The sequence below is a fragment of the Oncorhynchus gorbuscha genome, linkage group LG05, assembly GCF_021184085.1.
Source record: "Oncorhynchus gorbuscha isolate QuinsamMale2020 ecotype Even-year linkage group LG05, OgorEven_v1.0, whole genome shotgun sequence".
Classification (NCBI taxonomy): Eukaryota; Metazoa; Chordata; class Actinopteri; order Salmoniformes; family Salmonidae; genus Oncorhynchus; species Oncorhynchus gorbuscha.
In genome coordinates, this window is record NC_060177.1 from 46,346,724 (window position 1) to 46,407,671 (window position 60,948).

Genomic DNA, 60,948 nt, shown 5'->3' on the forward strand with positions numbered 1-60,948 from the left:
AGTGCTCACAGGCAACTACACATAAACAAGATCCCACAAAAACCCAGTAGGGAAATGGCTACCTAAATATGATCCCCAATCAGAGACAATGCTAAACAGCTGCCTCTGATTGGGAACAATACCAGGCCAATATAGAAATAAAACAACCTAGATAACCCTCCCTAGTCACACCCCGACCTAACCAAAATAGAGAATAAAGAGGCTCTCTATGGTCAGGGCGTGACAGTTCTGGTAGTCTTTAATTGCGGATTCTAAGATTTGTAATTGATCATGTATATGGTGTTGATGTTTGTGCTTTATTATAGAGCTAAAAAGATTGGAGAAGTCCATACATCTCTGATTTGGATAGATAACTCTTCGTGTTGATTGTTTAGTGTGTTCCAATTTCATTGAGCTGATTTCTGATGTACTGTTACTTCTTTTTCTATAGTGTATTTCTGTATTGTTTTAGGGATTCACCATAGGGAAGGCATAGGGTCAGGTTTTCTGGGTCTCTATGTTTTTGGTTGGAAGGTTTCTTAATTTCTTTCTTAGGTTTTTGTATTCTTTATCAAACCATTTGTCATTGATGTTAATTTTCTTAGGTTATCTACATTTTTAGATATGATAGGGAAGCTGAAAGGTCAAATATACTGTTTAGGCTTTCTACTGTCAAGTTTACACCTTCACTATTACAATGAAATGTTTTGTCCAGGAAGATGTCTAAAAGGGATTGAATTTGTTGTTGCCTAATTGTTTTTTGGTAGGTTTCTACACTACTTTCCTTCCATCTATAGCGTTTCATAATATTGTGCAGTTCCTTTGGCTTTGATGCTTGATGATTGAGTATTGCTGTGTTCGGGTAGACTGTGATTTTGCTGTGACCTGATACAGGTGTTAGTGGGCTGACTGTGAACACAGAGACTCTGGGTTGAGGTCAGTGATAAAATAATCTACAGTACTACTGCCAAGGGATTGGGAAGGAATACTGTCACCTCCAGGTAGATGTTTGTCCCCCCGTGTGCTGACAGTGTCAGGTTCATGTCCAGTTCTGGCATTCAGGTCGCCACAGACTAGTACTGTACATGTCCCTGGAACTGGAAATGGTTGATCTCCCCTCTAGGATGGAGAAGCGGTCATCATTAAAGTATGGGGATTCAGGGCCTCCCAGGTGGCGCAGTGGTCTAAGGCACTGCATCGCAGTGCTAGCTGTGCCACCAGAGACTCTGGGTTTGAGCCCGGGCTCTGTCGCAGCCGGCCGCAACCAGGAGGTCCATGGGGCGACGCAAAATTGGCCTAGCGTCGCCTGGGTTAGGGAGGGTTTGGCTGGTAGGGATATCATTGTCTCATCGCGGACTAGCGACTCCTGTGGCGTGCCGGGCGCAGTGCACGCTAACCAGGTCGCCAGGTGCACAGTGTTTCTTTCGCTGGCTTCCGTGTTGGATGCGTGCTGTGTTAAGAAGCACTGCGGCTTGGTTGGAATGTGTTTCGGAGGATGCATGGCTTTTGACCTTTGTCTCTCCCGAACCCGTACGGGAGTTGTAGCGATGAGACAAGATAGTAACTACTAACAATTGGATACCAAGAAATTGAGAAGAAAAGGGGGTAAAAAAAACAGCGTTTGGGGATTCTATTGGGGGGTATAGGTCGAACACAAGGACATTTTTCGCTATTGTGTTTAATTTCCTTATTAATTTTTAGCCAGATGTAAAATGTTCCTGTTTTGACTAATTTAATAGAGTGGGTTAGGTCTGCTCTATACCAAATTAGCATAGCCCCTGAGTCCCTTCCCTGTTTCACACCTGGTAGTTTGGTGGACGGGACTACCAGATCTCAGGGCAACCAGTGGGTCAGTCTCCTCTATACCATGTTTCTTGTAGGATGACAATGTCTGTATCTCCAAATTCTTTGATGAAGTCTGGGTTCCTGTTCTTTAGGCCAAAGGCAGATGATCTCAGACCTTGTATATTCCAGGATGAGATAGTATAAGCTTTGTGTTCCAGTGTCTAGTGTTGTTTTCCTGTGGTTAAGGCCTGGACTATTACAGTAGGTGTGAGCAGAGCATGTTGATACATAGCTTTTAGGGCACAGTATGGGGCTTGGGCCTGTTACTCTGCTCACGGCCTGGGCATACGTGCGGCTGCCATGTTGAGGTCTTTTCTGCAGGGGCGGAGGGCAGATAGGGCATAGGTCTGATCTGGGGGGGCTATAATGTGTGGCCAGGGTTTGTTTGGGGTGGTCTCAGCTGGTTGGGGTGTGGCGGGTGAAGCTGTGGTCTGGCTGTAGGTCCTCTTGGCATTGGTTCTCTCGGTGCAGGTCCTTCGGGAGAGGGTCTTGAAGTTCTGGGAGGGTGTCCTCGCTGGTCTGGGCAGGGTGTCCATTGCTGCTGTGTGAGGTGCTTGGGCTGCAGTTTGAGGGTTGACATCCTTCAGTGTCCTGGCAAAAGTTGGGATTGCTGCCTTGTAGAGGTTGACCTGATCGTAAAAGCTGTTCCTAGTCAAGGGTGGAGTGGTGCGTCAACTAGACATCAGGTTTTGAGGCACAGTGTTTTCGTGGTAGCAGGGTGGAGATAAACTTGCGCTTTGGGGAAAGTGGAAGAAGCTTTTTCAATCACTCCCTTGAGTGCTGTGGCCTCCCTTTTTCCTGCTGGGCATGCATAGTGTTTGAGCACCAGAGTTTAGCCACTTTGCACTTTGGAAAAAGTTATCTCGTTAGAATATATTTGCCATTTGAGTCAATGAGGAGCATCATTTCTGGCTCCAGGGCATGCATAGTGTTTGAGCACCAGAGTTTAGCCACTTTGCACTTTGGAAAAAGTTATATCGTTAGAATATATTTGCCATTTGAGTCAATGAGGAGCATCATTTCTGGCTTTTGTGTGTCCTCAGTGGGTGTGTTACGTTTGTCAGGAGGGCTATCAGGGGAGCTGATATGGGGACTGTTAGGAGGGTGGTGGGGTCTGTTGAGTTGGTGGGTCCTGTGTTGTCTGTCCCATTGTGGTTTTAGAGTAGTGTTCCGGGTCTGAGGTGGGCTGTTCTGCTGACTTCTCTGTGGGAGTGTCCTGCTCTCTGTCACACCTCAGCTTTCTCACCTCCTCCTTATTAGGGATAGGCAATGGGACAGTTGTAAATCACGCAGCACCTTGTGTCACGATCGCAGATTTTAGAGAAACAACAACTGTTGGTACATACAGGTGTCTTATATTGGCTGAAAGCTTAAATTATTGTTAATAGAACTGCACTGTCACATTTACAGTAGCTATCACTGCGACAAAATGCCATGCTATTGTTTGAGGAGAGCTCCTAACAACAAAACACTTTTTCACCGCGATAGGTTTGATAAATTCACCTGTGAAGGTGAAATGTGTCCTTACATTCTGAAATCTTGCTCTGATTCATCATCCAAAGGGTCCCAGAGATTACATGAAGTGTCATTTTGTTACATAAAATCCTTTTTTATATCCTAAAAAGGTCCATAAAGCATGCACGATCGATATTGTATTTCCAATCTTTCAAAATGCAAACAAAGGAATCTGTGAAAATCTAACTCCAAACATTGTTTCAACCAGTCAAATCATGTTCGTATTTATTCCTCAGAGATCCTAGAACGTAACCAGACTTCACTATATCATTAGGGGTGCAGTATATCCAACAGGACACAAAATTTGGTCAGAGAGCGACACCTTCTCGGCACGCCGAAGACGAGGGCGGTCTTCAGTTGATAGACTGTATCTTTGTCAAATAAGCACCAATCAGGGTCAAATAAAGCTACAGTTGAAGTCGGAAGTTTACAAACACTTATGTTGGAGACATTAAAACTCGTTTTTCAACCACTCTACAAATTTCTTGTTAACAAACTATAGTTTTGGCAAGTCGGTTAGGACATCTACTTTGTGCATGACATAAGGAATTTTTCCAACAATTGTATACAGACAGAATATTTCACTTATAATTCACTGTATCACAATTCCAATGGGTCAGAGGTTTACATACACTAAGTTGACTGTGCCTTTAAATAGCTTGAAAATTTCAGAAAATGATGTCATGACTTTAGAAGCTTCTGATAGGCTAATTGACATCATTTGAGACAATTGGAGGTGTACCTGTGGATGTATTTCAAGGCCTACCTTCAAACTCACTGCCTCTTTGCTTGACATCATGGGAAAATCAAAAGAAATCAGCCAATACCTCAGAAAAAACAGTGTAGACCTCCACAAGTTTGGTTCATCCTTGGAAGCAATTTCCAAATGCCTGAAGGTACCACGTTCATCTGTACAAACAATAGTACACAAGTATAAACACCATGGGACCACGCAGCCATCATACCGCTCATGAAGGAGACGTGTTCTGCTAGAGATGAACGTACTTCGGTGCGAAAAGGGAAAATTAATCCCAGAACAACAGCAAAGGACTATGTGAAGATGGAGGAAACAGGTACAAAAGTATCTATATCCACAGTAAAATTAGACCTATATCGATATAACCTGAAAGGCCACTCAGCAAGGAAGAAGCCACTGCTCCAAAACCGCCATAAAAAAGCCAGACTACAGTTTGCAACTGCACATGGGGACAAAGATCGAACGTTACATTACATTTACATTTAAGTCATTTAGCAGACGCTCTTATCCAGAGCGACTTACAAATTGGTGCATTCACCTTATGACATCCAGTGGAACAGTCACTTTACAATAGTGCATCTAAATCTTAAAGGGGGGGGTGAGAGGGATTACTTATCCTATCCTAGGTATTCCTTAAAGAGGTGGGGTTTCAGGTGTCTCCGGAAAGTGGTGATTGACTCCGCTGTCCTGGCGTCGTGAGGGAGTTTGTTCCACCATTGGGGGGCCAGAGCAGCGAACAGTTTTGACTGGGCTGAGCGGGAGCTGTACTTCCTCAGTGGTAGGGAGGCGAGCAGGCCAGAGGTGGATGAACGCAGTGCCCTTGTTTGGGTGTAGGGCCTGATCAGAGCCTGGAGGTACTGAGGTGCCGTTCCCCTCACAGCTCCGTAGGCAAGCACCATGGTCTTGTAGCGGATGCGAGCTTCAACTGGAAGAAGGATGAGAGCAGAGGAGAGAGAGTTAGCTTTAGCAGTGCGGAGCGCCTCCGTGATACAGAGGAGAGCAGTCTCAGTTGAATGACTAGTCTTGAAACCTGACTGATTTGGATCAAGAAGGTCATTCAGAGAGAGATAGCGGGAGAGCTGGCAAAGGATGGCACGTTCAAGAGTTTTGGAGAGAAAAGAAAGAAGGGATACTGGTCTGTAATTGTTGACATCGGAGGGATCGAGTGTAGGTTTTTTCAGAAGGGGTGCAACTCTCGCTCTCTTGAAGACGGAAGGGACGTAGCCAGCAGTCAGGGATGAGTTGATGAGCGAGGTGAGGTAAGGGAGAAGGTCTCCGGAAATGATCTGGAGAAGAGAGGAGGGGATAGGGTCAAGCGGGCAGGTTGTTGGGCGGCCGGCCATCACAAGACGCGAGATTTCATCTGGAGAGAGAGGGGAGAAAGAGGTCAGAGCACAGGGTAGGGCAGTGTGAGCAGAACCAGCGGTGTCGTTTGACTTAGCAAACGTGGATCGGATGTCGTCGACCTTCTTTTCAAAATGGTTGACGAAGTCATCTGCAGAGAGGGAGGAGGGGGTGGAGGGGGAGGAGGGTTCAGGAGGGAGGAGAAGGTGGCAAAGAGCTTCCTAGGGTTAGAGGCAGATGCTTGGAATTTAGCGTGGTAGAAAGTGGCTTTAGCAGCAGAGACAGAGGAGGAAAATGTAGAGAGGAGGGAGTAAAAGGATGCCAGGTCCGCAGGGAGGCGAGTTTTCCTCCATTTCCGCTCAGCTGCCCGGAGCCCTGTTCTGTGAGCTCGCAATGAGTCATCGAGCCACGGAGCGGGAGGGGAGGACCGAGCCGGCCTGGAGGATAGGGGACATAGAGAGTCAAAGGATGCAGAGAGGGAGGAGAGGAGGGTTGAGGAGGCAGAATCAGGAGATAGGTTGGAGAAGGTTTGAGCGGAGGGAAGAGATGATAGGATGGAAGAGGAGAGAGTAGCGGGGAGAGAGAGCGAAGGTTGGGACGGCGCGATACCATCCGAGTAGGGGCAGTGTGGGAGGTGTTGGATGAGAGCGAGAGGGAAAAGGATACAAGGTAGTGGTCGGAGACTTGGAGGGGAGTTGCAATGAGGTTAGTGGAAGAACAGCATTTAGTAAAGATGAGGTCGAGCGTATTGCCTGCCTTGTGAGTAGGGGGGGAAGGTGAGAGGGTGAGGTCAAAAGAGGAGAGGAGTGGAAAGAAGGAGGCAGAGAGGAAAGAGTCAAAGGTAGACGTGGGGAGGTTAAAGTCGCCCAGAACTGTGAGAGGTGAGCAGTCCTCAGGAAAGGAGCTTATCAAGGCATCAAGCTCATTGATGAACTCTCCGAGGGAACCTGGAGGGCGATAAATGATAAGGATGTTAAGCTTGAAAGGGCTGGTAACTGTGACAGCATGGAATTCAAAGGAGGCGATAGACAGATGGGTAAGGGGAGAAAGAAAGAATGACCACTTGGGAGAGATGAGGATCCCGGTGCCACCACCCCGCTGACCAGAAGCTCTCGGGGTGTGCGAGAACACGTGGGCGGACGAAGAGAGAGCAGTAGGAGTAGCAGTGTTGTCTGTGGTGATCCATGTTTCCGTCAGTGCCAAGAAGTCGAGGGACTGGAGGGAGGCATAGGCTGAGATGAACTCTGCCTTGTTGACCGCAGATCGGCAGTTCCAGAGGCTACCGGAGACCTGGAACTCCACGTGGGTCGTGCGTGCTGGGACCACCAGATTAGGGTGGCCGCGGCCACGCGGTGTGGAGCGTTTGTATGGTCTGTGCAGAGAGGAGAGAACAGGGATAAACAGACACATAGTTGACAGGCTACAGAAGAGGCTACGCTAATGCAAAGGAGATTGGAATGACAAGTGGACTACACGTCTCGAATGTTCAGAAAGTTAAGCTACGTAGCAAGAATCTTATTGACTAAAATGATTCAAATGATACAGTACTGCTGAAGTAGGCTAGCTGGCAGTGGGTGCGTTGTTGACACTACACTAATCAAGTCGTTCCGTTGAGTGTAATAGTTTCTGCAGTGCTGCTATTCGGGGGCTAGCTGGCTAGCTAGTAGTGTTGTTTACATTACGTTGTGTTAAAACAACGACAATAGCTGGCTAGCTAACCTAGAAAATCGCTCTAGACTACACAATTATCTTTGATACAAAGACGGCTATGTAGCTAGCTACGATCAAACAAATCAAACCGTTGTACTGTAATGAAATGAAATGAAAATGTGATACTACCTGTGAATGCGACCGGGTTGTGAGTCAATGCGGTAGACGTTGGCTAGCTGTTGCCTAGCTGTTGGCTAGCTAGCAGAGTCTCCTACGTTAAGGACGACAAATAGCTGGCTAGCTAACCTCGGTAAATTAAGATAATCACTCTAAGACTACACACTCTAAACCTAAACTACACAATTATCTTGGATACGAAGATACGAAGACAGCAAAGTAAGCTATGTAGCTAGCTAACACTACACTAATCAAGTCGTTCAGTTGAGTGTAATAGTTTCTCCAGTGCAGCTAATCAGTGGACGTTAGCTAGCTGGCTAGTGAAGACTACGATAGGACGGCGAAATACGATAATTACACAATTATCTTTGATACAAAGACGGCTATATAGCTAGCTGAGAAGAAATTGCTAAGATTAGACAAATCAAACCGTTGTGCTATAATGAAATATAATGAAATGTAATGAAATGTAATGAAAAAGTTATACTACCTGCGGGAGCGAAGTGCCGATGCGACCACTCGCTCCAACCCGGAAGTAGTAGAAATTAAAACGCTTTGGAGAAATTTCCTCTGGTCTGATGAAACAAACAGTTTGGCCATAATGATCATCGTTATGTTTGGAGGCAAAAGGGGGAGGATTGCAAGCTCAAGAACACCATCCCAACCGTGAAGCACAGAGGTGGAAGCACCATGTTGTGGGGGTGCTTTTCTGCAGGAGGGACTGGTGCACTTCAAAACATATGGCCTCATGTGGAAGGAAAATCACGTGGATATATTGAAGCAACATCTCAAGACATCAGGAAGTTAAAGCTTGGTTACAAATGGGTCTTCCAAATGGACAATGACCCCAAGCATACTTCTAAAGTTGAGGCAAAATGGCTCAAGGACACCACAGTCAAGGTATTGGAGTGGCCATCCCAAAGCCCTGACCTCAATCCTATAGAAATTGTGTGGGCAGAACTGAAAAAGCATGTGCGAGTAAGGTGGCCTACAAACCTGACTCAGTTACACCAGCTCTGTCAAGAGGAATGGGCCAAAATTCACCCAATTTAATGTGGGAAGCTTGTGGAAGGCTACCCAATACTAACTGATTGTATGTAAACTGTTGACCCACTATTTCACATTCTTAAAATAAAGTTGAAGCTCGCATCCGCTACAAGACCATGGTGCTTGCCTACGGAGCTGTGAGGGGAACGGCACCTCAGTACCTCCAGGCTCTGATCAGGCCCTACACCCAAACAAGGGCACTGCGTTCATCCACCTCTGGCCTGCTCGCCTCCCTACCACTGAGGAAGTACAGCTCCCGCTCAGCCCAGTCAAAACTGTTCGCTGCTCTGGCCCCCCCAATGGTGGAACAAACCCCCTCACGACGCCAGGACAGCGGAGTCAATCACCACCTTCCGGAGACACCTGAAACCCCACCTCTTTAAGGAATACCTAGGATAGGATAAGTAATCCCTCTCACCCCCCCCCCCTTTAAGATTTAGATGCACTATTGTAAAGTGACTGTTCCACTGGATGTCATAAGGTGAATGCACCAATTTGTAAGTCGCTCTGGATAAGAGCGTCTGCTAAATGACTTAAATGTAAATGTAAATCCTAACGGACCTAAAACAGGGAATTTTTATGATTATATGTCAGGAATTGTGAAAAACTGAGTTTAAATGTATTTTGCTAAGGTGTATGTAAACTTCCTACTTCAACTGTAGCTAGATAGCCAATGAGCTGGGCTTTACGAGAGTAGACAAAAATGATAAGAATATGGAGAATTATATTATGGAAACTGGGTGTTTTGCAAATGTTAACTTATAATATGGCTACAAATACTGGAAAAGCTCAATTAAAGTCCAAGTATACAGCTTTAACGATATTCTTGCAGAAAAATGTAGTGTGAAAGTAAATGTCCAAATGCCCAAATGTACCTGGGTGACTTCACACTAAATGCCATGTAGTTTGCTCATACATCAAGTTATCCGTTTGAAACTTTGCACATACACTGCTACCATCTTGTGGACACTATCGGAATTACAACCAGACTGATGGCAAGATGTGGGACCTTTCTGTTGCATTTCAAAGATCGTGGTAGGAAAAGAAAATGGTTGTTTTTTTCTGTTTTTCTTCCACCAGATCTATTGTGTTATATTCTCCTACATACAATTTCCAAAAACGTCAAAGTGTTTCCTTTCAAATGGTCCCAATAATATGCATATCCTTGCTTCAGGACCTGAGCTACAGGAAGATTTGGGTGTCATTTTAGGCGAGAATTTGAAAAAAAAGGGGGCTATCCCTATTAATGCTGTTAGCTGTGCCTCTTCCTCCTTCTTCATTGCTATTAGCTGTGCCATGTGTTTCTCTCCATCCTCCACTGCTTTTACCTTTGCCATGTGTTCCTCTCTCACCTCATTCCAGAATGCAGCCAGCTGCCTCAGACAGGCGTCCATCAGCCCTTCAGGTCTTGTTGGGGGGGGGGGGCTGTTGTTGTGCTGGTCTGTTTTGTCTGGTCTAGCTGGAGCGACCACCATCTCGCTTCCAGCTCTGTGAATTGATCCCTCTCAATGATTGAGAAGTGCAATGTGTACTAGTCTGGGACAGTAATGGTGCAGGGCATCCTCAAGCAGTTCCAGCTGGACTTATACGGGATCAGAGAGCGAGCACAGCAGGAAAAGCTCTCTCTGTGATGACTCCCCCATCCTGAGTGAGTCTGATCACACTTGTACAGTTTGAAGAGGTGATCAGACTCACTCAGGATGAGGGAGTCTTCACAGAGAGAGCTTTTCCTGCTGTGCTCGCTCTCTGATCCCGTATAAGTCCAGCTGGAACTGCTTGAGGATGCCCTGAACCATTACTGTCCCAGACTTGTACACATTGACAGGAGATTGTTTCAGTTTCCTCAATGTCTAGTATTCTGAGTTTCCACCCTAGGCCAACACCCTCTCTCTTGACATAGGGGTAGTGTGCTCCTCTAGCACTGTGCCATGCCAGGGGATGGTTTGTGTGGAAAAATTAAGTTATTTATATTCTCTTTGTAGCAGTCAGCAAATAGTCTCTCTGGATTGTCTTTAAGATTATTGTTGTACTTATTCCGTGCAGTATTTTTAATATCCAAGGGGTACTATACTGTGATGACATCTGCACAGGGTTATGCCATAGCGCAGGGGGGCTTCAAAGGCCTCTGCATTTGGGTGGGGGAGGCTGTGAAACACTCCTGCCATTGTTAGGCTCAAGAGTTTCTCACTTCAGTGCTAATGTAAGTTGCAGCCAGGTCTGTTCTGTCCTAGCAACTTGGTAGGCTTACTTAATAGGCTTTACATAAACAAAATTACCTAGAGATTGTCTTTTGCTTTTTCAAGTAAGTAGGTTCAGACTGATCATTACTCACTCAGTTGTGTTATTTCCAGGTTTCCACTGCGGTTCTTCTGCAGGTTTTGGTTTATTAGGATTTTTCTTTTGTTGATATTCCTTGGTAGTCAGAATCCATTCAGGTAATTTTGTCCAAAATCAAGGTTTTAGGTATGGAATTGTGATGTAGTCCTGTATAAGTCCTTGTGACAAAAAAATCCAGGTTTATCTACATTATTCCAACTATAATTATATTTTTTGCAAAAGAACTCAGGAACCCACAACCTCTCTCTCAGCAACAGCCTGCCTCGCTTCCTGAAAGTCATCATGGCACAGTGAAATATAGTGTTATATAGATAAATACCACGGAAGCCACAGTGCAAATTAGAAATTGCCCAATATCCTACAACTAATACATTTTCACACATGACATTGTTTTCAAAGTAGCCCCATTTATTAGGAAAACCAGACATGGCACCCCTGCTGACCATTGTGAATTGCTGCATTCGCGACCACCATATTGCACGCTTCATTGAATCAATTTATTATGCAACAAATACGAAATCAACTGAATAAGACATTGTCATCTATAGTTTTATTACTTGTTTTCATAGAACCGGCTATGAAAGAAAGTACATTTTTACTAATTGTGTTGCGCAAGAGCAGAGAAAAGCAGTCACGTGCCATTATCAGCTGTGCTGTCACACGTGATGGCCAAACTGCACCTAATAAGTGTAAACCACAGTACATTGTGAATCGATTATTAATTGCATTGCAAAAAGCTTGAATCATAGGATATTTACTGTCCATAAAATGCAAGCTACTTGCATCAACAGCGGTCCAACTTGCTCTTCTTTCAGAAAACCCATCAGGCACTATTACACAATTGTATAGTATGAAACCAGGTTCACTGCAAACACATAGGAATGAAATTAATCAATATTTTATTGAGTTGCAAAAAGGAAAAAAAAACGTACATGCACTGATTAAAATCAAGAGAAAATAATTTGATAAGACAAGATCATTTAATATGTTGTATACAGACGTGACAAAGATACAATTCCATCATATTGTATATAAGAATATTCTGTTCAGTTTGTTTTACAAACTACTAAGGTATGATTTTCCAATACTGTAGCAGCCAATACATAATGGAACACCTCCAGTGAGGGTAGAGGAATGTAATAAATAAATACTTAATTTTCTCAAACATAGCCACATCAATGACAGTCATTTAAAACAAGGAAACAAAGAATGATTTAACACCAAAAGGAATTCACACAGTACCTTCATGATCTTTGTTGATATTTGTTTAGATTTTGGTAAACAAATTGCATGGTAAACATTGGTCAACTTCGGCACAGTGGATCATGCCGCTATTTGAAGGAGGGCAAGTTTGGCACTTTTATGCTTATGTCTCCGATGTTGATGTTTCTGGGCATTTCGGGAAGGTTCATGTTCTTTACGGCAGATACAGCACGAGCAGGTGCACCTGCAATACCAGCCTACACACAAAACACAGAGTTAAGAGTCATCAGAAACGCTTAGAAACATATTGCACATTACAACTTTCACACCACCAGACCTACTCACAATGGACAGGGACACACAACTCCACAGTACTAAATATAAAAGCACGATACGGAGACAGTCACCAACAGACAAAATGCAAAGCATCAACTATTAACAGACGTGTGCAAATGTACATTCAAATGCCTAGCTTCTTATGCACATGCATTATTTAGTTCATTTATGATTTACATCACAACCAGAGCCAATTATGAATCAACTGTGAGAACATAGTGCTACATTCATAGATCTTGAAATATTCAATAATATTGACTTTTAAAAAGACGGAGGCAGCATTGCTTGAAAAGTGAACCCACCAAATTCTTGAGGACTGATAAGGATAAAAATGCAAGGAGAGAATTGGGTAAAGAAGGAAAAAAATTGAATTTGATATGAGAAGGAAATGAAGCTATAGATCTGTATAGAATCATTATTGAATTCCGGAAAACAAATTTGAACATGACTATAGTGAAATATCTTATTTGTGTGTGTTAGGAAAGAGGAACGAACTAGAGCAATATCAGATGGCCCAAAGGAAATTATCACATGGCACTAAGATTTATTTTGCTACATATTTATATATACTGTATTTATGTGAAAAGTTATCAGATTAAAATGGTTCTCTGTGAAATATAACACCATTCTCACAATTCAGTAGTTTCATAGTCCTTTTTCTGGCCATTCCTAAGGTACAATAAACAGACTGTTTCAATTAAAGTGGATTTAAAAACGTGGGAACTTTTTCAAGGATACATTTTCCACATTTTGTTACATTACAGCCTTATTCTAAAATGCATTAAATATTTTTTTCCTCAATCTATCTATACACAACACCCATAATGACAAAACAAAAACACGTTAAGACATTTTTGCAAACATTTTTTTTTTTTTACAGAAATACCTCATTTACATAAGTATTCAGACCCTTTGTTATGAGACTAGAAATTGAGCTCAGGTGCATCCTGTTTCCATTGATCATCCTTGAGATGTTTCTACAACTTGGGAGTCCACCTGTGGTAATGAATTCAATTGATTGGACATGATTTGGAAAGGCACACACACCAGTCTATATTAGGGCTGTGGCGGTCACAAAATTTTATCAGCTGGTGATTGTCAAGCAAATAACTTCTGTTCTCACAGTAATTGACCTTTAACACAAACACAGTTAGCATCTCCTGGCTTCCACACAGCCTACAAGCCACTGATGCAGAACATATACCTTAAAAAGTTTAAATCAATCCATGTAATATAGCCTACACCTTAACAATAAATCCATTATTTTAGACGGTCTAAAGAAACATGATATGAAGAAAATGTAGTCTATTTCAGAAGAACAGTACTCCAAACTCTGATTTGTCCTTATGTTAGGTCCTGATCTGGCTATGCCATATGGCTGTGGGATACACTAGTTCATTTAGCAGACAAGGTTTGCTTAGAATTCCGTGGCATTATTTTATATTATGAAGAATACAATTGAACAAAGCTGAATAAAATAGAAAGGATATTTTCTCCAAACGATGAGGGAGTGCGCACATGCGGCTATTCTGTGTTGAGCGGTTAACAAAGAAATAGGTACCCCTATATGCTAAATTTCAAATTAGGTAACTTTAGTTCTACAAGCATTGGGGTATATGTTTTGATTTTTAATACATTGTAAGGCTGCTTGAAAGGCATGACCTCTGCTTTGTTTTTGGCGCAGGCTGTACACAATTCAGTCTCTCATTCACAATTTGACAAGCATTTTATAATGCCTCAAATTTCTCGGTGGCATCCCGTGTGTGGCCAAAACGCCCCTAAAAAAAATCCATGCCTTTTGCAGGCTAGCGGCCATTGTGCCCTTGGGCTATATATAATAATTATAATTCCCTTCTCCTAGAGTGCTCCAAATCTGGGGAAGGGTACCAAAACATTTCTGCAGCATTATAGTTCCCCAAGAACATAGTGGCCTCCATCATTCTTAAATGGAAGTTTGGAACCAGCAAGACTCTTACTAGACCTGGCCACCCAGCCAAACTGAGCAATCGGGGTAGAAGGGCCCTGATCAGGGAGGTGAACAAGAACCAGATGGTCGCTCCAGAGTTCCTCTGTGGAGATGGGAGAACTTTCCAGTAGGACAACCATCTCTGCAGCACTCCACAAATCAGGGCTTTATGTTAGAGTGGCCAGATGGAACCCACAACTCCGTAAAGGCACATGACAGCCCGCTTGGCGTTTTCAAAAAGGCAACTAAAGGACTCTCAGACCATGAGACACAAGATCCTCTGGTCTGATGAAACCAAGATTGAACTTCTTGGCCTGAATGCCAAATGTCACGCCTGGAGGAAACCTGGCAAAATCCCTATGGTGAAGCATTGGGGTGGCAGCATCAAGCTGTGGGGATGTCATTCAGCGGCGGGTACTGAGAGACTAGTCAGGATTGAGGGAAAGATGAACAGAGCAAAGTACAGAGAGATTGTTGATGAAAACCCGCTCCAGAGCGCTCTGGACCTCAGACTGGGGCGAAGGGACAAGTCTCTGAATGTCCTTGTGTGGCCCAGCCAGAGCCCGGACTTGAACCCGATCTTACGTCTATGGAGAGACCTGAATATAGCTGTGCATCGACGCTCCCCATCCAACTTGACAGAGCATGAGTAGATCTTCAGAGAAGAATGGGAGAAACCTCCCAAATACAGGTGTGCCAAGACGACAAGGCTGTAATCACTGCCAAACGTGCTTTAACGAACACTTAATTTGTAAGTCGCTCTGGATAAGAGCGTCTGCTAAATGACTTAAATGTAAATGTAAATGTTAACTGAAATAGTAAATTTACTTCTTTAAAAAAAATTGTAATAAATTTGCTGAATTTTATAAACGCCTGTTTTTGATTTGTAATTATGCGGTATTGTGTGTAGATTGAGGATTTGTTTTTAAAGTATATTTTAGAAAAAGGCTGCAATGTAGCAAAAAGTGAAAAGTGGTTTGAATACTTTCCGAATGCACTGCACTGTAATATATTCGAATTGTAACAACTCAGTGGAAACACGCTGAGATAAGGACTTACTAGTTGTATCGGGGGTGACAAGGTTAACAGGACTTGCTTGTTGGTAATGGGGGGTGACAAGGTTCAGTGTTTGTAAAATATGACAATGTTCAATCTAATGTTTGATTATTAAAATGTACAGAAAGGTGTATAGCGACAGCTATTCAATGTGAGAATTATTTCCATAGTATTACCTAATGACATCATTCATGTGGGGAATTGATGTAATACTGCATCACAGGACCATCTCAATTTAACCAGCATGGCTACCACAGCATTCTGCAGTGATACACCATCCCATCTGGTTTGCGCTTAGTGGGATTATTATTTGTTTTTCAACTGGACAATGACCCAACACACCTCCAGGCTGTGTTAAGGCTATTTTTCCATGGAGGAGAGTAACGGAGTGCTGCATCAGATGACCTGGCCTCCACAATCCACAATTGAGAGAATGCCAAGAGAGTGCAAAGCTGTCATCAAGGCGAAGGGTAGCTACTTTTAAGAAACTCAAATATATTTGGATTTATTGAACACTTTTTTGGTTACTACATGATTCCGTGTGTCATTTCATAGTTTTGATTTTATTCACTATTATTCTGCTATGTAGAAAATAGTACAAATAAAAAAAACCTTGAATGAGTAGGTTTTCTAAAACTTTTGACCGGTAGTGTACATTTCCACACTGAGGTTAGAATAATACTGTGAAATGGTGAAAATTATGATACTGCCCTTTTAGTGTAATTGCGGTTTGGTAAATTAGTTGATAGACCAATAAGAAAAAGGCCAAACCTCAGTCAATAAGTTATTTTTCAGGTTTTCCCCTCCCCTCAAAATTCTTGATAAATTGCCCTTTACTAAGAACCCATTTATTTTTGACCATTTTTAATATATGAAATATATATATTTTTAAATCACAGTAAGGTACTTATGTTACCCAGAAATGGTTTAATATTGGAGATAAAAACAGCTGCATTGGGCCTTTAATTAAAAACATCGCAATGAAATACATGGAAGTTTCAAATGATAATTGAAACATGTTAACCGAAATAGCCAAGTCATTTGTGGTTTCAATGCTCCTTTTAAGTACCATTGATATATTTTAGGGTATGCTGTAAAAAGATTTAGATGTTAGTGATGTCATTTTGTTATTAAGTGGTCAGCCTATGGAGAACTACGGATAATGTAAATAAATTTGGGAAGTTACAGTACTTGTTGGAAATTTAGCAGTACCTGTGTCTACCTGTCCTGCCTGGGAGACTGAAAGATAAATGTCTGTAAAGAGAGAAGAATGGAAAGAACTAGAAAGGGTCAGGGGAAAAGAGGAATGAGGAATGTTAAAGCAGATCAAAGAAATTACAGTTTATATAAATAGAAAGTGATAAGACCTATCATAGACCGCATTGATAGACTGCACTGAGAGAGGCCTCAACACCTCTAGCAACACTTCTGAGCTCTAGCAACACTTCTGATGTTTCATATCGATGAGCATGTGAAAGTGAACTAAATACAGCCGATCATTCTTCACCAATTTCTATTGACTTTTATCCATTTTTCTTTCTTTACACACTTCTAGGAATTTATTTTGTTTACGTCATTATTTATGGCTATGAATTAGCGTTGAAGTTTGAATGATCGTGACTATAAAAACACTGCGGTCTAGGGTAGGTCCAAGAAGGAAAAGACGGAGCACATCTGATGTTTGTTGAGCAGTCAAAGACTCGGCATACAATACCATAATGATTCCATTTAAAATCAACCACACAATACGGCCCAAAAGTTGTTACCAAAGCATGGTTTCCATTGTTAGATACAGCCACATTGCTACAGTGAGGTAATATCTGTAAATGTTAGCCAATGGTGCAGCACCAATTTGATGGTGCATCAAGTTACACATCCGTAGGACTTTTGAGTCACACCATGTAACTTTACATTGTGCAGTAAGCAAACAAAACCTAAAATAACTCCTCAAAAAAATAACTTTGATAAACATTTGTGGCTTTTAAATATTTGGCTTCATATCAATTTATTTAACTGGAATATTTTGTGTGTCAATTTCAAAATACACAGGGTCTTGTATTTAGATGGATCAGAATACACCCAGTCAGTCATAATGGCATTGTTCTGGAATTGGTAAATGGCAACGACTTCTTAAAATTATCTATGGCTGTAACAATCGGTTTTCATGAATGATGAAATTTAGAAATTGTATTCAAAGAGATCTGAGAAAAAAATAAATGTCTAGGCCTTAATATCTAGACTTGAACATCGAATGTCGTTAATTCAACATCGCTCTCTGACCACAACGAACCATTCAACAGCCATAGAAACACTACCACCATCTCCCCGTTTAAGCAAATACGTCAACACGAGATATCCAGCCTGTAGAGTGGGATGAGCAATGCATCTCATGAGTGTGTGATTGTTGAGGATCAAGATTCCGCAGATGCGTTGGACAATGTGTAAATTTAGATTCCAGAGAAGAGACCATCGGTGTCTGTGATGATGATTATAACTTAGGGGAAGGAAGGAAGATAAATGTAATTCTGTGTGGTTCAGCAGTGCAGTAGCGGAGGGCCAAGAGAGCACAAAACACTCAAGAGTCAAGAGCATCACAAGGGCACTGGAGGGGCATGCAGGTTCCAGCATACGCACATGCCTACACATACCTGGAGTATGAGAAGTCAGAACAAATTACTGCCACTCTTACCTCCGATTTCTCCATTTTGTTTTGGGCGTCCACCTGTGTGATGATCTCATTCATGTTGGTCTCTAGCACCATTCCTCCCATCACCATCTCTGCCAGTATATTGTGTACCTACAGGTTCAATCCAAAATGTTCTATTTATAGGCTCTTCTCAGACTGAGATAACATCCTATTTCTTTCACCCCTTTAGAGCTGTTTTAGGGGGGGGGGGGGGTTATTCTCTGTGCCATTCACATTTATGTAACCTGCTGTAGAGAAAAGGTTTACACAAACTCGGTCCTCTGTACACATGAATATCAATGGCATCTCTTGTGTGTGAAATGCTGCAACCTGTGCAGAAAGTACTGTAATATCCTGCTTCGCTGCCACAGACTTGGCTAGACAATCACAATAGATTTTCTTGTGACAAGTGCCACCAGGACCGAAGCATTGTCACAGGGATATCATTAAGATGACGCTGATGGACACAGCCGCCCTGTTTCTACATGGATTTTGCTGCATACAAGCATTTCGCTGGACCCGCTGTAACATCTGCTAAACGGTGTACGCGACCAACTTTGATTTGACGGGAGATGAATTCATACAGCCTTAGAGTAAACAAATGACACTATAACACAGTGAGATTCTATGGGAAGACAGACATTCATTGTGAGCATTTAATGCTGCTGTTGACTTACATCCTTGGTATAGTGAATATAAAAAGGAAGGATGAAATAATAGGATATAGTTGATAAAATAATTTTCTACCTTGTCCACGTGGAAAATTAAGTCAAGTTCACAAACATTCTCAAAGCATTTGTCCAGGGTTTCCACAAACACCTGTGGAGAGACGATCATATTCACTGAACAGTGTAATTGTTTCCAGTGGACGGTAGACTATCTACAATTGTGGTGCCAAATGGTCGTAGTTGAACAATATATATTTTTTCAAATACAATTCCCCTAAGACTTTGGAAACATTACCTGGATAAGGTCAAGGATGCCAAGCTCACTCTCCGAGGAATCGACGCAGAATACGAAGTAGAGCGTAGCATAGTGTCTGTAGATGAGCTTGTTCTCTGACCCACCGATCAACCTAACGAAACAAAAACAAAATGAAGGGACAATCAAAACTCTGAACAGGGCTGTACTCATTAGTGCAAACCGTAACAAAACCTTCGCAATGAAAACTTGTTTCTTATTGGGAAAATTCACGTAGGTCCTGTCCAACCCGTTTGCATGAGTTTGGAGTCTAGTAAATAAACCCCAGTTGGTGTGCGGTTTCCTGGGATCTGTGAAGACTGGCATGCATGTGGAAGTGAGCCAAGGTTGGTTAACAGAGATCAATGCAACAACAAGCCATCTGCCCTGTGTGCTTGCACTACAAAGTAACACATCAAGCAGCACTGTCTCCTAGCACTTCGCCTCTACATCGGAACAACAGTCCACACGACAAGGGGCAAACACTCACACGGCACCAATCAATGCATGGGATAGTCCAGTGTCATGTTAATTACTCAACACACACATTCCATGATGTGAAACACAGCCAAACATGCTGGTATGACGAACAAGTAAAAGGGTCAAGTGTCTAGCGCAAGTTGAGTCCAGGCCAAGTACAGAGGCCTTGAACAATCTTTGTAAAGCCTGGTAAAAACATGTTGACCTGGATCTGCTTGAGCGACATTATACTTGCTGATGAGCATAAACAGTAGCAACAATCATATATCAGGGATCCCAGGCGTTTATTTACTAGGAACCAAAAAGAAAAAAAGCACAGGCCAAAACAGAGACTAACCTGAACTTGTCCAATAAGAAAGGCTCATTCTCGATGCAAAACATTTTGCACCAATGATCACACCCCAATTGTATTATTCTGTTATGTGAGAGGTTCCATAATGCAATAGCCTGCTTCATGAATAATTAAATCATATTTAACTATTCATGATAATCCAATTTCTCTCCCCCACAGCTGGCCACCATCTGATACCACTCTCCCTCTACCCCTTAGCTCTCCCATGCAGTGCAATGTGTCATGGGGATGTTGCATCATGAAAAGCTGATTCAACTCGTGGAGCGTTTTGTTGAGCAGCCCAAATCGTAAGATCAAATCGTTGGTTTGTATCAGTTGTAGGTATGTACATGACATTGAAAGGTTATGCATTTCATTGTTACATGAGCAGGAAATGTTAAGACAAAGCCCAACATGTGGGGGTTATTGTTTTCAGTACTTGTGGACAGTTTATGACATCTTAATGAAATCTCTTACATTCCACCTTCTAGGAAATTGCAGACATTCTCATCCCTTTTGGATACCAGATGAAATGTTTCTCTGATGATTTGTTGTTCTGTGTCTTCACTCTGTGGAACGTAAAGAACAAACAGTCAGTGTAGTGTGGATGAGCCGTACATCCAAATGGTCACATACCCATGCATTTTTTGAGGAATTGAAAGCAGTAACTTCCCTCAATGTACTACCCTCAATGAGCTTTACTGACTAGGACCAATATTTTTTTTAAATTCAAAATAGTTTGAAGATACACTGCATGACCAACAGTATGAGGACACCTGCTCATCAAACATCTCATTTCAAAAGTCATGGGCAATAATATGGAGTTGGTCCTTTGCTACTATAACAGCCTCCCCTCTTCTGGGAAGGCATTTCACTAGATGCTGGAACATTGCTGCAGGGACTTGCTGCAGGGACTTGCTTCCATTCAGCAGCAAGATCATTAGTGAGGTTGGGCACTAACGCTGGGGGCGATTAGGCTTGGCGCGCAGTCAGCATTCCAATTCATCCCAAAGGTGTTTGATCAGGTGGAGGTCAGGGCTCTGTGAAGGCCAGTCAAGTTCTTCCACACAGATCTCGACAAACCATTTCTGGATGGACCTCGCTTTGTGTATAGGGGCATTGTCATGTTGAAACAGGAAAGGGCCTTCCCCAAACTGTTGCCACAAAAGGTGGAAGCACAGAATTGTATGCTACAGCGTTCCCTTCACTGGAACTAAGGGGCCTAGCCCAAACCATGAAAAACAGCCCCAGACCATTATTCCTCCACCAAACTTAAGTTGGCATTATGCAGTCGGGCAGGTAGCGTTCTCCTGGCATCAGCCAAACACAAATTCATAAGTCGGACAGCCAGATAGTGAACCATGATACATCACTCCAGAGAATGCATTTCCACTGGTCCAGAGTCCAAAGGCGGAGAGCTTTACACCACTCCAGCCGACACTTGGCATTGCGCACGGTGATTTAGGCTTGTGTGTGGCTGCTTGGCCATGGAAACCCATTTCATGAAGCTCCTGACGAAAAGTTATTGTGCTTACGTTGCTTCCAGATGCAGTTTGGAACTTGATAGTGAGCGTTGCAATCGAGGACAGATGATTGCTACGCGCTTTAGCACTCGGCAGTCCCGTTCTGTGAGCTTGTGGCCTACCACTTCGTGGCTGAGCCATTGTTGCTCCTAGACATTTCCACTTCACAATAACAGCCCTTACAGTTGACCAGGGCAGCTCTGAACTCTTTAGTAAGGCCATGCTACTTCCAATGTTTGTCTGTGGAGATTGCATGGCTGTTTGCTCGACTTTATACACCTTTCAGCAACGAGTGTTGCTGAAATAGCCGAATCCACTAATTTGAAGGAGTGTCCACATACACATGTATATATTTCCCTTTGACTTCGCTAGCTTGCTACTCAAAACACCCAGATCAAGCAAAGAGAGACACTATCCAACACTGGAACTTTTGGTTTTATTAAATGCATTGCCACCAGGGGGGGGGGGGCTTATCTTCCACACACAATACCGCATAATGACAAAGCAAAACTTTTTGGGCAAATGTATTTTACAAATATAAAAAACAGAAATAAACAATTTGTATGAACATAAGCTTCAACAACAGATAAACTGCACAAGTTTCACAGACATGTGACTAACAGAAATTGAATAATGTGTCCATGAACAAAGGGGGGGTGCAAAATTAACATCCAGTGTGGCCACCAGCTGCATTAAGTACTGCAGTGCATCTCCTCCTCATGGACTGCACCAGATTTACCAGTTATTGCTGTGAGATGTTACCCCACTCTTCCACCAAGGCACCTGCAAGTTCCCAGACATTTCTGGGGGGGGGGGATGGCCCTAGCCCTCACCATCTAATCCAACAGGTCCCAGACGTGAGATCCTGGCTCCTCGCTGGCCATGGCAGAACACTGACATTCCGGTCCTGCAGGAAATCATGCACAGAACGAGCAGTATGGCTGGTGGCATTGTCATGCTGGAGGGTCATGTCAGGATGAGCCTGCAGGAAAGGTACCACGAGGGAGGAGGTCTTCACCGTAACGCACAGAGATTGCCTGCAGAGATTGCCTGCAATGACAACAAGCTCAGTCCGATGATGCTGTGACACACCGACCCTCCACCTCCAAATCGATCCCGCTCCAGAGTACAGGCCTCGGTGTAAAGCTTATTCCTTCGACGATAAACGGGAATCTGACTATCACCCCTGGTGAGACAAATTCGTGACTCGTCAGTGAAGAGCACTTTTTGCCAGTCCTGTGTGGTCCAGCAACGATGGGCGACGTTGTTGCCCATGGTGTCTGTGAGGACCTGCCTTACAACAGGCCTACAAGCCATCAGTCGGTACTAATGCTATGGATACTAGACAGGTCACTCATCACAAAGGTATGGTGATATGGGTGGAGCCACTTGATAACAGAACTAATACATTGAACGTAGATTGTTCTGAACGAGGTGTGGTTTTATTACAGACAGGAGTGTGGAAGGAACATAATAATACTGAGAGTTTAAAGAACGAAACTAGATTTTCTCTGTTACCACAGATGGAAGTCATGTGCCAGGGTTCTAGATCAGCTGAAGCTCAGTTGATAACTTTCAGACTAATGTTACCATAACTCAAAACATTTCAGGAGGTTGATAGCATTGCTGACGATGGAGTAGCAAAGGATAGTGAGGGGGGTGGCTCTCATAAAATGAGGTTTTATTCACCAGTAATGCCCTTTAGTACAGCAACTAGGCGACTGAAGTGTCAGGGAAAGTTTTAGACACCAGTAGACCACGAACCTGGGGAAAGATAGTTTGTTGGTAATTATACTCTGGACAACATCCTAAGGGGGGAATATGGGAACCAAACTACTACTGTTAAGTGTAAGGGGGAAGAAGATGCATATGAGCAGAAGAAGGCATACTGATAGACTCATTTAGGGGCAGAACTAGTGACAAAGACCAACACCCATCAGTGTAGGTGGAGGGGTCAAGGGTCAGGCCTACAGTGTTAGTTGCAAATTCTGGCAGGACCAATATCAGTGCATTCTATGGAGTCCCCAAAACCAAGGCATTAATGGAGAGCAGAATTGGGAGGGCAGAATTTAATATGACTAGGGCGGAAGTTTGTGTGTCAAGTAAATTAAGGAAGTGGGTACTAGAGTCTCTGGGGAACGATAACTCCTCTATGTATATTGTTACAGGAAATAGCTCGTAGGAAAGGGAGGACAGCTAGTTGTGTACAATATAGGGACTATTATGAAGATGAATTGAACGTTACACATACCCAGATCATGGTGAAATTAGCAGAGACAGTCTTGTCATTTCATACACTTGTCAACTTTTAGTAATGAGTGTCACAAAAGGCATAACACTTGAAAGCATAGCCACATATCCCTGTATACAGGAGGCCACGGTTTGCTGTAATAATAGCGTCACATCTCCTGCAGAGTGTGATTAACAAACATGTGACTCAGTTTTCGGCTGGATACTGTCCGGCTGGATACTCTTCCAACACCACTAATTTCTCCCCCATTTCTGACAGATAAATACTTTACATAACTCCCAGAAGATTGGGACCGAGTGACAGTAAACGCAAAGTGTCAGAAGGTGGCTGCTTATCAACCGCTGGGACCCAAAGTCTACACCGTAACAAGGGTGTTCACAAACGGGTAGAGTGTAGATTGGCCTTGGGATGAGTACCTAACTTGAGCACAGGAAAGTACTATCCACAGGTACCAACTGTAGCAGAACACATGAGGTCATTGGAGATGTTGGTGGCTAAGGACCAGGGAATGAACTGGGAGACAGGTAGGGAGTATCTGAAAGGTTCAGTCCTAAGTGAAGTGAAGATAATCAAAGATACGGTGGAAGTTACAAGATTATGTTATACTGCTATTATTGCATCAAATGATTGTTTCATGCAACAGAAAAAGGGGTTGTTAGATCGCTCATCTGTGTTCTACTGAGGATGGGCTTCTGGGAGATAACACTAACAGGAGATTTACAATGTCTTTTGGGTGATAAAATCTAAAGAGACCCCCATTCCAGTGCTTGAGTTAATGTTTCTGTTCTATATGGTACCAGGGAGAGAGAGAGAACTGTTTTTACAGTAGATACTGTCTGCTGTGAATTATAAGTATCTTTCATACAAATCTTAACCTTGTGACCCAATCTATACATCTGTTCATCATGTAGGTTGAAAGGGGTGTAATTTTAGCTATAAAAAGGACCGTTGTACTTTTGTCTCGGGGCTCTCAACGAATCATCTGAGGGCGATTCGTCGACCAGCCATCATTATTGTAGGGCACTCAATCAATTCACTTTATATGTGTGCATTGTATTGACCTGCTCCCTTATTAAGTGATTAGACTTAGTTTAAGTAGAACTCTGAGTTGTGTGATAAGTTTGTCTCTCTTCATTTGATAGTAAAGAAATTAACCACCACAAAGAGCCAGACAGATTCCAGGCAATCACTATTCTACACTACACAGTGTTGAGTTACCTCAAGATGAGGTCAAATTGATAAGGCTACCGCAAGTATATATCAGGTGGCTATGGAGGAAGATGGGGAGCAAAGTGAGAATGACATGGCTTGGGAACACCTCTTAGATTCTATAGTCTGACTGGGAAGACTGGGAGAAAGCACGAGGAGGCTTTTTAGGGCTTTCATTTTTGCCAACCTCAGCAGAAAAGTATCCTGAAGGCATAGGCTAAGAGGGAGTGGGAATTGTCATGTTATCAATTTTTGGGTTGTCATGCATATATAATTCTGCCCATCTTAACACGTTATTAATGCTGTTGTTTTAAGTGCCTTTTTGTTGCTTTCCAAGTCTTGTGCTATCACTCTCCTGGGAACCAGAAGGAGAAAGTGGAGACACTAAAAGCAGCTCCAGCTGAAGTGTAGGAAGCCAACAGCTTCAGCTGGAATGGCATTCTGTTGTGATGGAATGGAAATAGAGTGTGCAGGTAGAACAGAGGCCATAAGCCTAACAGTGAATGTTAAATCAGGTTTATTATTATTATTATTGTTAGTTCATTTATAAGAAAATTTCAAGTGTATGTTGAACAGTATCGAGTTAAAATGTTCAACTGGGGGGACTGTTGGATTCAGGGTTAAACTTGGAAAATTGCTAGCCAAGAGACTGGTTTTTACATCAGAATTGAATGGTTATCTGTAGGAGCCAGGTGGCTTTGGAATGTGTTGGGTGGACGGGAGGAAGTCACAGGATTGCTATAGGGGATACGGATGGACATCTGTGGATTAGGTAAATGAAGGGTTGAGGTCAGGTCAGATCCCCTTAAGGGATAAATTATGATTTATTACCCCATTACTTCCTCTTCCGTAGAGTTATTTACTCTGAGATTTAGAACCACACACAAAAACACACCCTTCAAATTAGTGGACTCTATTTCAGCCACACCCATGGCTGACAGGTGTACAAAATTGAGCACACAGCCATGCATTCTCCATAGACAAACATTGGCAATAGAATGGCCTTACTGAAGAGCAGTGTCTTTCAACATGACACAGTCATAGGATGCCACCTTTCCAACAAGTCAGTTCATCAAAATTCTGCCCTGCTAGAGCTGCCCCAGTTAACTGCAAGTGCTATTATTGTGAAGTGGAAACGTCTAGGCTCAACCACTAAGTGGTAGGCCACACAAGCTCATAGAACGGGACGGGACCGCCGAGAGCTTAAGCGTGTAAAAATCATCTGTCCTCGGTTGCAACACCCACAACAGAGTTCCAAACGGCCTCTTGGAAGTAATATCAGCACAGGAGCTTCATGAAATGGGTTTCCATGGCCAAGCAGCCACACACAAACCTAAGATCACCGTAAACAATGCCAAGAGTTGGCTGGAGTGGTGTAAAGCTTGCCGCCATTGGACTCTGGAGCAGTGGAAACGCGTTCTCTGTGGAGTGATCGTGTGACCTCGGAGAGTTCATCAATGAGCTTGATGCCTTGATAAGCTCCTTTCCTGAGGACGGCTCACCTCTCACAGTTCTGGGCGACTTTAACCTCCCCACGTCTACCTTTGACTCATTCCTCTCTGCCTCCTTTCCACTCCTCTCCTCTTTTGACCTCACCCTCTCACCTTCCCCCCCTACTCACAAGGCAGGCAATACGCTCGACCTCATCTTTACTAGATGCTGTTTTCCCACTAACCTCATTGCAACTCCCCTCAAAGTCTCCGACCACTACCTTGTATCCTTTTCCCTCTCGCTCTCATCCAACACTTCCCACACTGCCCCTACTCGGATGGTATCGCGCCGTCCCAACCTTCGCTCTCTCTCCCCCGCTACTCTCTCCTCTTCCATCCTATCATCTCTTCCCTCTGCTCAAACCTTCTCCAACCTATCTCCTGATTCTGCCTCCTCAACCCTCCTCTCCTCCCTTTCTGCATCCTTTGACTCTCTATGTCCCCTATCTTCCAGGCCGGCTCGGTCCTCCCCTCCCGCTCCGTGGCTTGACGACTCATTGCGAGCTCACAGAACAGGGCTCCGGGCAGCCGAGCGGAAATGGAGGAAAACTCGCCTCCCTGCGGACCTGGCATCCTTTCACTCCCTCCTCTCTACATTTTCCTCCTCTGTCTCTGCTGCTAAAGCCACTTTCTACCACTCTAAATTCCAAGCATCTGCCTCTAACCCTAGGAAGCTCTTTGCCACCTTCTCCTCCCTCCTGAATCCTCCTCCCCCTCCCCCCTCTCTGCAGATGACTTCGTCAACCATTTTGAAAAGAAGGTCGACGACATCCGATCCTCGTTTGCTAAGTCAAACGACACCGCTGGTTCTGCTCACACTGCCCTACCCTGTGCTCTGACCTCTTTCTCCCCTCTCTCTCCAAATGAAATCTCGCGTCTTGTGACAGCCGGCCGCCCAACAACCTGCCCGCTCGACCCTATCCCCTCCTCTCTTCTCCAGACCATTTCCGGAGACCTTCTCCCTTACCTCACCTCGCTCATCAACTTATCCCTGACCGCTGGCTACGTCCCTTCCGTCTTCAAGAGAGCGAGAGTTGCACCCCTTCTGAAAAAACCTACACTCGATCCCTCCGATGTCAACAACTACAGACCAGTATCCCTTCTTTCTTTTCTCTCCAAAACTCTTGAACGTGCCGTCCTTGGTCAGCTCTCCCGCTATCTCTCTCAGAATGACCTTCTTGATCCAAATCAGTCAGGTTTCAAGACTAGTCATTCAACTGAGACTGCTCTTCTCTGTATCACGGAGGCGCTCCGCACCGCTAAAGCTAACTCTCTCCTCTGCTCTCATCCTTCTAGACCTATCGGCTACCTTCGATACTGTGAACCATCAGATCCTCCTCTCCACCCTCTCCGAGTTGGGCATCTCCGGCGCGGCCCACGCTTGGATTGCGTCCTACCTGACAGGTCGCTCCTACCAGGTGGCGTGGCGAGAATCTGTCTCCTCCCCACGCGCTCTCACCACTGGTGTCCCCCAGGGCTCTGTTCTAGGCCCTCTCCTATTCTCGCTATACACCAAGTCACTTGGCTCTGTCATAACCTCACATGGTCTCTCCTATCATTGCTATGCAGATGACACACAATTAATCTTCTCCTTTCCCCCTTCTGATGACCAGGTGGCGAATCGCATCTCTGCATGTCTGGCAGACATATCAGTGTGGATGACGGATCACCACCTCAAACTGAACTTCGGCAAGACGGAGCTGCTCTTCCTCCCGGGGAAGGACTGCCCGTTCCATGATCTCGCCATCACGGTTGACAACTCCATTGTGTCCTCCTCCCAGAGCGCTAAGAACCTTGGCGTGATCCTGGACAACACCCTGTCGTTCTCAACTAACATCAAGGCGGTGGCCCGTTCCTGTAGGTTCATGCTCTACAACATCCGCAGAGTACGACCCTGCCTCACACAGGAAGCGGCGCAGGTCCTAATCCAGGCACTTGTCATCTCCCGTCTGGATTACTGCAACTCGCTGTTTGCTGGGCTCCCTGCCTGTGCCATTAAACCCCTACAACTCATCCAGAACGCCGCAGCCCGTCTAGTGTTCAACCTTCCCAAGTTCTCTCACGTCACCCCGCTCCTCCGCTCTCTCCACTGGCTTCCAGTTGAAGCTCGCATCCGCTACAAGACCATGGTGCTTGCCTACGGAGCTGTGAGGGGAACGGCACCTCAGTACCTCCAGGCTCTGATCAGGCCCTACACCCAAATAAGGGCACTGCGTTCATCCACCTCTGGCCTGCTCGCCTCCCTACCACTGAGGAAGTACAGTTCCCGCTCAGCCCAGTCAAAACTGTTCGCTGCTCTGGCTCCCCAATGGTGGGACAAACTCCCTCACGATGCCAGGACAGCGGAGTTAATCACCACCTTCCGGAGACACCTGAAACCCCACCTCTTTAAGGAATACCTAGGATAGGATAAAGTAATCCTTCTCACCCCCCCCCTTAAAATATTTAGATGCACTATTGTAAAGTGGCTGTTCCACTGGATGTCATAAGGTGAATGCACCAATTTGTAAGTCGCTCTGGATAAGAGCGTCTGCTAAATGACTTAAATGTAAATGTAATGTAAATGAGTGATGACTCACGCTTCACTATCTGGCTGTCCGACGGATGAATTTGGAGGATGCCAGGAGAACACTTCCTGCCCGAACGCACAGTGCCAACTGTAAAGATTGTTGGCGGTGGAATAATGGTCTGGGGTTGTTTTTCATGGTTCGAGCTAGGCTCCTTAGTTCCAGTGAAAGGAAATCTTAACAGTACAGCAAACAATGACATTCTAGACAATTCAGTGATTCCAACTTTGTGGCAACAGTTTGGAGAAAGCCCTGTTTCAGCATAACAATGCTTCTGTGCACAAAGCGAGGTCCATACAGACATTTTTGTCAAGATCAGTGTGGAAGAACTTGACTGGCCTGCACAGAGCCCTGACTGCGAGCCAGGCCTAATCTCCCAACATCAGTGCCAAACCTCACTAATACTTGTGGCTGAATGGAAGAAAGTCCCTGCAGCAATGTTCCAACAACTATTTATTTTATTTTTTATTTATCTAACTAGGCAAGTCAGTTAAGAACAGTTTCATATTTACAATGACTGCCTCCCAAAAGGATGAGGGCTGGGATTAACAATGAAAATGTTTTATTAAATACAAATAGGACAAAACACACATCACGACAAAAGAAACAGTAGAGACCTAAGACAACAGTATAGCATGGCAGCAACACATGACAACACAACACGGCAGCAGCACAAAACATGGTACAAACATTATTGGTCACAGACAACAGCAAAGGGCAAGAAGGTAGAGACAACAATACATCACACACAGCAGCCACAACTGTCAGTAAGAGTGTCCATGATTGAGTCTTTGAATGAAGAGATGGAGATAAAACGGTCCAGTTTGAGTGTTTTTTTGCAGCTCGTTCCTGTCAATGGCTGCAACGAACTGAAAAGACGAGCGACCCAGGGATATGTGCACTTTGGGGACCTTTAATAACAGAATGTGACTGGCAGAACGGGTGTTGTATGTGGAGGATGAAGGCTGCAGTAGATATCTCAGATAGGGGGTAGTGAGGCCTAAGAGGGTTTAATAAATAAGCATCAACCAGTGGGTCTTGCGTTAAAATTGCAAACTGCACATCACTAATGAAAACTAGTTCTCTCTCTTTGAATGAGAACACACACTGCATGTTCCCACTCCTAGGAGTAGTACTGTTGACCAATCACCGACGAAGGGGCGTAGACTTTGGCTACAGGAACTTCGACTTGCCTCAAGAAAAGGAATGTGCAAAAACAGCTTTTTGGTCTTTAAGGTTAGGCATAAGGTTAAGAGTGTGGTTAAGGTTCAAATAATATTGTAAGAAAATACATTTTTAGAAATAAGCAAGGTTTATGACTGTGGCAACTAGTGACGATCCGAATCCCTGCAGAAGACCAAAATGAACAAAAGTTAAAGATTTGTTTAAAAAAAAAGTTAAATCCATAATATATGCGTGGATTGTTTAGACTGGGAAGCATACGGTACGCTTGAGGACATAATGAACACATTAACAAGAAGTAATGTTCGAGACTGTTGGGAGACAGGTAAACCTGCCCTAGTTCAGTAGCTAGACTTGTAGCTATTCCTTCCACGTTACATGTTTAATTATTAGAAAGTACAATACTGCTCAGGTCTGATATTCTATATTCCAAGATCAATGACATAGCCACGCAAACAAAATAGTCAGGTCCCGGTTTTAGGTGAGTGTTTTAACAATGAGTCTTTCCTTCAACAACCAAAGATGTGCTTTGGGAAACGCATGACCACGCAGAGATAAGGTTCAATAAGTGCGTTGTTGGAGCATGTGTCGATACTGATAGGATGAAAAGAAAGCCAGTGTGGCTCTTGAATCAGCTTTCTCCATTCAAATCTTACCTTAGTATTTATTGTATGGAGGAGACATGTTAAAGAAGGATTTGTAAGTCTTGAGACAATTCAGACATGGATTGTGTATGTGTGCCATTCAGAGGGTAAATGGGCAAGACAAAAGATTGAAGTGCCTTTGAACGGGGTATGGTAGTACAGTAGGTGCCCGGCGCAACGGTTTGTGCATTTCACACACACAACAGTTTCCCGTGTGTATGACACAATCGTGTGAAAAATTGGAGTCAACATGGGCCAGCATCCCTGTGGAACACTTCACACCTAGGGATATCTAGTCAGTTGCACAACTGAACACATTCAACCAAATTGTGTCTTCCGCATTTAACCCAACTCTGAATCAGAGAGGTGCGGGGGGCAGGCTTAATCAATGTCATCGGCGCCCGGGGGGGCAGTTGTTATTGGGGGTTAACTGCCTTGATAAAGAGCAGAATGGTAGATATTTCAATCTTGCCAGCTCAGGATTCAAACCAAAGTGTCTTAATTGGGCGTTGGGCCACCACGTGCCGCCTGAACAGCTTCAATGCGTGAACTCTATTGGAACTCTGGAACTCTATTGGACTGATGATACACCATTCTTCCATGATAAATTCCATAATTTGGTATTTTGTTGATGGTGGTGGAAAAAGCGGTCTCAGGCGTCGCTCCAGAATCTCCCACAAGGGTTCAATTGGGTTGATATCTGGTGACACACACAAACAAACACCCTTTATACTAGAGGTCGACCGAGTCATCGGAATGGCAGATTAATTAGGGACAATTTCAAGTTTTCATAACAATCGGTAATCTGCATTTTCGGACACCGATTATGGCTGATTACATTGCACTCCACGAGGAGACTGTGTGGCAGGCTGACTACCTGTTATGCGAGTGCAGCAAGGAGCCACGGTAAATTTTTACAGAAGCTATGGTAGTAGCCAACCATCCCTAAAAAGCGGTGTAGCTCTCGTCTGGTGGTAGGTGCAGGGAATGCAGTTATAGCCAAGACCTTGGCACCAACAGGGCGCACCTGTCCATGGCCAACCTCTTTACCGAGATAGGTAACAGTAGCCTTCCCAAACTCACACTTTGCCAAGTTCAGGGTTAGAGAAGCAGCTGCCAACCGTTCACATACTACCCTTAGCGAGTCAACATGATCTGACCACTCAGAAGAATAAATCACTAGGTGCTAGCTAGCATTAAACTTATCTTACAAAAAACAATCAATCTTAACAATCACTAGTTAGCTACACATGGTTGATGATATTACTAGTTTATCTAGCTTGTCCTGCGATGCATATAATCAATGTGGTACCTGTTAATTTATCATTGAATTACATCCTACGTCACCAAATGGGTGATTTAACTTCTTTGGGAAAGGGGGCAGTATTTTCACGTCTGGATGAAAAGCATGCCCAGAGTAGATGGCCTGCTACAAAGCCATAAATGCTAGAATATGCATATTATTAAGTTTTTAAAACTGTTTTAATGATGTCTGTGAGTACAAAGGAACTCATACGGCAGGCAAAAACCTGAGAAAAAAATCCAACCAGGAAGTGGGAAATCTGAGGTTGGTCGATTTTCAACTCAGCTCCTATTGAAGATACAGTGGGGTATTGGTAATGTTGCACTTCCTAAGGCTTCCACTAGATGTCAGTCTTTAGAACCTTGTCTGATGCTTCTACTGTGAAATGGGGCTGAAGGAGAAAGGAATGAATAAGGTCTGCCATGAGCTGACCATGAGTTCACATGAGGGAGCTCTGTTCCATCACACTACTGAAGACTATGGAATTCTCCGGTTGGAACGTTATTGAAGATATGTTAAAAACATCCTAAAGATTGATTCAATGCATTGTTTGACATGTTTCTACTGTTACGGAACTTTGACATATCATCTGCTTTTAGTGAACGCGCTTCGTGACTTTGAATTTGTTTACTAAACGTGCTAACAAAAGTAACTATTTGGACATAAATGAACATTACAGAACAAAAACATTTCTTGTAGAAGTGGGAGTCCTGGGAGTGTATTCTGACAAAGATCAGCAAAGGTAAGTCAAGATTTATAATGCTATTTATGACTTTTGTTGACTGCATCATATGGTGGCTATATTTGTCTTGATTGGGCTCTGAGCGCCGACTCAGATTATTGCATGGTTTGCTTTTTCCGTAAAGTTTTGAAATCTGACACAGCGGTTGCATTAAGAAGTGCATCTAAAATTCCATGCATAACAGTTGTATATTTTAGCAATATTTACTATGAGTATTCCTGTAAATTGATGTGGTTTTCTGCCAAATCAAAGGATGTTTTGGAACTTCTGAATGTAAGGCACCAATGTGAACACAGATTTATTATTTATTTCATACTTTTGATGTCTTCATTATTATTCTACAATGTACAAAATATTAAACATCAAGAAAAACCTTGAATGAGTAGGTGTCCAAACGTTTGACTGGTACTGTAAACAGAACAAAAATGTCATGTCAAAGTGTTGGTCCCATGTTTCATGAGGTGAAATAAAATACCCCAGAAATGTTTCATACACACAAAAACCTTATTTCTCTCAAATGTTTTGCACAAATTTCTGTACATCCTTTTGTGAGCATTTCTCCTTTGCCAGGATAAGTCATCCACCTGACAGGTGTGGCATATCAAGAAGCTGATTAAACAGCATGATCATTACACAGGTGCACCTTGTGCTGGGGACAATAAAAGGCCACAAATGTGCAGTTGTGTCACACAATGATGCCACAGATGGCTCAAGTTGAGGGAGCATGCGATTGGCATGCTGATTACAGGAAAGTTCACCAGAGCTGTTGCCAGAAAATTGAATGTTAATTTCTCAACGATAAACCGCATCCAACATTGTTTTCGAAATTTGGCCAACCGGCCTCAACCGAAGACCATGTGTTAACACCGTCAGCCCAGGACCTCCACATCTGGCTTCTTTACCTGCAAGATTGTCTTAAACCAGACACCCAGACAGCTTATGAAATTGAGGGGTATTTGTCTGTAATAAAGCACTTTTATGGAGAAAAACGAATTCTGATTGGCTGGGCCTGGCTCCCCAGTGGGTGGGCCTTATATATTATCCCAGGCCCAGCCATGGCTTCGCCACTGCACAGTCATGTGGAATTCATAGAGTAGAGCCTAATTTATTTAAACTGACATTTGCTTATATGAACTAACTTAATAAAATCATTAACTGTTGCATGTAGTGTTTATATTGTTCAGTATAATAAGAGTTGGTTTGGAGTGATAAGACATTTTCATAATCCATTGTAGTCTGTCAAGTGATGACTAAAGAAACAAAGTGTAAAAAAAAATCCGTTGGATCAACTACCATCACATGTAATAAGGCAAAATGGGTGAACTTTCAATTAAATTGGTTTTGGGAAACCGGCCCTGATCTCAAATTACAACGTTTCAGAATATGACTAGTACCGTTAGCTAACAAGGTAATGCTGTTTTCAATAATGATGCAGTTAATTAGCACAACTAAGTTTTAGCTAACAACATTGCCATAGCGAACTAGTTAACGTTAGCTAGTTGTCAGCTCAAAATGAAATAGCTATTGTTAGCTAGCTATGATGTCACATCAAACAAAGCTTTTGTATAAGTAACGTTACGAGAGTCCCAGTGTAGTTAGTTAGCTAGTTACTCTTGAACTTTACTGGATTCGTAACGTACAGTATGTAACGTTATCTAGCTAGATAATTTTAACGTTAACTGTGTGACAGATTTGCTTGCTATTAACCGTTACTAGCTAGTAGATTAGAAACACTCGCATACTCACGTAATGCTCGTAGAATTTAGAAAGCCGAGGTTTTCCATGGTTGTTGAATATTAGTATGGCTTTAATCATGATGTTCTGTTTTATGAGGGGCGAACAAAAATGGTATACCTGGGACCCTAAAATCCGTTTCAATCTAGCTAGCTAAAACGGCAACCAGCTAAATTACATGTCGCTTCTCAATCCAGTTTTTGCGGAAATACTCCACGTCAAAACCCATTAATCTTCTTCTAACTACAACAGCCGTGGTGGGTCAAACTGCGATGGTAAACGTTTCATTTGACCAGTCAGAACTCAACCTCTTCCACCTCTTTCAAGACACTTGAGACAGCTGGAGATGTCCCATTTTACTAGATCTGAAACCACTGGATAGTGTTACCAAAATGGCGGAAAAGTCCTAGCGATCTTATTCTTCGTGTAGTTTTCAGGCAGACTTGGATGTTGCTGCCTTTCACAGAGTGTGAATAGCACATTTTACAACCCCTGTAGTTCTTCTGCACTAAAATTGCTGTCACCCAAAAACGTATCTGCTGTTTACCCAACAAATCAATCTTCTGAGATTTCCATTTAATCTGTGTGGTACAATTAATGACCATGGCAATAAATCCTACCTTATTAAAACTCATCCTCTCTTGTTCTGTCTTTTCATGCCTAGGCCTGGGGGGGGTATCCTTTATTATTTTTGCTGCTTCTTCATAGGAAACATTCTGCCCACTCGAAACTCTGGCAATCTCAACCTGTCTCTCTTACAGTGCACTTCGGATCACCAGCTGCATGGGCACCCCCACAGTTGACACACAGTGCTTTCTCTATCACAACTTTACACTCCATCTGACTATACCCTCCTGCACAATTCTCATATCGTGGGATCTCCCTTCTACACACTGCTGCAACATGTCTGAATCCTTAGCACCTAAAGTTCGGAACAGGCCCTCACAGAATAGCCAATGTAAACAAACCTGACCTTATATCAGGTAGAAAATATGTGTCAAAGCTCAATGAGACTTAAACCCAATGGCGTAACTGAGAAAAACCTAAGTCTCACCAAATGGTGGGTGTCACAAACACCAGGAATATTATTTTTCATTTGATCCACCTCTACCCCACTAATCACTCAGGTTGAAACCTGAGATGCATGACTTGAAGCGGCAGCTTCCTCTGGGTGGAAGATGCACAAAACATTCGAACAATTCCAATTATTGAAACGTTCACAGATTTAACCATTCCCAGTTTGTCCTTAACCAAGCTTGACACAACGTATGGGTTAGCCAAAAAGCAAGAATTCACTCTTTTCAAAAATGTCACTCCTACCAGTCCAACCTGCAAACTGACTCTATTTCAAGATCCTCAAGAGAGCAAATAGACTTACAGGTAAGTTTACTTGGTTTGTATCCAGGAGATGAAGGTCTGAACTTAACGCCATTCTTGCGCCCTCACGTCAAAGCACTTCTTCTTAGCCAATCAGAAGAACACAATCTTTTTGCTTACACCTAACATACGGGTATCTTGAGGGGCCATCAAGAAGTGTGCAGGATTTGAGGCAAGGGGTTGATTTTGGATAAAAGGGGCCTTGCAGAAGGTTTTTTCATAAACTGAAACATGCTTGAGTAATTTTGTGGGAGAATGGATGTATAATGAAAAATGTATGGAGGGTATTGCCATCTCTGGCAGACTGCAGACCATTTTATGTGTTTTCGTCTTAGGGATGACTTTTAGGACATTAACAAAATAAGATATTTGAAGAATGATTAATGGACATGAACAAGTAGAGTTGCAGCTAAGGTCCACGTCATAGGCCTGTCCATGTCATAGGCCTGAAAATAACGCCATAGATAGCTATATCATATGATGTGGTTAGCTGACACGTAAAAAAATATATATCGAGGCCTAAAATCTGGCAGGTGTCAGCAATGTCTGAGCAGAGGAATGCGCCCCCAGTATTTGCAAATAATGACAAAAAAACTTGCATAGGTTTGTCCCTGTGTGTTACACTGATTCTTTAAACCCCATCCCCTCTCTCTCTCTCTCTCTCTCTGCTTTCCCCCAAGATGAGCCAGTCCATCAGATGTCAATGTTGAGTCTGAAGTTCAATGCCGGGGGAGTCATTGCCTTCGGGCAGACCGTCTTAACCATAGGGGGCTGGGCGGCTGGCTCCTATGGCCAAACCCTTTCAGATTGCGATAAAATCTGCCTGTTTTTAAGATTTCAAGTAAATCAGAACAGAAGGGAGCTACCATTCGCACTGACAGATGACTTCTAAGCTGTGACTTCGGGGTGCTTGAGGCAAACACTTACAGCCCACAGCTTCATATTAATCCAAAATGTAATCAGCTGTCAAGAATGATGTAACTGTCATTGACTTACATTTTTAAAAGTTATCTAGGCTGATTACAATTTGTTCATTTTTGTCATCTGAATTACGTAATGCGTTACAAGTAATCCGTTACTACCCAGCTCCTCCAACACTTCACTGAACTGATGCCCATATCCCACCCATGACCACTCTCCAACGTCAAACTCATGTCTCTCTGTCTTTCTTTCTCTCTCTCTTCTATGGGTGAATTTGGGTGTCATCAGGTTTCCAATAAACTTTGTTGTACAATAGGAGAAATTCCAGGCTAAAGCCTACAGCTACAATAACATTTTTATGTTTTAAATGGGCCTATCCATGTCATGTCACCATTTCCTATTTGATCCAGTCTTTTTATTTAGTAAAGTAGTGAAATAGCTGTGTGGGAGAATGACATCCCCATTACTCCCATTTACCTGATAAATTGGAAACAGCAATCTTCTGGTTAGGCCTACACCCATACTTCCCACAAGTGCCATTGTTTTCATTTTTGGACATAATGTTTCACCTAGGTTAAGCCACTAGGTGGAGCAAGAGCCCAATTGATTTAGATTAATAAGCAAACAAATATACACTCAGTGTACAAAACATTAAGGACACCTGCGCTTTCCATGACATAGACTGACCAGGTGAATCCAAGGGAAAGCTATGATCCCTTATTGATGTCACTTGTAGAATCCACTTCAATCAATGTAGATGAAGGGGAGGAGACAGGTTAAAGACGGATTTTTAAGTCTTTGAGACAAGTCAGACGGATTGTGTGTGTTGCTATTCAGAGGGTGAATGGGCAAGACAAAAGATTTAGGTGCCTTTGAACGAGGTATAGTAATAGGTGCCAGGCACACCGGTTTGAGTGTGTTAAGAACTGCAACTCTGCTGGGTTTTTAACACTCCTGTGTGTATCAAGAATGATCCACCACCCAAAGGACATCCATGCAACATCCATGCACAGCATCCCTGTGAAAAACTTTAGACACCTAGAGATACCTAGTCAGTTGCACAACTGAATGCATTCAACCAAATTGTGGCTTCCGCATTTAACCCAACTCTGAATCAGAGATGTGCATCCACGTCACCCACGCCCGGGGAGCAGTTGTTGTTAGGGGTTAACTGTCTTGCTCAAGAGCAGAACGGCAGATTTTTCCATCTTTCCGGCTCTGGGATTCGAATCAAAGTGTCTTAACTGGGCGTTGGGCCACCATGAGCTGCCAGAACATCTTCAATGCGCCTTGGCATAGATTTTACAAGTGTCTGGAACTCTATTGGAGGGATTCTACACTATTCTCCCATGATAAATTCCGTCATTTAGTGTTTTGATGGTGGTGGAAAACGCTGTCTCAGGCGTCGTTCCAGAATGAGTCTCGAATAAGTGTTCAATTGAGTTGATATGGTGACTGAGACAGACAAACACAAACACACACGCACACACCCACACACTTTAAATCCCCTTTTCTCCTTTAAGACCCCTCTTTCAAAGTCACTGTGATCTTTTCTAGCAATGGTAGCCTAAATAATGGGCAACTGGGCATTTTTATACATGACCCTAACCATGATGGGATGTTAATTGCTGAATTAACTCAAGAACAATACCTGCAGCTGCTATCAGTATACTTTATATCCCTAATTTACTCAAATGTTTCCTTGATTTTGGCAGTTACCTGTATGTCCAAAGTGTCATGATGCCTGGCCACAACTGTTCATTCTGAAATTCAATCTTAATATTGCCAATATTTCTTACAAAAGTGAAAACGATTGGGCAAAATTATTAGTTCCGTATATTTTGACGTATATAGGTCCTTGTGACCTATAGATGTATACAGCAGGGCAAAAAAGTATTTAGTCAGCCACCAATTGTGCCAGTTCTCCCACTTAAAGGGGGATGAGAGAAGGCCTGTAATTTTCATCATAGGTACACTTCAACTATGACAGACAAAATGAGAGAAAAAAATCCAGAAAATCACATTGTAGGATTTTTAATTAATTTATTTGCAAATTATGGTGGAAAATAAGTATTTGGTCAATAACAAAAGTTTCTCAGTACTTTGTTATATACCCTTTGTTGGCAATGACAGAGGTCAAACCTTTTCTGAAAGTCTTCACAAGGTTTTCAAACACTGTTGCTGGTATTTTGGCCCATTCCTCCATGCAGATCTCCTGTAGAGCAGTGATGTTTTGGGGCTGTTGCTGGGCAACATGGACTTTCAACTCCCTCCAAAGATTTTCTATGGGGTTGAGATCTGGAGACTGGCTAGGCCACTCCAGGACCTTGACATGCTTCTTATGAAGCCACTCCTTCGTTGCCCGGGCGGTGTGTTTGGGATCATTGTCATGCTGAAAGACACAGCCACGTTTGATCTTCAATGCCCTTGCTGATGGAAGGAGGTTTTCACTCAAAATCTCACAATACATGGCCCCATTCATTCTTTCCTTTGCACGGATCAGTCGTCCTGGTCCCTTTGCAGAAAAACAGCCCCAAAGCATGATGTTTCCACCCCCATGCTTCACAGTAGGTATGGTGTTCTTTGGATGCAACTCGGCATTCTTTGTCCTCCAAACACGACGAGTTTAGTTTTGACCAAAAAGTTATATTTTGGTTTCATATGACCATATGACATTCTCCCAATCTTCTTCTGGATCATCTAAATGCTCTCTAGCAAACTTCGGACGGGCCTGGACATGTACTGGCCTAAGCAGGGGGACACGTCTGGCACTGCAGGATTTGAGTCCCTGGCGGCGTAGTGTGTTACTGATGGTAAGCTTTGTTACTTTGGTCCCAGCTCTCTGCAGGTCATTCACTAGGTCCCCTCGTGTGGTTCTGCGATTTTTGCTCACCGTTCTTGTGATAATTTTGACCCCACAGGGTGAGATCTTGCGTGGAGCCCCAGATCGAGGGAGATTATCAGTGGTCTTGTATGTCTTCCATTTCCTAATAATTTCTTCCACAGTTGATTTATTCAAACCAAGCTGCTTACCTATTGCAGATTCAGTCTTCCCAGCCTCGTGCAGGTCTACAATTTTGTTTCTGGTGTCCTTTGACAGCTCTTTGGTCTTGGCCATAGTGGAGTTTGGAGTGTGACTGTTTGAGGTTGTGGACAGGGGTCTTTTATACTGATAACAAGTTCAAACAGGTGCCATTAATACAGGTAACGAGTGGAGGACTGAGGAGCCTCTTAAAGAAGAAGTTACAGGTCTGTGAGAGCCAGAAATCTTACTTGTTTGTAGGTGACCAAATACTTATTTTCCACCATAATTTGCAAATAAATTCATTAAAAAATCATACAATGTGATTTTCTGGATTTTTTTCTCATTTTGTCTGTCATAGTTGAAGTGTACCTATGATAAATTACAGGCCTCTCTCATCTTTTTAAGTGGGAGAACTTGCACAATTGGTGGCTGACTATATACTTTTTTGCCCCACTGTACATCTATGTGCCTATACTGTACACAGTTCATTTCTTCCCAGTTCATTTCCGGTAGCTGGAGCTGGGAACAAATGGCACCATGTCTGGATAACCTACAGGCTGTTTTTGTGGTGGGAAATAACATCCATGATTAAACTTTACACAGTGACTTCAATTAAGTCACCGTTTAGTTTGGGGAGGATCCACAAAGTATAGCAGTGGGTGAAAAAGGATATACAATGGTAATATTAACTAAAGACAAATGTTGACAATAAGCTACACTACATGACCAAAAGTATGTGGACACCTGCTCGTCAAACATCTCATTCCAAAATAATGGGCATTAATATGGAGTTGGTCCCCTTTGCTGGTATTACAGCCTCCACTCTTCTGGGAAGGCTTTCCACTAAATGTTGGAACATTGCTGTGGGGACATAATTCCATTCAGCCACAAGAGCAAGGTTGGGCACTGATGTTGGGCAATTAGGCCTGGCTCACAGTCGGCGTTAAAATTCATCCCGTAGTTGTTTGATGGGGTTGGAGTCAGAGCTCTGTGCAGCCCAGTCAAGTTCTTCCACACCAATCTCTACAAACTATTTCTGTATGGACCTTGCTTTGTGCATGGGGGCATTGTCAAGCTGAAACAGGAAAGGACCTTCACCAAACTGTTGCCACAAATTTGGAAGCACTGAATCGTCTAGAATGTCATGGTATGCTGTAGTGTTAAGAATCTCTTCACTGAAACAAAGTGGCCTCGCCTGAAACATGAAAAACAGCTCCAGATCATTATTCCTCCTCCACCAAACTTTACATGTTCACTATGCATTCTGGCAGGTAGCGTTCTCCTGGCATCCACCAAACCCAGATTCGTTCATCGGACTGCCAGATGGTGACACGTGATTCATCAGTCCAGAGAACTCATTTCCACTGCTCCAGAGTCCAATGTAGGCGAGCTTTACACCACTCCAGCCGATGCTTGGCATTGTGCACGGTGATCTTAGGCTTGTATGTGGCTGCTCGACCAAGGAAACCCATTTCATTTTTTTGTGCTGACATTTCGGGCCTGTTTTGTGAGCTTGTGTGGCCTACCACTTCGTGGCTGAGCTGTTGTTGTTCCTAGACGTTTCCACTTCACAATAACAGCACTCTAGCAGGGCAGAAATTTGACGAACTGACTTGTTGGAAAGGTGGCATACTATGATGGTGCCACATTGAAAGTCACTGAGCTCTTCAGTGAGGCCATTCTACTATCAATGTTTGTCTATGAAGATTGCATGGCTGTGTGCTCGACTTCATATACCTGTCAGCTACAGGAGTGGCTGAAATATTGGAACACTAATTTGAACGGGTATCCACATACTTTTTTATATACAGTGTATAACCAAATTATATCCTTCAACCGTCATAATGCCTGAGCCTATCAAATGTCTCCGGTTAAACCCTTTACATTTACATTTACATTTAAGTCATTTAGCAGACACTCTTATCCAGAGCGACTTACAAATTGGTGCATTCACCAGTGGTTCAATGACTGGCATTGAACCACTGACCCAAGTCTTCAAGTCTCAGACCTGTTACTCATCGCATGTGCATGGTTCAATTCCAGTCACCACACCCTCACGTCTCACTTCACCCTCTTTGACCTCCTCGCCCTCTCCACACCGACCCAGCAGCTGATAAACTGATGGAATCTGCAGTGGTGGAAAAAGTACTAAATTGTCAGACTTGAGAAAAAGTAAAAAACCTTCATGGAAAATGACTCAAGTAAAAGTGAAAGTCACCCAGTTAAACACTCCTTGAGTAAAAGTCTAAAAGTATTTAGTTTTAAATATACTTAAGTATCGAAAGTAAATAAAATTGCTGAAATATAATTAAGTATTAAAAGTATAAATAATTTCAAATGTCTCATATTAAGCAAACCAGACAGCACCATTTACATATTTGTTTTTTACAGATAGCCGGGGGCACACACCAACACTCAGACATAATTTATAAACAAGCATGTGTGTTTGGGGAGTCCACCAGATCAGAGGCCGTATGGAGGATCAGGGATGTTTTCTTGATAAGTGAGAGAATTGGACCATTTTCCTGTCCTGCTAAGCATTCAAAATGTATTTTTGGGTGTCAGGGAAAATGTACGGAGTAAAACGTATTATTTTATTTTGGAATGTAGTGACGTAAAAGTAAAATTTGTTTAAAAAAAAAAATATATATATATATATATATATATAAACAGTGAAGTACAAATCAAATCAAATTGTATTTGTCACATGTCTCGAATACAACAGGTAAGCTTTACCGTGAAATGCTTACTTACAAGCCCTTAACCAACAATGCAGTTTAAGAAAATAGAGTTAAGAAAATACTTACTAAATAAACTAAAGTAAACAGAAAAAAATGTAAATAAAAGTAACTGTCATGCAGGTGAAATACTTACTAAATAAACTAAAGTAAACAGAAAAAAATGTAAATAAAAGTAACACAAGAAAATAATAATAATTTGACTGTTTAAATATACAGCAGGTACCGTACCGAGTCAATGTGCGGGGGTACAGGTTAGTCGAGGTAATTTGTACATGTAGGTAGGGATAAAGTGATAATGCATAGATAATAAAGAGCAAGTAGCAGCAGTGTAAAAACAAAGGGGGCGTGGTCAATGCAAAGGGTCCAGGTGGCCATTAATTGTTCTGCAGTCTTCTGCCTTGGGGGTAAAAGCTGTTAAGGAGCCTTTTGGACCTAGACTTGGCACTCCGGTACCGCTTGCCATGCGGCAGAAGAGAGAACAGTCTATCACTTGGGTGACTTTTCTTTGACAATTTTTGGGGACTTCCTCTGACACCGCCTATTATATAGGTCTTGGATGGCAGGAAGCTTGGCCCCAGTGTTGTACTGGGCTGTACGCATTACCCTCTGTAGCGCCTTATGGTCAGATGCTGAGCAGTTGCCATACCAGGCGGTGATGCAACCGGTCAGGATGCTCTCGATGGTACAGCTGTATAAGCTTTTGAGGATCTGGGGACCCATGCCAAATCTTTTCAATCTCCTGAGGGGGGAAAAGGCGTTGTCGTGCCCTCTTCACAGCTTTCTTGGTGTGTTTGGACCATAATAGTTTGTTGGTGATGTGGACACCAAGGAACTTAACTCTCAACCCTCTACACTTCCAAGTGAATGGGGGTATGTTCGGCCCTCCTTTTCCTGTAGTCCACGATCATCTACTTTGTCTTGATCACATTGAGGTAGCGGTTGTTGTCCTGGCACCACACTTCCAGGTCTCTGGCCTCCTCCCTATAGGCTGTCTCATCGTTGTCGGCCTACCACCGTTGTGTCGTCAGCAAACTGAATTATGTTGTTTTTTGAGTCATGCTTGGCCACTCAGTCATTGGCGAACAGGGAGTACAGGAGGGGACTAAGCACGCACACCTGAGGGGCCCCGTGTTGAGGATCAGCATGGCAGATGTGTTGTTGCCTAGCCTTACCACCTGGGGGGCGGACCGCAAGGAAGTCCAGGATCAAGTTGCAGAGGGGGGGTGTTTAGTCCCAGGGTCCTTAGCTTAGTGATGAGCTTTGTGGGCACTATGGTGTTGATCGCTGAGCTGCAGTCAATGAACAGCATTCTCACATAGGTGTTCCTTTTGTCCAGGTGGGAAAGGGCAGTGTGGAGTGCTATTGAGGTTGAGATCTGTGGATCTGTTGAGGCGGTATGTGAATTGGAGTGGGTTTAAGTTTTCCGGGATGGTGTTGATGTGAGCCATGTTCGGCACTTCATGGCTACCAATGTGAGTGCTACGGAGCGGTAGGCATTTAGACAGGTTACCTTCACTTTCGGGGGCACAGACTAATATATTCTGCTTGAAACATGTAGGGATTACATACTCAATCAGGGAGAGGTTGAAAAATGTCAGTGAAGACACTTGCCAGTTGGTCCATGCAGTTCTCCACGATGGCGAGAGACAATTCCTGTCGAGTCTGCCGAGATGGGGATCTCGGGAGTGTAGAGATTCCTTGGGATCAGAAACAGAGTTTATTTAAGAAACCAGCAGGAGGACAGACTGCACGAATAGCCGTATGGGGAGCACAGCAGCATCTGATGAAGGCAAAAACACGACATGACAGGGGCGATACACAATCACAGAAAAACAAACATCACAGCATGAATACAATACAAAGTCCAGGAAGAGAGACTCATGATAATAAAGTAGCAGCAGTGTAAAAACAAAGGCATTCCAGGTGGCCATTAATTGTTCTGCAGTCTTCTGCCTTGGGGGTAAAAGCTGTTAAGGAGCCTTTTGGACCTAGACTTGGCACTCGGTACCGCTTGCCATGCGGCAGAAGAGAGAACAGTCTATCACTTGGGTGACTTTTCTTTGACAATTTTGGGGACTTCCTCTGACACCGCCTATTATATAGGTCTTGGATGGCAGGAAGCTTGGCCCCAGTGTTGTACTGGGCTGTACGCATCCCTCTGTAGCGCCTTATGGTCAGATGCTGAGCAGTTGCCATACCAGGCGGTGATGAGTACACATTCCTGGTAATCCGTCTGGCCCCACGGCCTTGTGAATGTTTTAAAGTTCTTGCTCTCATCAGCTACGGAGAGCATGAACACACAGTCGTCCTGCAACTGCTGGTGCTCTCATGTATGCTTCAGTGTTACTTTCCTCGAAGCAAGCGTTAACGGCATTTAGCCCATCTGGTAGAACTCGCACCTGGGTTTCCTTTTGTAGTCCGTAATAGTTTCCAAGCCCTGCCACGTCCGACGAGCGTCAGAGTCGGTGTAGTTGGATTGATTCTTAGTCCTGTATTGCCGCTTTGCCTGTTTGATGGTTCGTCTGAGGACATAGCGGAATTTCTTATAAGCGTCCGGATTAATGTAACTCTGCTTGAAAGCGGTAGCTTCTGGTTAGTATATGTACGTACAGTCACTGTGAGGACGATGTCCTTGATGCACTTATTGATGAAGCCAGTGACTGAGGTGGTATTTAAAAATAATAATAATAAAGTCAGTAAAGAACAAATTCTTATTTACAATGATGGCTTAGGAGCAGTTGGTGAACTGCCTTGTTCAGGGGCAGAACTACAGCGTTTTACCTTATCAGCTTGGGGAATCGATCTAGCAACCTTTTGGTTACTGGCCCAACGCTCTAACCACTAGGCTACATGCCACCCCTGTACACCTGTATACTCCTCAATGGAATTGGATGAATCACGGAACATATTCCAGTCTGTGCTAGCAAAACAGTCTTAAGGCATAGCATCCGCGTCATCAGACCAATTCCGTATTGAGCGAGTCGCTGGTACTTCCTGCATTAGTTTTTGCTTGTATGCAGGATTGAGGAGGATAGATTTATGGTTAGATTTTCCAAATGGAGGGCGAGTGAGAGCTTTGTACGCGTCTCTGTGTATAGAGTAAAGGTGGTGTAGAGTTTTTTTTCCTCTGGTTGCACCTGTGATGGATTTAAGTTTGCCTGCATTAAAGTCCCCGGCCAATGGAATCGCCACTTCTGGATGAGCATTTTCTTGTTTGCTTATGGCCTTATACAGCTTGTTGAGTGCAGTCTTAGTGCCAGTGTTGGTTTGTGGTGGTAAATAGACGGCTACACAAAATATAGATGAAAACTCTCTTGGTATATACTGTGGTCTACAGCTTATCATGAGGTACTCTACCTCAGGGGAGCAATACCTTGAGACTACCTTAATCACGCACCTGCCGTTATTGATAAATAGACACACCTCCGACCCTCACCTTACCAGACGTGGCTGTTCTGTCCTACCAATGCACAAATACCCAGCCAACTGTATATTATCCATGTCGTCGTTCAGATATTACAATTTTAATGTCCCATTGTTAGTCATGTATACATTCTACGTCTGGTCCCGGGGATTGAACCCACTACCCTGGCGTTACAAGCGCCATGCTCTACCAACTGAGCTCAGAAGGACCATTCCAGTTTATTTTATTCTCCCATGATTGCACATTGGCTTATAGAATGAATGGAAGAGGCAGGTTACACAGTCACCAACAAATTCTCACAAGGCACCCTGCATTTCATTATTTTCTTCATGTGAATGACAGGGATTTTGGCCTTCTCTGGGAGCAACATTGTATCCTTTGCGGCCGACTCATTAAAGAAAAACCTTTGTCCAGTTTGAGCTAAGTAATTGCTGTTTTGAAATCCAGGAGCTCTTTTCGGTCATAATAGACGGTAGCATCATATGTACAAAATATTTTACAAACAATGCAAAACACACAAAATAGCACAATTGGTTAGGAGCCCGTAAAACAGCAGCCATCCGCTCTGGCACCATTCTATATACCCCCCAAAAATATTTAAGTAGTACTTCAAAGTATTTTTACTTAAGTCATTTACACCACTGTGAATCTGTGACATGGTACCAATGTGATCAAGTGGTTTGTAACTTTGCTCCACGAGATTGTGTTAGCCCACTGCGCTAAAGCCTTTACTCGGGGCGCCAACGTATCTTTTTAGGTCTCAGGCATGGTTTACTCATCAGTGTAGTTCACTGCCCAACCGCCATTACACTTAAATGACTGGATGTGAGCTCCAAATTGGTAGTTTGCACAGATGTATGAAAAGCTTAGGTGGTGTTATGATCTGATAGGCCTATTCTTCTTATTTAATCAACAATGATAACAAAATATGATTTTTCTTAATGCTGTTATTAGCATAAAATAATAACTAATACTTATTATTACAAATCAATGTCACTGTCTGAAACAGAGAAATATAATTGTTTTAAATGAAACTCTTGATTTAATTTTCTCACAAGTGATATCACGTTGTTTTGTTATTAGGCTCCTAAAACTCTGCTCTAGCTCTCTCTCTCTCTTTCTCTCTGACTCGTTGACTCCAGACCTGCCTAATTAAGAGGGCAAGGGGGCTATTGCAGAAGTCAAGGCCAAATAAAATAATGATAAAAAGAAAGAAGAGATTTTGTTAACAGCTGCGGCCAAGGCAAGGATTGGTCAAAGTTCATGATGTGGGGGTAAATAATGAATAATATTTTAACACCAAGAACATAAGTGTATCTTGTAAATAAAATACCTGCTATTATTTACAACGTTAATGTGGATTTTAAATATTGATGTTATTCCCATAAAGGTTTTCATATTTTAACTAATATGTTCACCCTTTTTCATAATGGTACAGTCCAACAACAGTTGGCCCCAAATAGAGTAGGCGACTCTATAAAGACTAGGCGATGCTCAAAAGTTAGTTAGAAAGCAAGCTTGCCGGGATAAATACCCACTGAACCATGGAGCAAACCGAAGTGATGAAACCAGAAACTCTTGATGATCTGATCAAAGTTTTGCATAAAATCTTTGAAAGTGACAATATCAATGTGGAGGAGGTGCAAAATATAATGGAAGCATATGACAGCAATCCACAGGAATGGATGAAATTTGCGAAATTCGACCAGTTCAGGTAAAAAATAAACGAATAAATAGGCCTATGTTTATTATTTGGAAAAGTATTATTATGGCTCCTGTTGTGTTGAGATTGAGAAGGCCTGTTTATTTAAAATAAAATAAAAATCTGTACACAAATATCACTAATTAGGCTAAATGCAGTTATCACCTTATCGTGAAATCCTGCGATGAATAGTATTACAATGAATTGCAAAAACTCCAGTAATTTACTTGAAATTGGTGGGGTGCTGGTGCTAACTTTAACTTCAAAGGTGTAGCACAAATGATCAGCAGGCAAAGGCCCTAAACATATTCAACGCATGACAAAGGCTTCTTCTCAGGGGATTTAAACAGACATTTTATTTACATTTGATTTAACCTTTATTTAACTTAATGTGATGTCTCATAATATATGTGCAATTATTGATTGTGTTATATATTATATTGTTAATATAGCCCACATGTGGCATTTTATCTGCAAAACTAATTTGAATAGGCTAAAAAAGCATAATTATATTCAACTTTTGCCATGTAAAAAGGTGTAAGCAATAGATTTCATATTTGTCAGTTATAGCCTAGCATGCATGCTCTCACTTTAAAACGTTCAAAAAAGTTACATTCGAAGATGTTTACAACAGAATGAGACTTTCAAAATGAGTTTCATTGTGTGCTTCAACAAAAGAAAACGCTCTATCCACAGTTTTCCCGGCTTGCACCATAAACTGGGAGTTGTTTTGGTTCTTGTGGGGGTAAATCGAGGGTGGGAACCCGTCCGCCAATCAGAATTTAGAGGCAGATTCCTTTTGCGTTTGCGGTATGAGGTTGCAGCTGCCACAAGAACACGATTTTCTACGCGCTCAAAAACGTGACTAGTGTACCCATTGACTTTTCGTGCAAAACGAGGGAACAACATGTCTGTCTGTGATGGCTCGAATTACATTATAGACGTAATGCACGTGTTGCTTACGCTATTACGCTATTAAATATAATTTATGATTAGAGACATGAACTGGGCCATATGCGGTTCTATATCATCTGATATTAATACTTCTTTGTGAGTACTCCTAATAAATGTATATAGGTCAATCACTTAAGATTTTGAGAGTAGCATTTATAGGTCTTTGGACAGAATTGTGGAAATTAGTGGATAAAACAGTGTGGAGCTAAAACATCATTTTTAAGTTTTCTGAATGAGTCACACCACTGAGAACAAAATACATTGCAATCCATCTGTTCAAAACCCTATTCCTCTGGTCTTACTCGTGCGCTAACTGTAACTGTAATGACTGTAGACTCAAGATAATTATGTCCCAACTGACTGTGCAAACTAATGAGCCTTGCATTCAATAATGTGAATGTCACTGCTTGGCATTTGTATTTGTGCCAGATGTTTTGCATGTACAGTATTGGAGTAATCAGAAATCAGTTCGTGGCTATACCATATGAATCAGTTTCCTAAATTTCAGTGAACAAAAGCAGTGGATGTCCTACCTTTGTTCTAGTCAAAATTACGAGTTGACACACACCCCAAAATGTTGGAGTGGTCGTCATTTAAAAGACAGTCGCACACCCTATATATGCTCCCAATAATTGAATGGGTAAGCACTACCTTTGTTCTAACCCACACTTCTGTTTGTGTTTTATATTTGTGTTCCAGGTACACAAGGAACCTGGTGGATGAAGGGAATGGAAAGTTCAACCTCATGATACTGTGTTGGGGAGAGGGTCACGGAAGGTAAGACATTTTTTAGAAAACAATGATGCAACTTATTTGATCTGAGGCAATTAAATCCCTCTACTTCAGAATTAATGTGGTAATTAAGGTGCTATGTCTATACCAGTGTATATATTGGCAGTGTCATAAATATTGACAGAACCAGTGTAATTACAATATATGACTTGTCAGATAGAACACTAGTATAGGTCTAGTGAAATGAAGAAACGGGCTCCAGGCAGAAAGTGTATGGAGATAACAAAGTCCAATGTTCTTGTGAAAGTCAACGTTATGCAAGTTTCATAAAGATAAATACATTTGTGGTAACCATATAATAAATTGCCCTTTTGAAACTTAACAGATATGAACAATGTCACGTTGCTTGAGGCACAATGAAAGGAATACTATATCAGATTGTAGCTAATATAGTTTGAGGAGTTAAGTTATACTTTTTGTCAGTAGATGTGTAATATCCAACACAAAAGGCAGAGAGTTTCTCTTTAAACAGGACTTAGAACTAATGGTGGTGTACATACATGTAACCACATGTTTGATTGCTGAGCCCCACATAACACTGTTCTGGCACATTCTAAGACTGTCTGTTTTCCACCACATGCAGCAGTATCCATGACCACACAGACTCCCACTGTTTCATGAAGTTGCTGCAAGGCCAGCTGAAGGAGACGCTTTTTGAATGGCCCGATAAAAAAACATGCAACATGGTTCAGAAATCTCAGAGAATCCTGCAAACAAACCAGTGTGCCTACATCAATGGTAAGACAGTTTACAGTTTATCAATGGTAAGACCGTTTAATATTTCTTCAACATTGTGTGTCAGACAACATGAGGAGGCATACATAATACATACATAATATCATCACGGTCTGATGAAAATGTCGTAATGCAATTTCTCAAATTATTTTTTTAAATATTTTTTGTTGTTTATTGAACGCAGCAACTTCCCTCAATGTACTCTGAACATTTCATGACCCTGGGACCAAGAACATTTATAAAAATAGCTTCTAAAGTGTCATAATTGTATGTTTGTTAATAGGAAAATATGGTTTCATCAGTATAGTTTCATCAATATAGTTTCATCAGTATATCTTTATAAACATTCACTTACTGAATATCTTCACTTTCATTTATTTGATTCTGAAATCTGGTTGTATATGTTAAAAAAGGTTGGTACGTATTATACAAATTCTTAATGTATACTCTGGGACTCTATGGGCTTTGTTTGGTCTATGTGCTGTGTTTGGTGTGAAATTACCATAAGCGGAACTCACAGCTATGTGATACATGAATGTAGACGTCGACCAATTATGATTTCTCAACTCCGATACCAATACCGATTATTGGAGGACTAAAAAAAAGCTGATACCGATTAATCGGCCAATTTTTATATACATGTCTATACATATTTGTAATAATGACAATTACAACAATACTGAATGAATAATGAACATTTTTATTTTAACTTGATATAATACATAAATAACATCTATTTAGTCTCCAATAAAAGAAATGAAACATGCTGAATTTGGTTTAAATAATGCTAAAACACAGTGTTGAAGAAGAAAGTAAATGTGAAATATGTGCCATGTAAAAAAAGCTCATGTTTAAGTTCCTTGCTCAGAACATATGAAAGCTGGTGGTTCAATATTCCCAGTTCTTCAATATTCCCAGTTAAGACGTTTTAGGTTGTAGTTATTATAGGAATTATGACGCGTCGACTATTTCTCTCTATACCATTTGTATTTCATATACCTTACACTATTGGATGTTCTAATAGGCACTTTAGTATTGCCAGCCTAATCTCAGGAGTTGATAGGCTTGAAGTCATAAACAGTGCTGTGCTTCAAGCATTGCTAAGAGCTGCTGGCAAACGCAGTAAAGTTTGAATGATTGCTTATGAGCCTGCTGCTGACTACCACCGCTCAGACAGACTGCTCTATCAAAAATCAAATCATAGACTTAATTATAATATAATAATCACAGAAATACAAGCCTTTGGTCAATAATATGGTCAAATCCGGAAACTATCATTTAGAAAACAAAACGTTTATTCTTTCAGTGAAATATGGAACCGTTCCGTATTTTATCAAACGGGTGGCATCCATAAGTCTAAGTATTTGTGTTGCATTGTACAACTTTCAGTGTTATGTCATAATTATGTAAAATTCTGGCAAATTAGTTCGCAATGTGCCAAGCGGCCCAAACTGTTGCATATAGCCTGATTCTGCGTGCAATGATCGCAAGAGAAGTGACACAATTTGCCTAGTTAATATTGCCTGCTAACATGAATTAATTTGAACTAAATATGCAGGTAAAAAAAAAAATATATATATATATATATATATACTTCTGTGTAGTGATTTTAATAAAGGCATTGATGTTTAAGGTTAGGTACATTCGTGCAACGATTGTGCTTTTTTCACGAATGCGCTTTTGTTAAATCATCACCGGTTTGCCAAAGAAGACTGTGATTCGATGATAAATTAACAGGCACCGCATTGATTATATGCAATGCAGGACAAGCTAGTTAAGCTAGTTAACCATATGTAGTTAACTAGTGATTATGTGGAGATTGGTTGGTTTTTATAAGATAAGTTTAATGCTAGCTAGCAACTTACCTTGGCTCCTTGCTGCACTCGCATAACAGGTGGTCAGCCTGCCACGCAGTTCCCTCGTGGAAAGCAATGTAATCGGCATCCAAAAATGACGATTGTTATGACAACTTGAAATCGGCCCTAATTAATCGGCCATGCCGATTAATCGGTCGACCTCTACGTGAATGTTTCACATTCTGGTTCCATATCTTATAAATGTGTGATGTTTACCTGTTTTAGATTCCTTTGGGCTGCACAGAGTAGAGAATGCCAGTCACACAGAATGTTCGGCCAGTTTGCACCTGTACAGTCCCCCCTTCAAGACCTGCCAGACCTTTGACCAGCGGACTGGACACAAGAACACTGTCAAGATGACGTTCTGGAGCAAATTTGGAGAGAGGACTCCATTTGTAAGACTTCTTTCAGAAATTGACCAAACACAGAACCATAGATGTATAGCTTATCATAGCCATATCATTACCTGCTCTTCTGACTGCAATTTTGGCTTATTAAGTGTTAACACCCTAGACATTATCTCCAATCGCTGAGGTAAAGTTTTTCTTTTACCTGAGCGGCTAAGTGCAGGAGAGTGATGCAATTTGTGAACGTATTGGTGAAAGGTGCCATAAATTTGTTTATATTATTCAAGTGGCTTGCTGTTGAAAGTCTACAGAGTACTGTCAGGCATTATATTTCATTCGATTGTCCCAGAACTTTATTGAAACAACCTGTTGTTGTCCCATGAATTACGCATGGATGTCTTTGAAAAGAAGTCCTGAAAATGGCTGGCGGCTTATCTTAGGTAGTTAAGATGGAATTACAAAAACAACATTTTTTGAAAACTGTAAAAACTTGATGGTGTGTGGACCTTCATTAACTAACAGCATTGTTGTAAAAAGTATTGTTCAACTTGACTGAGTGTTGTAAAAGTTCATTTTTGGTGACTATAGAATAATGAGATGATATGTGTATCTCAACATCATGACAACACACCTGGTTTGTGAGCGCTTCACACTATTCTGTAAAACGTATCTATTCCGTTGCCTGCAGACACATCCGTACTGTTAAGGCTACATTTACGTTTCCTTCCAAATGTTTACAGATGTTTAATTGCACAGGAAGTCTTAAGTCGTTTCCACCCATTTAAATAACAGTACAATCAACAATTCAGTGACACTCCCCTAGTATTTTAAAATACATTTACTGCATTTTCTATGCGTTTAAGTTTATTATTTCAAAGTTAGTTTTAAGAATTTCAGGATTCTGTTTCCACAGGCCGCCAGATGTGTAACAGAAAGACTGTATTCCACACAGTAATAGCTTTTAATCTATAGGGCAGGTTGGAGTCTGCTTTTAATGTTCAGGCTAGCTGTGTGCTGTTACGCTAGAACAGAACCAGACTAGTTCTGCTTGGGGTTTGCCAACAGCGGAGAGCTTATCTAAAATCCACAAATTGCACAAGTTTACCTTGACCAAACCACTGTCTGGCCAGCACTATTACAACATCGCTTGCATATAGGATAAGATAAGAAGAGTATGGGCACACAATGATCTACCACTTACCTTACCACCTCTCCCCTCAATGAATTGACAAAATAAATGCTTATTCAGGTTTCAAATATTGGTTTAGTGCTGGATTCCTCTCATATTTCTCCTTTGATGCATATCTTGATGCTTCGGGCTATTGTCTAACTTACTGCTCATTTGTCTTTTACAGGAAACCACAGTCTCACAAGAAAATAACTAAGAAGCTGAAGACATTTGCGTTTGGAATGACAATGTTGTAAATTCAGTCAACATGACACGGCAAAGAAGCAAAATGCGGACCTACAACTAAACAACCGTTTATATTGGAGCGGACATTTCAAAAGGACATGTGGGTAGTTAGAATGGCTTTATCACTGCCCAGTGTGAGCTTGGCAAAAACTGATGAGCACAGGATGAATTGCATGAATAGGCTCAGCCATGGATTGAATCTGGTCTTTGTTTGGTAGGCCTGAGGAGAAACCCTTCCCAATAACAGCATTCCTATGTGTCTATGACCTCTGTAACCACACTTTTGGACTGTTACGGCGGACGGTTGAAGTGTATAATGTATGAGTGGAAATAGGTTGTCTATTCAATCACATAAAGTGATGATCTAAAATCAATCTGTGATCAACAGTTTTACACTCAATGGAGCACTTTTATTGCGGTATAGATTTTTACACAAAATGATCTTAACACTTGTCAAAATAGTGATGTAACATGAAATAGTTTGTAAAGTCAAATTAGAGCATTTGGCAAAGGTAAAGCTTTATAAATGTATTGGAAAATATGATGCCTGTAATTTATATTTGCTGTGTTCAGTTTTTGGGGATGAGAAGGGGTGATAATTGGTATTAGCTATTTCAGTGTCATTCTTGAATGTGTTTCATTGGTTTTCAGCCTATGTATTAGGAGACCAGTCAAGAAGAGTCTGGACTTTAGGGGCAGGGTTGTATTATAATAAAGACAATGTTCTCACTTTTTCTCAGGATTTTTTTGCCTGTTGTTTTAATTGTAGATGTATTTATATAGTTTACAACATAGTGCCACAATAGCATTGTCGGTTAAAGAGATTCTACAGTACTTTTGTATACTTTTTAGCCAATAGAAAGTGAGCTCTACTTCTGAAAGTAGAGCTCACGAGCCAAAAGTGGTCCCCGGAAATTGTGTACTATTTCACATGTGCAGATATGTGCACCACGTCATTGCTCTGCTGTGTGTGCAACTTGCTGGCTGTCACTCAAATGGTGAGGGGCTGAAGCTCATTGGCAATAACTCGAATTGCTAGGGGGCTGGCCCATGGTGAAAATGTTGGGATTTCGTAGCTAATTGAGGTCAGACAGTAATTCTGCTCATAGATTATGCATGTATGAACTAAACATTGACACATCCAGCCCAAATCTGGAGGCTTAAATAATTAGTAGTTGCCAAAATTACACAACTTTAAAATGCATGAAAGAAGATATTGTGAATGATAAGCCTTGCTTTGACTGTTGACCATTAAACATTACATATGTCATGAGAAATTGTGTGTGTGTGTTTTATTTTATCAATCTGTACTCTCCAACAAACAAAATGTTTTTGACATTACTGATATAAAACCCACTTACATTATATATATGGATATAAGTTCTCACTTAACAAATGTTTGCAAGTGTCGTACATTTGTTCTTGAAACAATCTTTTATGAATGTGTTAATCTGAATTTGTCCCAGTATTGAATGTGATAAAGTCTTGTGCTGGTATATGCTACACTGATTAAGTGTTTGATAAGAGTCCAGTTTTAATGAGGTGAATTAATAAGGCAATTGTAACTGAGATAGGAGGAACACTTTAAATGTACCATAGTTTGTGTTCCTTGTGTGCCTAATGATATTTGAATGAAACTTGAGAAAATAATGGAAGTATAGTTCCTCTACCAACATTCTCCTAATGCCAGTGGTTCAGCTAACACGCATGTCCTCAAACAGCAATATATCAACTCATTGATGGTGAAATGGACTGCACTGACTACATACTTTACCAAATGTTTTTCACAGGGTAATAGTTGGTTATTTTGGTGTGTGTAGGTAAATGCGTGCATGTTTCAAACTGTTTTATTATATCTCAGCATGATACATTAATCATCGACTAACAATGGATTAATAGCAGTTTAAGGATGTCAAATCAAATGTTCCTTCTACTGTGTCAGTCAGTGACTGTAACAATCTTGCTAGCTTGGAAATATCAGATGGGCAGGGTTTTGGTCTAGCACCACAGTACATCCAGTACACAAGCAACAGCTAAAATTAGTGGAGTTAACTTCATGGCTATTGTGTCAGAATGAGTATAAATGTGTAATATAGCTTTCATTATGAGTTTGCGTTAAAAAGACAGTTCATTATATTTCATAACCATAGCCTGTTTCTTTCCTAACGTAACCTTGCCTATGACCACGAGCAGAAAAGAGTTAAGCTGTGCCAGAGCACTGTGGTTTTACAACCCCGTCAGTAATGTAGCTAGGGGTCAGACAAATGCCAAAATTTGCCACGTTGCTCATTTAACTCCTCATGGTTCAGAGGAACCAATAACTAAGAATTTCTAACAGACAGTGAGAATGAATTGTGTAAAACGAAGGATGTGTCCAGTAGAAACTTTGTGACCAGACTTTGTGACCATAATACAACCAGACCTGAACATATAAGGAGTTTGTCACAGGTTAAAAAAAAGGTTACTGCATTGTGGTGGACTAAAGCCAAAGTTGCATAACCTTCTGGAGAGTACAGCATGAATTGTGCCTCCTTTTATTGGAGGGCATATTAACCTACCACACATATTAATGGAACCTATTCCTAGGAACCTTGAGCTTAATCTGAAATCTGATACTTGTACTGGAAACTCAAATGAAACTTGATGAACACGAGTTTGACAACTGAGTAAGCAGAAATTGACGCAGTCATTTTCTAATTGGTATAACCATAGACAAATAAATAAGCTATTAATATGAGGAAAGATACATATACATGGCATGGATGGTGGTGACAATCTTATATGTACTTTGAAAACTAAAGTGAAATGTTCACTTATGTGATAAGGTATACCGTGCAAGAAACTATCTGACTACCCAATTGTCATAATAGTTGCAAATCATTTTGACTGCTGATAATTTTGTTCAGGAAAAACATTCATGTAAAATGCCCTATCATTCATACCACTGACAAAACATTTCTAATGCTGCTCATGCATGGATGCAGTTCGATACAACTAGTCCCTTTGCAAGATTCTTACAAATAACAATGAAAAATGTAATCACAAACTTGAATGATTTTCGCTGTTGCACCAAAAATAATCAGCAGCACAAGCATGCAGAACTCAGTAGATTATGAAAATCTACTTCATAACATATTTGACCTTAATGAAATGTTTCCTCTTCATAGGACATCTACTGTGCACATTGTTCTCAGTGGACCACAGTATCATATATTTAGACCAGTTGTGACAGTCATAAAACATAATTGCCATTATTTTCCAAACCATTCCTCTGTTCTGCTCTGACAATTTATTGTTCTTGACTGGGAAAGCACACAGCAAAGTCTGCATTCTGTCCACAAACGAAAATGCAGTGTTCTATGATTTATAACCTAGAGAATTGTTATTACCACTCCTGCTTATTCAGAAAACAGACAGGGAATCCATTTTATGAAATAAAGATCAACTAGGCCATCATTCTAAATTATGATTGCTTCTCAATTATAATTTCACAATTTTCTGATCATTGTAATTTCATAATTTCCCAATAATTTATATATATTTTTTACGTCAGCACTTTACTGGTAAAAATATGCTGCAACTTCCCGGAAACCTCATACAGGAACATGCAGTCTTTACCCAAAATATTTACTTGTCAAAACGATATGCCAAATTCCCCAAAACCTCTGATGAACAAAGTCTATGAGTGGAGTGGGGTGAATGTGCATTGCATAACCACCAGTATCAGCCTCTGTCTATGGAGGTCTGTATCCTCCAGCAGCTCAGATGGGTCAGATCAAGCAGCAGCAGGCTTCACTGGTGACTGTAGGTTCAGGAAGGAACAAGATTCATCAAGGCAGACAAGTGCCCAAAGAGGCCGATATTCTGTATGGAATTGTGCAGGTGAGTTACCCAAAAATACAAACATGCTTGTGAAATAGGCACTTTTATATGCCATTAAATATGCACTAGTGCTGTGAAAAGAAGCACAGTGTAGTGACAAGAAGGTAAACACATTTAACTGATCACTAGAGAAACATATAGATACACTTTTTTATTGGCCAGTCTTCCTTAAGGAGAACACAGAGAATCGAAAATGTGTCTATTCCAAAAGAACATTTTGTTCAAGGTCTGGCAATCCACTTGCTGAAACAACTCCATTACCTTACGTTACCCTGCATAACTGAAAGGAAGACATGGTAAACAGTAACACATCTCAAAAACACAGTACGCAGATGCACAGTGCTTGCCAGGTGATCAATGGGAGCATGGCATTCATCCCACGATGTCTCAATGAAGTGAGAATGGGGATATATTGGAATGAACAAACTTAAGCGATAAGGCAATAAAAATGTCAGAAAAGATATTTGTTTAAAGAGGTCATTGTGGATACAAATACATTAGTCCAGGACACAATGTGTTCTCTTTCCAATGATTGCTCCCTCCTTTCAACTCCCCTTTACTTTATTACGTCAACAACTATATTTCCACTAACTTGTCCAGTTTGGACACACCTACTCATTCAAACTATGAAACAACACATATGGAATCATGCAGTAACCAGAAAACTGTTAAACAAATCAAAATAGATCTTAGATTTTAGATTCTTCAAAGTAGCAACCCTTTGCCTTGATGACAGCTTTGCACAATCTTGGCATTCTCAACCAGCTTCATGAGTTCATCACCTGGAATGCTTTTCCAACAGTCTTGAAGGAGTTCCCACATATGCTGAGCAATTGTTGGCTGCTTTCCTTCACTCTGCAGTCTAACACATCCCAAACCATCTCAATTGGGTTGGTGATTGTGGAGGCCAGGTCATCTGATACAGCACTCCATCACTCTCCTTCATGGACAAATAGCCCTTACACAGCCTGGAGGTGTGTTTTGGGTCATTGTCCTGTTGAAAAACAAATGATAGTTCCACTGTAAGTGGTGTGTGTTGGTGGCAGGGAAGTCAGGAGCAGGAGAACGAACTTGGTATAAACAGAGTTGTTTAATAAATGCTGATAAAACTCCAAAAACCAAAATGTACAAGAAAAAAAAAGTGGGTACAAAACCCGTCGCACACCAACACAATACATGCACATCACAGACAAGCAAACAATCTCCAACAAGGACATGAGGGGAAACAGAGGGTTAAATACACAATATGTAATTTAATGGGATTGGTGGGATTGGAACCAGGTGTGAAGGAAGACAAGACAAAACCAATGGAAAATGAAAAATGGATCAGTGATGGCTAGAAGTCTGGTGACGTCGATCGCCGAACACCGCCCGAACAAGGAGAGGGACCAACTTCGGCAGAAGTCGTGACACCCACTAAGCGCAAACCAGTTGTGATGGCCTATTGCTGAAGAATGCTGGTTAAGTGTGCATTGAATTCTAAATCAATCAACAACAGTGTCACCAGCAAAGCACCACCACACCATCACACCTCCTCCTCCATGCTTCACGGTGGGAACCACGCATGCAGAGATCATCTGTTCACCTCCTCTGCATCTTACAAAGACATATCGGTTGGAACCAAAAATCTCAAATTTTCACGCCTTGGTCATTGTATTTTGTGTTTTTGTTATATGTTTGGGTAGGCCAGGGTGTGACATGGGTTTATATGTTCAAATCAAATCAAATTTATTTATATAGCCCTTCGTACATCAGCTGATATCTCAAAGTGCTGTACAGAAACCCAGCCTAAAACCCCAAACAGCAAACAATGCAGGTGTAAAAGCACGAAACATATGTTGTGTTTCGTATTGGGGTTTGTATTATTTGGGATCGCGGCTGATTAGGGGTGTGGTATAGGCTTGGCTGCCTGAGGCGATTCTCAATTAGAGTCAGGTGCTTATCGTTGTCTCTGATTGGGAACCGTATTTAGGTAGCCTGAGTTCGCTTTGTATTTCGTGGGTGTTTGTTCCTGTCTCTGTGTTGTAGTCACCAGATAGGCTGTATTAGTTTCACGTTCCATTCTGTTGTTTTTGTATTTAGTTTCAGTTATTTCATGTACCGTGTATTTTCTTTCATTAAAGTCATGAGTAACCTACACGCTGCATTTCGGTCCGACTCTCTTCTTTCAACAGACGAACGCTGTTACAGAAACACCCAGGGCGGTGCAGCCAACGGGTTTCTCCACGCACCGCGCCGACAGAAACATACATCCCTCTGGTAAGAAGAGTGGCGGGGGCGTATGCCTCATGACTAACGGGACATGGTGTGATGAAGGAAACATACAGGAACTCAAATCCTTCTGTTCACCTGATTTAGAATTCCTCACAATCAAATGTAGACCGCATTATCTTCCAAGAGAATTCTCTTCGATTATAATCACAGCCGTATATATCCCCCCCCCAAGCAGACACATCGATGGCTCTGAACGAACTTTATTTAACTCTTTGCAAACTGGAAACCATTTATCCGGAGGCTGCATTCATTGTAGCTGGGGATTTTAACAAAGCTAATCTGAAAACAAGACTCCCTAAATTTTATCAGCATATCGATTGCGCAACCAGGGGTGGTAAAACCTTGGATCATTGTTACTCTAACTTCCGCGATGCATATAAGGCCCTGCCCCGCCCCCCTTTCGGGAAAGCTGACCACGAATCCATTTTGCTGATCCCTGCCTACAGGCAGAAACTAAAACAAGAGGCTCCCACGCTGAGGTCTGTCCAACGCTGGTCAGACCAAGCTGACTCTACACTCCAAGACTGCTTCCATCACGTGGACTGGGACATGTTTCGTATTGCGTCAGATGGAAATATTGACGAATACGCTGATTCGGTGTGCGAGTTCATTAGAACGTGCGTCGAAGATGTCGTTCCCATAGCAAAGATAAAAACATTCCCAAACCAGAAACCGTGGATTGATGGCAGCATTCGCGTGAAACTGAAAGCGCGAACCACTGCTTTTAATCAGGGCAAGGTGTCTGGCAACATGACTGAATATAAACAATGCAGCTATTCCCTCCGCAAGGCTATTAAACAAGCTAAGCGTCAGTACAGAGACAAAGTGGAATCTCAATTCAATGGCTCAGACACAAGAGGCATGTGGCAGGGTCTACAGTCAATCACGGACTACAAGAAGAAACCCAGCCCAGTCACGGACCAGGATGTCTTGCTCCCAGGCAGACTAACTTTTTTGCCCGCTTTGAGGACAATACAGTGCCACTGACACGGCCTGCAACGAAAACATGCGGTCTCTCCTTCACTGCAGCCGAGGTGAGTAAGACATTTAAACGTGTTAACCCTCGCAAGACTGCAGGCCCAGACGGCATCCCCAGCCGCGCCCTCAGAGCATGCGCAGACCAGCTGGCCGGTGTGTTTACGGACAAATTCAATCAATCCCTATACCAGTCTGCTGTTCCCACATGCTTC

The 60,948-nt window shown here is 42.1% G+C and overlaps 2 protein-coding genes across 4 annotated transcripts; one reads left to right on the top strand and one right to left on the bottom strand.

Moving 5' to 3' along the window:
* Positions 1-11,533: 11,533 nt before the first annotated feature.
* LOC124035973 (AP-3 complex subunit sigma-1) lies at positions 11,534-34,708 on the bottom strand. Of its 3 annotated transcripts, none has more exons than XM_046349983.1 (7): positions 34,327-34,708; positions 20,147-20,238; positions 18,862-18,973; positions 18,646-18,717; positions 17,902-18,009; positions 16,425-16,466; positions 11,977-12,111 (listed from the first exon to the last, which is right to left on the bottom strand). In XM_046349983.1, the coding sequence occupies exons 1-6, from the start codon at positions 34,393-34,395 to the stop codon at positions 16,431-16,433; spliced, it is 489 nt and encodes a 162-aa protein (XP_046205939.1). In that variant the 5' UTR covers positions 34,396-34,708; the 3' UTR covers positions 11,977-12,111; positions 16,425-16,430. The 3 variants fall into 3 exon arrangements, with proteins under 3 accessions (XP_046205938.1, XP_046205939.1, XP_046205940.1); XM_046349984.1 differs by lacking the exon at positions 11,977-12,111 and adding an exon at positions 12,492-12,506; XM_046349982.1 differs by lacking the exon at positions 16,425-16,466 and having other exon boundaries at positions 11,534-12,111; positions 34,327-34,705.
* Positions 34,709-47,298: 12,590 nt separating this feature from the next.
* LOC124035974 (cysteine dioxygenase type 1-like) lies at positions 47,299-54,344 on the top strand. Its single transcript, XM_046349985.1, has 5 exons — positions 47,299-47,516; positions 49,158-49,235; positions 49,834-49,988; positions 52,067-52,236; positions 53,544-54,344. Exons 1-5 carry the CDS (start codon positions 47,347-47,349, stop codon positions 53,571-53,573), a joined length of 603 nt encoding a protein of 200 aa, XP_046205941.1. The 5' UTR covers positions 47,299-47,346; the 3' UTR covers positions 53,574-54,344.
* The last annotated feature ends 6,604 nt before the right edge of the window (positions 54,345-60,948 follow it).

Bases quoted from the DNA above. Each gene is read 5' to 3' on its own strand.
- LOC124035973 (XM_046349982.1), bottom strand. From the start codon at position 34,395: ATGATTAAAGCCATACTAATATTCAACAACCATGGAAAACCTCGGCTT. The intron at 20,239-34,326 runs GTGAGTATGCGA...TACGTTCCACAG, and splicing joins CTAAATTCTACGAGCATTAC to AGTGAAGACACAGAACAACA. The intron at 18,718-18,861 runs GTAATGTTTCCA...GTCTCTCCACAG, and splicing joins GCATCCTTGACCTTATCCAG to GTGTTTGTGGAAACCCTGGA.
- LOC124035974 (XM_046349985.1), top strand. From the start codon at position 47,347: ATGGAGCAAACCGAAGTGATGAAACCAGAAACTCTTGATGATCTGATC. The intron at 49,989-52,066 runs GTAAGACAGTTT...TACCTGTTTTAG, and splicing joins CCAGTGTGCCTACATCAATG to ATTCCTTTGGGCTGCACAGA. The intron at 52,237-53,543 runs GTAAGACTTCTT...TGTCTTTTACAG, and splicing joins TTGGAGAGAGGACTCCATTT to GAAACCACAGTCTCACAAGA.